This window comes from Cornus florida, unplaced genomic scaffold (assembly GCF_030987335.1).
Source record: "Cornus florida cultivar Cherokee Brave unplaced genomic scaffold, ASM3098733v1 CherokeeBrave_3.0.0_Hap2_Chr03, whole genome shotgun sequence".
Taxonomy (NCBI): domain Eukaryota; kingdom Viridiplantae; phylum Streptophyta; class Magnoliopsida; order Cornales; family Cornaceae; genus Cornus; species Cornus florida.
In genome coordinates this window covers 87724621-87796709 of record NW_026775573.1, presented here as the reverse complement: position 1 = coordinate 87796709, position 72089 = coordinate 87724621, and the positions used below count along the sequence as shown (strand labels likewise).

The 72089-nt window shown below is 36.4% G+C and overlaps 1 protein-coding gene and 1 long non-coding RNA gene across 3 annotated transcripts; both read left to right on the top strand.

The window, feature by feature from the left end:
- Nucleotides 1-42180: 42180 nt before the first annotated feature.
- Nucleotides 42181-45118, top strand: LOC132300840 (uncharacterized). Of its 2 annotated transcripts, XR_009480585.1 has the most exons (3): nucleotides 42181-42408; nucleotides 43180-43271; nucleotides 44889-45118. It is a non-coding gene; the product is annotated as an uncharacterized LOC132300840 (long non-coding RNA). The 2 variants fall into 2 exon arrangements; XR_009480584.1 differs by having other exon boundaries at nucleotides 43180-45118.
- A 2395-nt stretch (nucleotides 45119-47513) lies between these two features.
- LOC132300838 (GATA transcription factor 5-like) lies at nucleotides 47514-49246 on the top strand. Its single transcript, XM_059798091.1, has 3 exons — nucleotides 47514-47732; nucleotides 47884-48231; nucleotides 48322-49246. Exons 2-3 carry the CDS (start codon nucleotides 47911-47913, stop codon nucleotides 49003-49005), a joined length of 1005 nt encoding a protein of 334 aa, XP_059654074.1. The 5' UTR covers nucleotides 47514-47732; nucleotides 47884-47910; the 3' UTR covers nucleotides 49006-49246.
- The last annotated feature ends 22843 nt before the right edge of the window (nucleotides 49247-72089 follow it).

The window sequence follows — 72089 nt, the reverse complement described above, 5'->3', positions numbered from 1 at the left end:
CTTAAGCATGAGAAAAGTATAGACTCTTTTATTAATTAATAATTACTTCGATTTATTCGGCGGATTCTTCAGGATCCTTAGATCGACACTTTGGGTAGTTATGTAATTAATAGTTAGAGGGTTATATTTTCAATATTTGCATCATTGCTACTTGTATTTATTTTGTATTGATTATAATTGATCACAAAGTAAATTCGAAGGCCTTCGTGTGTTTTTAGACAATATAATTTATTATATATTTATTTATTTAAATTATTATTTTTGTCAAACAAATATTTTATTGTGATTGAGCCAGAAATAATCAATGGTACCAATATAAATATATTAATTAAGTAGTCGGATTGATGGCTTTATTTATCCGATAACTAATTATGCATAGAGGGGTCAAATTGCAATATTGACTTAGAGGTTATTTATTATTTAATTGGAGTTCAATTAATTTCCTTTAGTGGAGTAGAAATTAATTTATGAATTAATTGAATTGGGTCCATGGACCGGGCCAATTATTAATTCATTATAGCCAATAAAATAATAAGCCCAAAGGATTCTCACTCATAGCCCAACTTGATATTGGAATCCTATTAGATTTGAGACATGTGAATTAGAGATTGAGAAGGATTTATTATTTCCTTTTCTTTATCTTTATGTTGCCTATAAATATACATGGTCGATGTATATTTTAGGGGTGATTTTTGGTAAAAGGAAAAAGGGATATATTTTCTCTCTTTAGAAAATTAGGGTTAGTGTTCTCATCTAATGGAGGGTCCCACAAGCCTAGTTTTCCAAGGTCATTCATGGAGGCTTATGAGTGATTCCTAAAGGCAAAACAATTACCAAGAAGATGGAGATCCAAGGAGAAGGCATCTTGCTAAGGGATCTACAATAAGTGAGAACATTCACTTTAGAGGAAAGATTTAAAGGTTTATTCAGACCTTTGATGTAAGTATTCAATCTGTTTAATTGAATGATACATCATATTTTATTTTTGCATAAAACTTGTCTCTATGTGATGAATCAAGATCTATGAATCAAAATCCCTCGAAAAGTTTTTAAAACTTGTACGTTTCCCAACAGTGTTAACATCAATTTATAAAATAACCACTCATAATAGAATGAATCCTTGTAGGATAGCACTATAAAGAGGGTGTCGAACTCATAGGGAAATGAGTATTTATGTTTTGTTTTTAATTAATTTTGTTAGTTCACAGGTAACTGGTTGAATTGAATGATTATCACGATTAAAAACAAACTAAAATTAAACTGAAATTAAACTTAGTGATCAGAGTAAGAGGGCTATGACTTCACCACAATCATCATACTATGGTTAATTGTTTCAACTCTGGGGATTTAACAAATTATATTTTAAATGAATTGAACTCAATAACATTCATTCACTTCGGGTTTTAAAGAAAGATGTTTTATAAAATTCAATTAACTATAACCTATCTACGATTAGTATAGGCTATCCACCTACCTACTCTAACTACTTTAACTACTTTGTAAATAATCCATCTTTCCTAAGCATAGACTATGAAAACATTCTTTAATAAAAAATGTTGGAACACCATTATATGACCTCCATTCTTATGTCTGGTAGGGCTCCGCTAGATACCGTCCAATAAAAATAGGTTGAGTATAGAGAATAAACAGTTATATCTAAGACAAGGTAATAACAATTTGTAATCTATGTAAAGCATTAAATCCAATTGAGTTGTCTCAATTGCTCATAGTCATATAATAAAAAACATAATATACATTAAAGTATCCCAGAGTTAAGAATAATCAAACCATAGTACTAGATTGGGTTACATCGGTGCCCTAAGAGAGGAATTAGCTACTCATGACGATGCCGGATGTCATTTGTGTTGGAGTCATCTCCATCATTATGAACGGCGCTTCTTTTCTCAGGATCTTCACCTTCTAAGGTTGTGGAAACCCTAAAAGCTGCCACCACAGTATCAGTCTTCTAAATAATATGGGAAAAAGGGACTTCTTCTATTAAAGCCTATGCTTTCTTTTATAAAAGAAAATAAAGGCTTGGTGGGCTTTTAGGTCTTCTGGCCCATCTGGAATGAGATACGACTTGTAAAGAGAACAATCCCATAACTTAAATCTGACATGTCATGGAAGGCTTGAGCTTTAGGAACAAGGGCTCGAGCTTTGAGGTTCAGGCTTGAACTTTGGGAACAAGGCTCGAGCTTCTTTGGATTGGTGCTTGAGCTTCAAGAATTGGTTCTCGATCTTCATTTTAATACTTAGCCAAATTTCTTTAGCTATTTTCCGAAGCGTTTTTTTCTTCAACACTTAGAATATTTTTGGGCTTCATCTCTTTTAACATTGCTCGATCCAAGCTTCTTGGGCTCGAGCACTAGGTACCAGGCTTGAGCTTTAGGTAGTCAAGGCTCGAGGTTTGGGTAATGGTGTTTGATCCTTGAGGTTTGGCACGAGGTCCTGAGAGCTTGGTTCTTCTGTGGAAATCAACTCTTCAAATTCTAACGCCTTATGCTCGAGATTAAGGGTCAAGGCTCGAGCACCCTGGGTTAGGCTCGAGCTCTAAGGTACAAGGCTCAAGCTTTAATGCCTTGTTGATTTTTCTTCTTTTACTTGTAGGGCTCGAGCCTCAAGACTTGGGCTCGATGTGACAGCCCAAGTTTTTCAACCCGGTGCGTCAGTGATGAACCGAAAGATGATCCGATAACGGATTCGAAATGCGGAAGCAAAAGACAAATAATGGTCTCTAGAGATACAACATGACTCTAAGACACCATTGTGACCCTCAACGAGGTCACAGGACCTAAAGGGATCAAATGCGGAAACAACATTTCAAAAACAGACAAGAATGCACCTAGGGGCAAAATTGTCATTTCCAGCCTAAAAGTGGGTGCCACCGAGCACACCATTGGAAATACAATGAAAAATTAATGAACTTAGACTCAAAAATTGCTTGATTCGGAGTCTAGATGAAGAAGATATGGCTAACGGAAGAAGAAGGGGCAACACGGTCCAAAAGAGGCAACCCATGAACATCTAACCGGTTAGGAGACCTTCCTGACCGGTTAGGAAGCCAAAAATAGTGAAAAAACATGCTGCCCACACTCATCTAACCGGTTACGAAACCCCTCGTAACCGTTTAGATGTGAAGGGGCAGTAAGGGTGCGACCCAAAAACCTGGCAGTAGGGGTTTTTTTGGAAAAAATGGAAATTTGAGGCCTTAGATGACATTTTCTGGAAAAACTCAAAGAAGAAACCCCCCTCAAAATCGAGTTTTCTACATAACTACTAAGGAAAATCGAAAAATACGCAATGTGAAATGCCCAAAATGCCCTCCCAAGAAAACTGGTCCAGAGGGTTCAAAAAGCTGCTAAATTTAAAAACTGAGAGCTGAACTTCGGATGCAATTTCCGATGCCAATATGGCATTTTCTGGAAAAACATGAAAAGAAACCCCCCCTAAAATCATATTTTCTAATCAACCATGTGAAGAACGGAATTTATTTCCTAAAGAAAATTTCCAAAATACCCTTAGGTCAGAATATGCAACAAAAGTGAAAAATGAGTCCGTAGGAGGCTCATTTCACCAAAGAAGAATCCTTACCCGGAAACGACCATGCACGCAAATGTAACTTACCTAGTAAGACATTCTACAATGTTCCATGGCCCAAAAATATGGCCGATGCAAAATATGACCCCCCAACGGCCAAAATGCCAAAAATGAAGTTTGGAACGAAAACTTGGAATTCAAAACTATGAAATGGTTTCAAAATGCCGCTTGGCCCTTGGCCACACTTCATACATGGTGAATGAATGCTAATAGAAGAATCAAAATGGAATTCCCACACCCAATGCAAACATAGTGAATCAAAAACTCAATATTTTACAATACTTTCATAATATTCCATGAAGTCAAAATTTACATAGGATATAATTCACATGTCATTGGTCTCCGGCCTCATCTCATACATGTCAAATACATCATAAAGAGTGTACTCATGTACACATTACATATAAGGGATCAAATGTACACATGTTGACATATAAGACTACAATTGGCATTCCAAGCCAACCTTCACAAAAATGGAAGTCTCCAAGTCCACAAACCATCCAAGCATAATGAAGACCTCAACTTTGATTCTTGCACCTGAAATATGCCCCAGTATCGTAGGGGTGAGTAACATAAAGCTACTCGTAGGAAATGAGCATGCATCGACCTACGTTTTACAAGTTAAATGATTTAATCATTGTGGTTCATTCCACCTAACGTCTATGTCAAAAGTGAGACTCAAGGAGCATCCTAGCTACCTAAAATCATTTCTAGCATCAATCACCTCATTCATGCTTTTTTAGCAACATAGGTTCATGCTTACACAAAGCAACAACATAGGAGCATGCTTACACAAAGCAACAACATATAGATTCTCAAGGTTATCAACTTGAAGTCTAAAATGCAACATCAACTAAATATAACAATTTAGCATAATTAGAATATCTAATATCACACATCAAGACATAGATTCTCTAGGTTATCAACCAGAAATCTAAAAGTGTGAAATCAACTAAATATAGCAATTTAGTATGGATATACTTAACAACATCAAAATCGCCAATAGCCAAAACCACAAGTTAACAAGGTAAACATGATTGTCAACTTGGAATTGAATGCGAAAACAAATAGTGGGAGACTTGGACATCACAGCTCGGATTTCCGCCGAGACAAGGCAAATTTGGAGCTACTAACCCCCAGGCAGCCTACCCAACGCGCGAACTTTATAGGGCTAATTTGGAGCTACTAACCCCCAAGCAGCCTACCCAACGCGCGAACTTTTGACTTAGAGGACTCTTGTCCCCGTACTAGAGCCAAACCCTAGCCATTACAGTTTAACAATGTCCCAAGCAACTCCAAAATAAATAAGTTAACAACTTAAACACATTACTACTACATAGTAACAAGTTAGCAATATAACTCTCAATTGTACATAATAAGCATTTCATATCCATAATGCTACGAAATCACAAGCCAACAATATATTCATATAGAAACATACTCTCATGAATATAAATTTAACAACAATGCTCTTCAATGCATATAACACAATCTAGTGAATACATCACAAGTCTAAATCCATGTTCTTAAAATAGAAACAACTTCCAAAACATGATTAGATCTATGGATACACAAGATAGAATTTAATTACATCAAAATAATTAAACTCTCTAGATTTCAAATCATTTCCAATTGGCCCCAATTTAATATATGTTAATAGACATATCATGGTCATTACATATATTCACACACAAGCTTAATTAGGCCCATGAAACCACCAAAATAGATTTTAATTAATTCCCTTAATTAAAGTCCCTAGATTTCCAAATTCAACCAAATGCTCTCAAATTAAAGTATGTTAACAAACATGCCAAAACTTAATTTAGAAGCATAACACAACTCAATTCCATGCAAGGTATGGTCATGAACTTAAATCTTTCACAAAAGATAAATATTAATTAAAAAGAGTAACTCTTATTTAATTAATTCCAAATTAATATATATTAACCAACATATTAAAACAAGAGTTTCTACCATGCCACAATTCAAAACCAAGTTTCTCATCATCGTGAAAATTAAATCTTATACAAAGAATTAAATATTTCAAATTTCCTAGATTTGATACAAGGCATGCATATAGGTTGTATAAACATAGAAAACACACAATACAACACATATAATATCCTAAAACATTCCCTACCTCCATTTGAGATGAAATCTCAAATCCCCACCAAAATAAATCAGCTCTGAATCCGACGAAACTCCTAAGTTTTGTCAGGGACAACACTACGAACATGAATCCCAAGGAAGCCCCATCAAAAACACAACTTGACTTCAAACCCGAACTCAAGAATTAGCCAAAACTAGATTCCAATCGGTTGGAATCGAAGGCCTCGCCGAGGGGAACAATAAACACAAAGGCATCACCACTTTTTAATGAAGGGAAGAAGTCCAAAAGAGGAGAGAGAAGATGGCAGCCATGGATGGAGCTTGGACCGGCCATGAGAGAGGAGAGAGAGAGAAAAATCTGATTTTTCTTTCTAAGACCTCCTATTTATAGAAAAACTCAAAAAAGTGCCCCGAATGGGCCCCGCCAGGTCCGAAAAAGTGGAATTCGCGCAAACGAGCTCAAATGGCAAAACTCTATGAATGAAAAAGATTCCAAATGAGAAACTATGAACAACAGAAGAAACAGTGTCGAAAACTGAGTCCCAAGCAGAGAGTTATGCCCAAAACAAGTTTGGCGCAAACCGGGGCCAGAAACCCTGAAACTGGAAAACATCGTCCAGGAGGAAATTCTAAGAGTCCACGACTTGACGAAATGTGAAAATGAATCCCATACGAGGATCCAGGCTCAAAACAAGGCAATGAGCAATAACTTTCATTAATTGCACAATGTCCCTCCAAAAAGTGAAAACTGCGAAACTACCTAAGAATGAAAATATCTTCCAAAAGATATTTTCTTAGATACCCCTGAAATAAAATATCTTCAAAAGATATTTATGAAGAACACCCCAAGAAAAGAAAAAGTTTTCATAGAACTTTGCATTTATGCTCCTATGGACAACGGGAGCAACCAGAGTACAATCTCACGAAAGTAAAGATACGTATCTCATAGAAATCATTGAGAATGAAGATACGCGAAGTCAGAAACCAACTCCGAACACAAGAAGTGTGGTTACACAAATAGAGTGACAAACGAGGAAAAGACGAAATAGGGAAAAAGATAAAATAGGGAAAAAAACAAAAAGTGAATAGTGTCGAAAAACGAAAAGTGCGGAACTGACTCGGTCCTCAAAGGAAGTTGTCAATCCACAGAAAAGAGTCTCGGAAATCACTCCAGAGCACTCGAGATGACACTAATCAATAAGAAACCAAACTCAGAAGGGAAAAGACAACGGAAAAAAATTTATCCGAAAAATCTGGGTCATTACACTCGAGCTTTAGATATTGAATTCCTCCAAATTTCACCATTTAAGCTCTCGGCTTGCTCTGAATGACCGGCAACGACTCTATAAGCTTCGATATCAGTCTTTTCATCATAAAATCCCAATTTTAACTATTTCTCTAGGAAAGTACCTATAAACACACATTAAACATAAATCAATCTAACAATGGATAGAAGTATCACTTTAAGGCTTATCATACGTATATTTAGGGGCTCGAATATGCAATATTCAGTGCTCATCCACATACATGAAGTAGGGAATCAAATTAACACTCGCTCCTAAGTCAAGAAGAGCTCTACAAACTTCATGGTTTCCAATTACACATGAAATGGTCGAAGCACCAGGATCTTTGAACTTAGGTGGAGTGTTATGTTGAATAATAGAACTCACTTGCTCCGTGAAAAGCACTTTTTTAGGCCCTTGTCCCTTGTTCTTTCTCTTTTGTGTGCATAGGTCTTTCAGAAATTTTGTATAAGGTGGAATTTACCTAATTGTATCTAAGAGAGGAAGATTTATCTTAACTTGCTTGAACACCTCCATCATATCATGGATTTTTCCTTCTTGTCTCCCAAAAGGTGAAGTCACTCTCAAAGCATATGGAAATGGAGCTTCTGGTTCATAGGATTTTGCAACTTAAGGAGATGATGAAAAATATGGAGAATTCTTAGGGGAACCATGCTCATCCAAGGAAGTAGGAATAGTATTGAATGGGACGGGTGCTAACTTTGGGTTGTACCCGTTCACTATCTTCACTTGGTTTTTGGACCCTATTATCAATTTTTCTTCCACTTCTCAAAGTCGTAATTGCTTGCACTTGCTCTTGGGAAAGACATCCCGATGTAGGATTTGCTTCTACTAAGTATTAGGCTTTTAGGTTTCTTTCGAGTTGGATAGGTAGCTTACCAATCTCTCTTTTATTCAAGGAGTTAGCTATCATCCCGATTTGGTAATCAAGTTTTGATATGGATTAAGAATGAGAATGCAACAATTTAGTGTTCACTTCAAAGCTACCCAAAGCCACCAAAACCTTATCTTCAAATATGGAATCGCTAGAAAGTGCTTGAGGATGATGGAAGCAAATTTGAGAATTATAAACTTGAGGGTGAGAATAGTGGTTCATTATTTGATGATAAGAAGAAAATGGAACAAATCCTTGAGAACCTTCATATCTTTTATGAGGACGAACATACCGACTTAGAAAACTTTTAGTTTGAAATGGACTTGAATTTTCACTCCACACTGGAAGATAAGCATTTGAATGAGGGTAAGCAAATGTAGCATTGACTTGTTTATAATGTTCATTAGGCACATGTCCATGGGGACAATTGGATGTAGTATGCAACACACTTGAACATATCATACAAGGCTCACTAAAATGATGAGGATGAGAATGATGATGATGATGATGATGATGAAAAGGAGCTGATTGAATAGCCAATTTTTGACTCAATAGGAATTGATCAAGTCTTTTAGTGAGAGTTTGACTTTGGCTACAATCTCCATTGGACTTTCAACTTGACACACCTTTAAGTTGTTCCCTCTTGCATTAGAATTGAAGGTTCTGAGCACCGATGAGCACTGAAAAGTGCGCAATTAAACCCCTTAAGCTTAGGTATTCTAGGACCTTTATCTATCTTATTTTTCCGTCTTAGACTAATTTCATGTTATTGCCCTTTTTAGGTACTTATCCCAAAAATAAGTTAATTTAGCCAAATAAGAGCTTAAAAGAAGCAATCTCAAGCTGAATGGAAGAAAGGAGCAAAGTGGAAGCAAAGTGTGGAAAAGCAGTAAGTTCGATCGATCTCAACATTCCTTCGATCGATTAGAGCAACATCGATCTAGACATATCAAGATGGATCCAAGCAATTGTCCTTATCCAAAAGATCTCACCATCTTCGATCGATCTAACCTTTCTCAGATCGATCGAAATTATTCGATCTTATCCACACCTACCACCCCACCTACCACTCTTGTCTCTTTTCCAAAAATATCTCAGAGATTTATCTTTATTCAAACAGGCACTGCCAAGGATGATCGATCACTGCAGCATTCGATGGATCTCACCAACATAGTTTAATCGATCAAACCTCCTCAAGTCCGAAATAAAACAAATTCCAGCTCATTAAAAGTTGGCTCATGGTACAATCATTGTAAGGACCCTAGTGCACGAATCTAGACCATTGGGTATGACACTTGAGCCTCCTATATAAGGATTTGGAGCCATTTTAGGAGCAAGATTGAATATATCTTCATTACACATATCATATCTCATATCTTGGAGAGAAGGATAGAGACTAGAGACCTTTTACACATCTTTGGGAGTTCTTCCATTCTTCCAGGGTTTCCATCAAGAAGGAGGTCATTCCTACCATGGAGATAGCTCTTGAGGGTTGGATGACTACTTTAATGAGTGGCTAGACATCTACTTGGGGCTAGAGTAGCCCCTTAGTTTGCTTCCTAGACCTAGTATTTTGTATATTTTTGGGGATTTGCTTGTAATAAATGTTTTGATCTTGGATTTATATATATATCTTGTAGTCTTTACTTGATGTGTATAGATTAATATTTTCAATTGATTATCTATTTCTAACCATATGTCTATGTACGCTAGAATGGATGATTCATGTGGTTTTCTCTAGATTTAATGGAATTTATGCATGTCTTTGTGTATAGATGAAGTTAATCTAGAGATGGTCAAAACATAGTGCTTAATTGAACACTCTTGTAATTTATTTGATGGTTCACACTTGTTTCTTGATGGATTGTGCCACACCTTTAGCTCAATTAGTTTAATTTCCATGTCTTTAGTGTAGATGTAGTGTAGTTGCCTTAGATTCATAAATAGGTGGACAATCTATTCTTGTTCCTTGGTGTTCCATACTTATGAATGCAAATGGTGTATGCTTCTAGATAGTTGTGTGTGCATAAATTGTGGTTTCATTGAATGGATTTTGGTCTCATTTTATAGGTTGTGCTTTCCATTTGAATTGGCTAGACAATCTATACTTATTTGCCATCCATGCCTAGTTTCAATTAATGTCACACACACATACAAAAGTTACAATTAAATTTCCCCCATTGATATACAATTGCTAGTGTCTAGTGAAGTCAAGCTTAGTGGTGAGTTCTAGTATCCCAAGTCCTCTCCTCTATATCTTTTTCCCTACATTCTAAATTTTTACCTTTTACTTGCTTTAATTTCAATTGCATTGTAGTTTAATTAACCAAACAAACCATCTTTTGATCACTCAACCTACTAACCCTATACATTGTTTCCATTGCAAACACGCCCACAATCCCTTAGGACGATCCCTACTCACCCAAACTATATTTTTAGTTGGAGGTATTAGTGGCTTTTATAAATTTAAAACTTGGCCACATTACACACTCACATTCTTAGTGCACTTTTAAACGTTGGTGTCGCGCGACACACCAGACACCTGTTCAACACTTAACACTGAGCACCCGTTTGGCACTTATACATGGTCGGTTGTTCTGACCTACATGGTCAGGCGTTCGGACGTTCTGACCTATATGGTCAGGCGTTTGAACGTTATGACATTCTGATGTTTTGACCTACATGGTCAGGCGTTCTGACCTTCATAGTCAAGCGTTTGGACGTCCTGAGGTCCTGACGCTTCGGACTTACATGGTTAAGCCTTCGGACGTTCTGACCTATATGATCAGGCATTCAGACCTATATGTTCAACATTCTGACCTACATCGTCAAGTGTTTTGACGTTATGACGTTCAGACGTTCTGACCTACATAGTCAGGCGTTTTGACGTTCTGATGATCTGACCTCCGAACGATAAAACAGGGATCAAAAATCTGGGCATATAAACCACCTTCTATGCACAAGTAATTTAAAACCACACAAACCATGTCTTAGGATTCCAAGTCTAGAATGGTATAATAAATGACATGTCCTTATCATGATATAATGTATAAAACAATACCACTAATTTATCAATTAAATCATACTTCGACAATAAGCTTTATATATTAAAAGTAATCAATAAGAATGTAGAATTATCATCACAATAAATATAGTAATTCAAGTCAATAAAAATTGTATATAATATTAATAATTCTACACAAAGTAAATACATATCATGAATGCTTAAATCAATAAATCCTAAGTCACATGTGAGGATTTCCTATAATATGCAAGACTATAATATTAACCCCAAAGGATAATAAAATACTTAAAGTATAAACATACTACCACCCCTAGCTCAATAGAGAATTGAATCTCTATAATCCAAGCAACCAAGCTTTAAAATGGAAAACAATTCTAGGGTTTTATAGAGGATAGTGAGAGGAAACTTTTACTTCCTAAGGTTAAAGGTCTAAGGTGAGTGGAAGGAGGTTAAAATGAAGTCAAAAGCTATAAGCCAAGCTTTTCCTTCAATGGAGGCTAGGTTCGGATGAGAGCAAAAGGGAATGAAGATAAGATAAATGAAATGTGATGGCTGGAGGATCTAGTATACCTCCACTCACTAGGTGTTCTTACACTACCTCTCTCACACACACAATGCAAGACTCAATTTGGTTCCTACATTTGTCACTAATCCATGGCTCCTTCCTAGGCTTAATCCTAAGCCTACACTTGTCAACCATCCAAGCCAACAAGTGCACCTATCCTAGGCCAACAAGTTGGTGAATCTCCACCCTCTAAATGTCAAGAGATTAAGCTTCTAAGTTACTCCACCCCAATGCCAACAAGTGGCACCATGAGAGTGTGACACTTGTCACACTTTCCAAAAATTGCAAAAAGGTCCTTTTCTAAAATATTTTCTAAAATGAATTGCAAAATGGTCCCTAAGATGAAAAATAATTATTTTACATAATTACATTAAACCCTAAAAATCAAGAATGTTTCTAAAAAAGTATGCATCCATGCCCCTTATGAAAAAAGTAAGCAACTAGCATGATTTCTTACAAAAGTAAAAATATAAATACCTTGGAAATCAAATATTATGGATGCATGCAAAGCCAGAATCAAATCCGAACATGTAAAGTGAGGTTATGCAAAGAAAAACGATAAACGGAGAAAAGACGAAATACGAAAAATGACGAAAAAAAAATTACCGAAAAAAAGAAAGGAAGGAAAATGATATGGTCAGTACATGATTTGCTTCCTTTTGGTTGTGTAATATGAACTTAAGTATTCCATTTTGATGTTAATTTAGCTTATATGTAATGAGGCCAAGGGCCGAACTCTTTTGATGTGTGGAATGTACGTCAATTTTCAGCATGTTTTTATCTCTTGACATAGTTTATCTTAGGGGCATTTTGGTCATTTTAAAATGCATTTCATATTTGGTTTGGATGATGGTTGATTAGAAGACTCATTTTTAGGGGGGGTACTTCAAAAACGTTTTCCAAAACGTCCCGTTTTAGCCCTGGAAATCAAGCGTTTTCGGAAAATGCCTGCTCGCAGCAAATTGTTTTTTCTTCTTGACATACCTTACACTCAGGGGCATTTCGGTCATTTTATGTTCCTTTTTATTTTTTGTTTGGACCATAATTGATCAGAAGACTTATTTTTAGAGAGGGTTTCATCACAAACTTTTTCCAAAAACCCCCGTTTTAGCCTTAAAAATCACGTGTTTTTGAAAATAAAATTGCTCGCAGCATATTGATCTTATTAGGCACATTTTGGCAACTTTTTTATAAAACTTCATAAATTCATATCTTCTTTGTTCTAACTCCAAATAAAGTGATATTTGAGTCAACATTTATTAATTTTTCATTTTCTATCCAATTGTATGCACGGTAGCATCCATTTCTATTTGAAAAGACCATTTTACCCCTAGTAGTTCAATTTGTCTGTTTTAAACCCTAGCTTCTGCATTTGTTTTCTTTTGAGTTCCGTGACTTCTTAGAATGTCACTTTGGAGTCTTAGGGGTGGTATCCATCCCTAGAGACCACTTTCCTTTTAATTTCTTTTGCGTTCAGGATCCATTTTCGGGTCAGTTTTGGGTTACTCGCTGACGCACCAGGTTGTTTGAAATTTGGGCCATCACATGCGGTGCTATGGAGATTCAATCAGAGTTTATGATGAAACAAAGAAGATGGTGTGAAAACATAAGCCCACGAGGAACAAGTTTTGGGGACAAAATAAAGAGTGGGTGACAGTTCTCAAGATGGGTCGAGTATGGTGTGAGGAATGAACGGTTTTGCTCTGTGTTCAATAAAGAGCAATGAAGAATAGGGTTGGTTGCTTTTGCCTAAACTAAGCAAAAAGGGCAGTTGATTGATTGGTGGGTTGCCACGCGTGAGCAATTGAACATCAGGGATGATAGAAAAAGAATGTGTATGATGAAATTTGAGAAATTGTGGAGATTATTAGAGTTTTTCTCAACTTTATCATAGTGTTTTGTTCAAGTTGGAGAGATTTTTAGTCGAGGTGGAGCTATGGAGGAACACATGAAGATGAATATTGAGCTAAGGTGGAGATTGTTGGGTTTGTAGCTCAAATTCAATGTGTATGTATTATTCTATAGAAAATGGACTAGTTTAAGCTTTTGAATAAGTCCAATTGGGGTAAAGTTAACATTAAGGAAGATTGGCTTAAATCGACCAGTCCAAGTATCTGGACGAATCCATTTAGGGTGAAGAATGAAGATTCTGTTTTAGAACTAGAAGACTTCGGGAAAGAGGTTGAAGATTTGGGAAAGAAGTTGTGGCATATTAAGCTGCTATTTTAGAGTTATGATTGTTATAGTAACTTCTTATAGGCATATTGTGGAATTCTTCTCAAACAAGGAATTGGTAATTAAAAACTCTATAAATAAAGATAGGTGTGAGAGATTAGAAAGAGAGACAGGAAAGATGTAAGGGTTTAAAGGTGAATGTTTTGAAGAGAGTGAAAAGTATATGTAATTCCCGAGTGTAGAGATGTAGCCATAAAAGAGATGATGAATAAGTGAGTGATTGGGGGTTGACATCTGGTTGTATACTCTCTTCCTTGATTCATTATAGTGAAATCTTTCTCCATAGATGTAACCCTAGAGTTGGGTGAATAATATAAAATATTGTGTTGTGTGTGGATGTGATAAGCGCCAAATATTTCATATTCAAGTGCCCTTAATTGCATGTTTTAGTCTATTTTGTGTATCAATAAAGTGTATTTTATAGGCTTTTGTATGTTTTGTCCCTTTTCAAGGCTTATCTTCAAAAATGAATAAAAACGAGGTTTTATGGGATCTCAAGCTCAGTTTGAGGAAGGAAGTCGACCCGAAAAGCCTGGCAAGGAAGATGAAAGGCATTGCAGAAAAATAAGATCATTAACAAGCTCAGTTTGAGGAAGGAAGTCGACCCGAAAAGCCTGGCAAGGAAGATGAAAGGCATTGCAGAAAAATAAGGCTAGCATCCAAACATAGCCACCAAGCACAATTTTGACATCCGAACGCCTTGTGGAAACTTGGCCAAGTAATTGGAAATTCAAAGAAACAAGCATTCCAGTAGCCAAAGGAATTTGTTTTCGGACACCCATCTCTGCGCTCGGACGCCCAATGCCAGAGGCTGCAGTAATAGGCACACAGCGCGTACAAGGAGGCTTGCACTAACAAGCTATGTTCGAATGCCGCCCGATGCGTTCGGACGCCCACCTGTGAACAAATGAGCTGATTTAAATTTTTAGTTTTATAACTATCTCTCCTTCACTTGAATGCACGATGTTTAGGGAGTTTTGAACTCTAGTCTGACTATGGAGAGTTGTTATATATCTCTCTACATTGTAGATTTTATAGATATTTAATTTTGTATCAATTTTAGAAAAAGAAAGTGAGGAAAATTTAGGGTTCTTGTGTGTTCTTGTGAGGGGCTACTATGGGGCTGAAGATGGAGGCTTCTTCTTCATTCCTTAAGGCTTCTACCACTTCCAGAATGAGCTAAATCCTCTCTTAGGGGATTGAGGTAGCCTTGACTAAGTAATCATGTTGTAAATTGTTTTTAATTTGGGGAAATTGTATTGTATATAATTGATTTTATAAATTAGAAGATGATTTACATTAAATTGGTGTTTTTACATTGAAATGATGTATTTGATTTACATTCCTATATATGAGTATGTTGATATGTAATTCTTATCTTAGAAATCATATTTACATATGATTTTCTCATAGTGATAATGAGAGTGAATTCATGAAATGGTTTTATTGGCTTGATATGTGAGAATTTGGATAGACTATGCTTAAAGAAGATGGACTATGCTATACCTTTAGATTAATTTAGTTAGGTAGATGGTTCATGCCGGCCTACTGAAGATAGTTTATATTAGGTGATTGAATTTCATGTACTCAAACTTACAAATGAAGAACCTTGATGGGCCATGCCTAGGGAAGATAGATCATACCACACTTTAACTTAGGTGGATGAGTCATTCTAACCAAAGATAGGTTATGCTTAGTTCTGAATTGTATGAATTTCTAAAAAATATTGTGGTTGTTTTATACTTCTATACATCATAGTTGTATATATATGTTTTTCCCCAAGTTGGTTGCATAGAAGCATATTTATGAGGTCTTGGTGAACTCGATTCCCTAGTCTCATCTCTTTATTCATTCAAATCATTAAATTCATTTTAAATTCTATTTTAAGTTAATTTTATGCTAAATGACAAACCAATCTTCAAACCAACTTGTTTCCTATCAAACTTGAAAGTAATCTTAGAATTTTGACTGCCATAAGCTAACAATCTTAATGAATCGATAGCACTTACTTAGTCATTTTCTATTTGAATTTATGCTATAGATAATGGTTTTATAATTGATACATTAAGTGCACATCAATTTTTGGTGTCGTTTCTGGGGATTGCAAACAACTTTGTAATAAAAATTTAAAGATTAAAGTCAGTTTGATTCTAAGTAGGAATTTGTATATATTCTATTTTTAACTTATTTTGGAGTATTTGAGTGCATTTGTGTAGGTACAAGGGGCTATTTTGCGGAAAATAAAAATTCTGGAAATTTTGAACCCTTTGTGAGTTTTTGAAGTTGAATTTATTTGCACTCTATGTGTTATTTGTATACATTTAGTTGTATTTATTTTGTGTGATTTTTTTTTTTATGTATTTAAACAAGTGACTGAATTAATCCTAAATGGAAGGTAATTATACTCCAGCACATTTTTATATACCACATGAGTTATATGCATTTTGCTTTAGCCATACACATGATACAAGGGATTGTCCTACAACAGGACAACTTCCTGATTTTTTTCAAGAACAAGCAAATGTTGATTTCTTTAAACCAAGGAATGATCCATATTTCAATCATTATGACCTGGGTTAGTGAGATCATCAAATTTTTTTGTGGCATGATATGGGAAATTCAGCCCCACAATCTCATGTGCAACATTTTCAATCAAAATTTCAGCCCATTGATCATTATTTTCAATCCTCATCTCCTACACCTTCTCCATTGGAAGAGATATTGGCTTCATGTAAGCAAATGTTGGCTGCCTTGGCTAGCATGCAACCCACCATTGAGTTGATTCATTCTTATTCCCAAGCTCTAGCTAGGATAGAAGTCCAAGTGGAACATATAGTTAATGTTCTAGATCATGAAGAAAAAGAAGAATTTCCATTTGAACTTGTAAACGATCCAAACGAGCATTCTATGAATGATGATATTACTCCTAGTAGCTCTCATCATGAGAATGATCAAGTTGTCAGCACGTGTAAAAATAAAGAAATGGTGGTTAAAAATGATCAAGTTGTTGCCACATATAAAAATGAAGAATTTGTGGTTTAGAAAGAGGAAATAAATGATGCAGAGATTGTCTTCCTCAAAAATCCAAGTCAACATTCCTGTAATCCAAAACAGCCCTTAAATAATACAAATTTCTCAAGTGAGGCAGAAGAGTGGATTGAGGTCTTTCCTTTACCTACTCTCATTTTTTATCTTCAGGCTCTATTTTCTCCACTTTTAAAGGAACTTTCGCATTTGGGGACGCAAGACTCTCTAGAGAGACATGGTATAGGTTAAACCTTACCATTGAGATTTATAGTTGTTAGATTTTTTTTTTAGTTTTTTATATTTCTCTTTTTGTCGTTTTGGAAATTTTTTATCTTTTAGATGTTAATAAAATAAAAATAAATAAAAAATTTGCAAACATTTTGCCCAAAGTGTTGATTCTAAAATTAGCTCTTTCACAAAAGTGCTCTGAATTTCGTTCTGATGGTTATACTAGGTGTCTTGGGTAATAAATAGGTTCCGGTAGAAGTTTCGGAATTTTTTGAGTCCGTCTCGGCTTTAAATTAAAATAATAATAATAATAAATAAAAAAAAACAGAATTCTTGTAATGACCCGGTCATTTTACTTCCATTCTTTTTTGGTAATTTTCTTTTTTCGTCCTTTTCTCATTTTTCATTTTTCCTTGCATAACCTCACTTTTTGTGCTCGGATTTGACTCCGGCCTCGCATACATCCATGATATTTAAATTCCATGATATCTACATTTTTACTTTTGTAGAAAAACATGTTAATTGTTTACTTTCCTTGTAAAGGGCATGAATGCATGACTTTTTGGTAAATATTCATAACTTGAGGGGTTTTGTGTAATTAAATAAAGTAATTATTTTTCGTCTTAGGGACCATTTTGTAATTTAATTTGGGAGATATTTTGGAAAAGTACCTTTTAGCAATTTTTGAAAAGTGTGACAAATGTCATATTCCCATGGTGCCACTTGTTGGCATTGTGGTGGAATCACTTGGAAGCATAATCTCTTGACACATGGAGGATGGAGATTCACCCATTTGTTGGCCTAGGATAGGAGCGCTTGTCGGCATGGATGGTTGACAAGTGTAGGCTCAATGTTAAGTCTTGAAAGTTTACATAAGATGGTGACAAGTGTAGGCTTCACAATTGGTCTTGCAATTGTGTGTGTGTGTGAGGTAGTGCTAGAGCACATAGCGAGTGAAAAATCCCACCACGTTTAGCTTAGGGTTGCATTTCATTTTCATTTCATCTCTTTCCTCTCAAACCCTAACCTTGCCACCATTGAAGCAAAACCTTGGTTTAAGGCTTTAGGCTTCATTTTGGTGCCCTTCCACTCACCTTAGAACCAAAAACTTGGAAAACTTTAGCTTCCTCTCACTCTCCTCTACAAAACCCTAGATTGGTTTACCATTTTGAGCTTGGTTGTTTTGGATTATAGAGATTCAATTCTCTATTGAGATAGGGGTTATTGTATGCTTATCCTCTTTTGGTTTTATATATATTGGAGCTTGATATATGTTGATTACATGCCTTTTAAATTCTTGTACTAGCATATAAATAGAGATTTTATATGCTTGACTTAGGATTTGTGGATTAAACCATGTATATGACTATTAAATTGTAAAGGTAGGTTATTATTTAATAATTTGCCTAATACTTGTAATTTCATTGAAGATTTATTATGGATATCATGAGATTACACTTATGATGTTAAGTAATGTAGATATCATTGAAAACTTAGTATAAAAATCTTGTGTGTGGCACTTATAAATACTTGAAGGTAGATTACTATATTGCATGATTTGCAATTATGGCCTACATCAATAGTAAATTGATATAACATGAAGTGTTATCATTAACTTGCCACTTTAGACATGTAACCTTGAGACATAGGTTGTGTGGTTTTACCCTACTTGTGATTGGTAGGTAGTTTCATACATTGAGATTGTATAAATGTCATGGACTTGTTGATTTTTGGAAACTTATAAGGATATGAAATGTTTGATGGCTAGGGTTTGGCTCTAGTATAGAAGATAGGAATTCTCCTAAGTCATAAAAAAAGTGCACACTAGGTAGTACCTTATGGGTCATAATTACCCAAAATAACTTGTATGGTCTCGTGGCCACATATCCTAGTCTTTCCATTATTTGATTTCGCATTCCTTTCCAAGTTGTAAATCATGGATTTCTTGTAGCTTGTGATTTGGTAATCTTAGTTTAAATGCGGTTAGTGTACTTATTTATGTATACTTGGATGCTATGTATTTATCATTTCAAATAATTATATAGCTTAAGGTGATCCCTTAGAGTACCATGGAAACATAGACGTTAGGTGGAATGCACTCTTGTAATGGTCTATGTTTGGGTCACATTATACTTGAAACTATAGGGTATGCGCATGCACCACATCCTACGAGTAACTTGATTACTCACCCTAGTTGTTTGGGTTATTTTGCATGTAAAGAAACCTTGTTTTGGGATACACAACATCCCTAGACATGGCTTGGTCGCATTGGATTACCTTTTATGTAACTTTGTATGCATGCACTTGTTTAGCATGCCTTGTTTTATTCTCTTTGTAAACCATGGATGTATGGTATATTGAAGCTTGTTTAATTTTCTTGGAAATGTGTAATATGTTATAGTTGGATCCTTTTTAAAGGGGAAAATGGAATTGGGACTTGTAATCTTCTTAGTAGAGTCCCAATGTCATTTTCACCTTAGTTTCATCTTTTGTATAACCATGGATCATATGTAATGAGGCCTTAAAGCCATCTTTTACTTATTTCCTTTTATTGATTAAATTGCACCCTTAATTATGTTATACACACTTGCAAATGATCATTTATGTTTATCTATGTTTTGGAGACTTGTATTTCATTTTTGGGTGTTAAGGGAATCATTCTTAAACAATTAGAGTGCTTGTATAGGGTAAAAAATGAACCTGCAACAGACAGCAGCATCTGCAGCAATTTTTTTTGCCTTGTTCCCAAGATCGAGCTGGCTTAATTACCAAAGGAGCCGACTCTCTCCCCAACTGAGCCAACTATGTTCCCAAAAGAGTTGACTTAGTTCCCCTGGGCATCATCTCTACATTTTTTATGCTCTCGACCTAAAAGAGCCGACTAAGTTCGTAAAAGAGTCGACTGGGTTACTCTTAGCCCAACTGAGCCGACTAAGTTCCCAAAAGAGCCGACTAGGTTCATTCACAACTCATTTTTATCATTTTTGGTGCTCTTGGCCTAAAAGAGCCGACTTAGTTGCCAACTGAGTCGACTAAGTTGGGCTGCAGCGATGACCTGTCTTCAAATGGTCATAACTTGCTCATTTTAGATCCAAATTAGGCAATTTTTGAGCCTAAACTCAAGAGCTCGAAGTTAGATTTCCAATGGTACCAACTGCACACTAAAAATCCAACCATAGTGGGAGTTATAATGGTTTTGGTGAGATAGGGTCATGGTATCTCTAAATCGGAGGACGCCGCTTGTCCTATCCTCATATCTTTATCATCCGGACTCCGAATCAAGTGATTCTTGAGTCTATCTTTATTAATTTTTTGTTGTCTTTCTAATGGTATGTAAGGTGGCACCCATTTTAGTTTGAAATGACCATTTTACCCTTGGTTCATTCCTTAAAGGGTTTTGAAACCCTAGTTTCAGTTTTTCTTCCATTGAGTTATGGGACTCCTCAGGAGGTCGTTCTTGTGTCTTAGGAATGACATACATCTCTATAGACTTGTTCATGGTTAGCTTCCGCATTTTGGATCTGTTTCAGGTCATCATAGGACACACTGGGTTTGTAAATCCAGGGTCGTCACATGTGGTATCAGAGCTCCTATGTTCAAAAACCTTAGGACGACGGGTTTTGGGTGTATATCATGTTTTCATTGACTTGCTTTGATATGTGTACATTCTTCTTGATAACATGTTTTGATTTAACAACATGTTACGTGCTTATGTGGTAGCATGTTTAAGAGTTTTCCTTAACTGTTTTAGTATGTTATATATGCTTGTATGCCTTAGCATTTTGTATATGCCTGTTGGGTGTTAGCATGTTTTATATGCTTTTATATTTAGCATGACTATATGTTGGATACATTTCTTGCCTATATTATGTACTACTTGTCTTGTGTATTCATGGCGTGAGTTGCATTAGGTCTTAAAGACTTGTATTGTTGTTGACCTTGTTCCTTATGTGTGTAGCACCATGGTTTTAACTCACGGAGAGTCTTCTCATCACGTCAGAATGGATGAGCAGGTTGCAGACACCGGGCTCGCACAGGGTCCAGGGAGTCCCAGGGCTCGACCTCGTGGCGTGGATCCTAATCCACCACGAGCGCCGACTTATGAGGAACAGATTGCACAGGGAGTGGCTATGGGGATGTCAGAGTCCATTCAGCAGATGTTTCGTCAGCATATGGCAGGGATGCAGATTTCGGTATCGGCACTAGCACCGGCACTAGTTGCTAATGAGGCATTGGACTACTTCATGAAGTTAAAGAGGGTTAAGATCGACCAATTTGCAGGGAATATGGATCTGCTTGCTTCAGAGGCATGGCTTGATCTCATGGTACGCAAGCTCGATAGCATGGCAGTACCTACTGACCGATTGAAAATCTCCTTGACAGCCTCTATATTCATAGGAGATGCCGATATCTGGTGGAGGTCTATGACCAATATCCACGATGTGGAGGTGATGACTTGGGAGGAGTTCAGGACATTGTTCTTTGACAGCTTCTTTCCGAGGGCTATGAGGCAGGACATGAGAGTGCAGTTCACAGGTCTTTATTAGGGCAGGATGAGTGTCATTGAGTATGAGACACGTTTCACTTCTCTTTCCCGCTATGCACCAGAAATGGTAGCTATCGATGAGCTCAGGGCAAAGAAGTTTCAGGATGGGTTGCATCTTGATATTAAGCCACGGATTTCAGTGTTGGATTTGAGGACCTACGAGAAGGTAGTGCAGAAAGCTATGTTGGTTGAGGCAGAGGACCGAGATCAGCTCAGGATCAAAGGTTCATATAAGTAGTCTCATGGAGAGGCTTCATCAGTATCTGTTGGGGGCCAGTGGAAGAAGGCTAAGACCGGGGACAGTTCACGTACTCAAGGACAATCACAGCAGGCTCAGTCTATACCTATAGTTCCAATATTTTCGGGGTCAGCCCGGGGAGTGATTTGTCACCATTGTCAGCAGCCGGGGCATATCAAGCCTCGTTGCCCACTGCTTCAGCCACAGCTAGTCAGTCACAGGCTAGTAAGCCTATAGCTTCGACGAAGGGAGTTCGCGGAGCTTCTCATTATTGTAAGCAACCAGGTCACTTCAGGAAAGAGTGTCCAAAATTACAAGGCGAGACACAGAGTGGCATAGGTTCAAAGGTCGCACCGGCACAGTCAGTAGTTATGCAGTCAGGTTTCAGGGTGCCTCAGGCACCGCAGTCAGCAGCACCACCAATTGGTTCATATCTGGTCAGAGGCTCTGATAAGCGCTGAATACTCTATATTCAAGCGCCCTAAATTACATTAACAAAGTCCATTAATTGATTATTTTAGGTAGATTAACTCCATTTGCATGTTTTTGTACATTTTCAGGCTAAAGTGCAAAAAGGAAGCAAAAATGATGCCTTGTGGAATGTTGAACAAAAAGGGTGCCAATTCTGAATTTCTGGCAGCAGTAGAACCTGACTTTTGTCACCATTTTCGACCTAGAAAACTCAAGAACTGGACTTCCATCATAACATAAAATATTTATAGATCTGAATTAGCTTTCTAAATCTTCAAACAGTTTGTCATTCGGAGCTCGGAGCAGAGAGTTATGGCCTTGTTACCAGAGGTGCGCAGAACTGCCTGGCAGCACTGAAGTACTGCCTTTCTCCCCATTTTCGACCAACCAGACTTGAGATTTGGATCTTCATCAAAACATGAATTTTTTAAAGCTCTGAATCAGCCCTACAAATCTTTAAACGGTTCGTCATTCGGAGTTCGGAGCGCAAAGTTATGGCCATTTCAACAAAGTAGGTCTGGGCAGAGCAAGTGAAGCATGGAGCTTTTTACACTAAATTCGAGTGCTCGAGGCCCTATTTCAAGCACTCGAAATTTGGGCAGTTTGCTCCATGAGACAGCCCACTTGTGCTCTGAAATTTTCAATTTTGGATGGCCCTCTTTTATGAGGTGGTTGGGGATGTTTTTGGAGGAGAGAGAGAGCCTAGTTTGGTGGTAGATAAGAGGGATAAGAGCCACACATTTCATAAGCAAGTTTTGATCAGATTTTGGGGAGAGAAGAGAGCAAGGAGATAGAGTTCTTCAAGCTTGAAGAAGGGAGCACGAAAATGGAGGAGGTCTTCAAGCTTCTTCCTTCTTCCATTGCTCCCATGGGTAACTAAATCTTCTCTGGGGAGGTGATGAAGCCTCTCCCTTGTAAGCATGTTCTAATGTAGATTTTACTTTTGGGATTTCAATGTATTATTGTTGGTGATTTTATGATCTAGAGCATCATATGTGTTGTAATGAATTCTAATGTCTATACATGATTATTTTGAGCTATTCATCTTGTCTTAGATGATTTCTCTTCCTAATCATATTGCTTGCATTTCCATAGTGACAATGGAAGTTAGATCATAGAATGGTTTTAATGGAATGGAGTTTGAGAACTTTGATAAATCATTGCTTAGGATGCCCTTTGATGGTTTATACTTGATTCCTAATTTTATGTGCTTTCATCATTCAATTAAGGACTTGATAATCTTGGGCTTAGGGAGCATGTGAAGGCTACACCCTAGTTTAGGTGGCTTGAGTATGTGAACCTTTGATGGATTATTCTTGTTGTTAATTTAATGAACCTCTTGAGGATAGTATAGCAACCAAGGGTTGTTATGTGTCATGACCATCATTTATGTTGATTTTCCCAATTTAATCACAATCTAGAATATGTATAGGGTTGGAGCGGATTCATTTCCCTAGTTTTTCTCTACTTGTATTTCATCTCTTTTTAATTCTTGCAAGTTTCTAATTTATGCAATTTCAATATTCTTAGCTTAAGTGACAAACAACAAAACCTTTATAAACCCTTCATCATTCTAGAAAGATTCTAGACACTAAGGTTGCCGTAAGACTAGCGCAGTCCTAGTGGTTCGACTTACCCGACCAATAGCCCTATTTTACAATGATTCGTGCTATTGCGAAGGTTGATGTTAATTGACCAACCGATTAATTTTTGGCGCCGTTGCCGAGGACTGCAAACGGTTTAGCAACCGAAGTTTCTAGGGTTAAATTTAGTTTGATTGTGAATATTGTGTTTTGTGAATATTTCTTGTGTGGTTTAACCATTTTTGTGTTGTAAGTGAGATTCTAGAAACTCGAAGCTCGCCGTGGGGAATGCTAGCAAATTGTAAGTCTAGAGGACCCCGGGTAAGTCTCTTGACCTTCTAGTTTCGAATTGTGAATATCGTGCATGTGTTAAGCTTAGAAGTAGATAAATTGCAAGCCCTTGTCGAGGCTATTTCAATTGTGTATTTTCAATTCCAAGCATCGGTCCTTGTCGTGGCCATTTTAATTTTTGTCTTGATAATTGAGGAAAAAGGGAATATCATTGTATGTGGAGTTGATGATAAAGAATTGTTGTGTTGATTATGTTGTGTGTTGTTGATGTTTAACTCCTAGATGGAGAATAATTATCTCCCAACTCAATTCTGCACACCACATGCGTTTTGTGCTTTTTGCTCTAGTAATTCACATCATACAAGAGATTGTCTTCCAACGAGACAATTCTCGGATTTTTATCTAGAGCAACCAAATGAAAATTTCTTTGAACTGGGTAGTGATCCATACTTCAATGGTTACAACTCGGGTTGGGGAGACCAACAAAACTTCTTGTGGCATGACATAGGAAATTCAACCCCATAATCTCATATGCAACCTTTTCAACCCAATGATCATTCTTTCCCGCCCTCTTCTCCTTTTCCACCGTCTCCATTGGATGAGCTAATTGTTGCTAACAAACAAATGATGGAGTCTATGCACATGCAAATGATGGACTCCAACAATTAACTATTGGCTTCCCTTGCTAGCATGCAATCCACAGTAGAGTCTATCAATCAAGTGGTACCATATCACCAGTCCCAAGTTAGTGCAATGATAGATGACCAAATATCTCAAATTCAACAAAGGATTAATGCTAAAAATCATGAAGAGGAGGAAACATTTTCATTTGAATTTATGGCCAATCCAAAAGAAAATTCTATGAATGATGAGATTACTCCTAGTAACTTTCATCATGAGAATGATCAAGTGGTTATTACATGTGAAAATAATGAAATGGTAGTTGAAGATCAAATTGTTGCCCCACATCAAAATGAAGCAATTGTGGTTCAATATGGGAAAAATAATGATGTAGAGATTGTCTACCCTACTCCCAAACAGCCCCTACAAAATCCTTTAGTTGATGCACCTCCTTTAATGGAGGATCCTTTAAAAGCTTGCTTAGCTCATTTCAATTATGAGGATTTTGATGTTGATAAGTCTATTTGGGAGGTAAATTCTTTGTTTAATATTCCTCCACCCTTTCACTCTCTTCCTTGGTCAACATCAAATGTATCTCTTTCTTGGGAGCTTGCATCTCATCCCATTCCCTCACTTGAGTTGTCTCAAGTTGTTGAGCCCGAACCGCCGGATAAGTGTGAGGAGGATGTTGAAATTTTGAAGGATAAGTTATCAAGCATTCCCGTGCTCAATATGACCCTTCAAAAGCCTTTGCTAGGTGCACTCTCACCTACTCCATCTTCCTATAATCCAAATCAGCCCCATAGTCCAAAGTTCTTCATTGAGGATGAAGAGTGGATTGAGGTCTTTCCATTACCTCTTTCCAACTTTTGTCTTCAAGCTCTTTTTCTTCCGCTTCCAAACGAACTTTCTTACTTAGGGAAGCTTGAATCTCTAGAGAGACATGGTATAGGGTAAGGAGGACTAACCTGATCTCGGTGTGTCTAGCTATCGAGATTTTTGAGGATTAGTGCCTGCTCTAACTTCGTCTAGCTATCGACATTAAATTTAGCAAAGCAAGGGAAGAAATTCTTTCGATGTTCAAGCTTCCCTCTCCCAATAAAATTACCTGAGCCTTGAGTTTTCTGGAAATTCGCTAAGAAAAGCCAAAAATTTGACCTCCTCCGGAAGTGTCTCTAATTGCGTTCCAAACTTCACATTAAGCTTTCCTAGACCTTCTGAAACTTTTTCTTTCACTCCTGGAAATTTTCAGCTCTATCTGGCAATTTCATTGGCTTTGGAATGCTACTCATGTGCAAAAACTCTCATTTTTATTGCATTCTTAAAAAAAAAAAAAAATTCTCAAAAATTTTCAATGAATCGTGTGAGGTTGCAAAAGCTTAAAGTGATGTGGAATGGTTTGAAAATTTTCCCAAATTGTTGCAAAGTTTGAAAATTTCCATGCATTGGAGATGTTGAGAAGAAGGAAGAAGCTCCATCAATGCATTGGATTGAGGTTGACAAGTTTTTTTTAAAAAAAAAATTCCATGCATTAGAGAAAAGTTGCCTAGTTTAAAAATTTTCTACATTCATCCAAGCGTTGGTGCACAATTGCAAAGTTTGAAGAATTTTCAAAAAATTAATCCATGCATTGGATTGACATTTCAAGTTTTAAAATTTTTCCATGAATTGTGTGATGTTGCATTGAAGAGATATTCAAAAATTCCAAAATTTTCAAATTCATTCAAAGTCTGGAAATTTTCCAAAGATGATGCAATTTGAAAATTTTCTTTAGTTCATTCAAGCATTATGAGACAATTTGAAAATTTTCAGAAAGTCTTCCATTCCATGGGAATGACATGCAAAATTTTTTGTTTCCAAGTTGCCAACTTGCAAAATTCCTGGAATGATGTTGCAAATGCATCAAAATGTATGAAAATTCATGCAATAGTGCTCACTGTCTCCCATGGAATGAGATTGCAAATGCAAATGCATGGACTCCATTTTGAACAGCTTCCATTTCCATGTTGCTCACATTCCATATTCCATTGCAACAAATTCAACTTCCATGGTGCTCACTGTCTTGCATGTTTTCCCTTTCACTCCTTGCTTCAGTCCTCACAGCCGAGCTCACCCCCTAGCCTATTGAGCCAATTTCGTGCCCTCCAAATCCCATTCAGATTGCTCCAAATTACCACACCAATTTTGCATGTTCACTGCCCAAGTTTGGAGCGCTCTAGCTTCCATTTGGATTGCTCCAAACTTCTCCACCATCATTCCGAGGCTGCTGCTTGTATTTAGAGCACTCTAATTCCATTTTAGAGTGCTCTAAATGTGAACCAATCTCATCCCAAGCTACTTCCTTCATTTAGAGCACTCTAGCTCCCATTTGGAGTGCTCTAAATGTGAACCAATCTCATCCCAAGCTACTGCCTTCATTTAGAGCACTCTAGCTCCCATTTGGAGTGCTCTAAATGTGAACCATCAATCCTAAACTCACTGCCTTCATTTAGAGCACTCTAGCTTCCATTTAGAGTGCTCTAAATTTTCAGCCCAACATCCCGCAACTACTGTCTCCAATTTGAGCACTCGAAGGCCAAGCTTCGAGTGCTCGCAGCTGCTATCCCACTGCAACCCAACATACCGAACTCTCTGTCTTCAAATCGAGCACTCGAAATCTCTTTCTCACCCAAGTCAACAACCATGCAAACCTCTCACTCTCGGCATCCACCCATAAACCATGTAAACCCATGCACATCCATGCAACCACAACCCTTCCTTCTCTCTGTCTCATCCCACACTCATGCCCACCTCTCTATTTGTTTTTCGAGCACTCGAAGCCAAGCTTCGAGTGCTCGCAACTGCATTCCACCTTCAGCCCAAACATCCCGAGCCCTCGCAGCCAACTCCAACCTCCTGTCCACCATCCTCAACCCCTCTACAACAAACCATGCCAACCATGCAACCTTCATCAATCTCTCTCCCACTCACAACCAAAAACAATCCACCCATCATGCATGTAAGCTCCCACATCCTCACCAACCCTCACCTTCTCTCTCTCGGCAACTTCACTCTCACCACCCAACTTTCTTCCTCTCTCTCTCTTAACCCAAGCAACCACAATGCATGAATCACCATGCATCCAACCGAGTCACAAACCAACTTCCCTCTCCACCATGCAATCCTCATGCAACCCAAGCAACCTAACCACACACCATGCATGCATGCGACCATGCAGGTGCCACCACAAACTTCACTCTCTCGTCATCTTGCATGCACAACCAACTCCACACCAACCAACCCTCACACAAGCCTTCTCTCTCTCGGCATCCTCTATTTTCCCAACCATCCAACCAACCTCACCAAACTTCCTCATCTCACCCCACCATGCATGCCACCATCTCTCTCTCGGCACCTTCACTCCCTAACCACCCACCACCCTTCACACTCAATCAACCCCATCCTCAATTCCTCCACAACACCCTCATGCATGCCATTCAAAAAAAAAAAAAAAAAAAAAAAAAAAAAAAATGGCACACTTTTGGCATTCTTTTGCTATCCATTTTAAACTTGTGGCTAATGTCTGCATTTGTGTTTTGTTTGGATTTTTATCTTGCACTACAATTCAGGTTAGTGTTTTTAATTCTGTTTTGATTTTTCTTAAGAGCCTATGCTTTTACATGTGTATATTAGTTGTGTTTTGCTAGGTCTTCATGTCCAAGTTTGGGGGAAACACTTGCACATTCACATAGATGGAAACCTTTGCCTTCCTCACTCGACTTGGTATTATTGTTCTTTAACCCTCTCTGCTCTTATTTTGTTTCACTTGTCTTCACACATTGAGGACAATGTGACATTCAAGTTTGGGGGTGCATTAGGACATTTTTGGTTTTGCATTTTTGCTAAGCAATGATAGTATAACTTGACACTTGTCGAAGACAAAGCATATGTTTAATACCTTGTGTATAGAAGCAATTGAGAAATTTTTGAAAATAAAGAAATTTGAATTTAAAGTGATCATGCAAATACAATGTAGTCTGTATAAATGCCTCAATTAGATTCTTGCTGGATTTACACTCTTATAAGCTTCACAATGCACAGATGCACATTGGAAACTTAACTGTGAGGCATGCAACTTGATTGACCTTGACCTTGGCCTAGTTAATCTGATTTGATGAACCTGATAGATGGATACCTTTGGCATATTTCTATTAAAAAAAAAAAAAAAAAAAAAAAAAAAATGAGAGAGAAAGAAAATAATGACCAGTTGACGTTCGTAGCCTTTCCAACTCGAGCTATTAAGCCCTAGGAGTGTCTCTACACTTAGCACCCTAAAGCCGTCTGGTTTGGGAGTTATTGGCCTAACGCTTGCTACAAGGGTTGGTTAGAAAGCTTAAAGGACTTTAACATTGCATGGTCATTCAAAAAAATTGTAATAAACATGGTTCGCCAGAGTTCGTAGCCTTTCCAACTTGAGCTATTAAGCCCTTTGGAGTGTCTCTACACTTAACACCCTAAAGCCATCTGGTTTCGGAGTTGTTGGCCTAACGCTTGCTACATAGGTTGGTTAGAAAGCTTAAGGGACTTCAGCATTGCACAACCATTCTATGTTTCGCTTATGAGTTGCAATAAATTGTCAACAGGCAACAAAAGTTGTCTTAAAAATAAAATCATGCCTTAGGGACTTCATGTAAAGGGGAATTCATTGATTTGAAAACTTGTGCCTTGGAATTGGAAAAGAAAGTAAAAGCCGCATGTTGAGAATTCAATTCACTTTCACTGGAGTTTGAGTTATTTCCATTTAAGAGATGACAATTGAATTATTTATATGGACTATGATGTTGATGCATGCATGTTGAAATGGTTTTTGTTAATTTTTGTATCAATGCTTCATATATGCAAGGTAGTCTTCCCAATGATCCCGTCTCTAGCTCTTTATCTGTTTCAAGTTGTATTTGAGCTATGTTTATGTTTATTTTTGCCATAGTGGATATTTTTGTAATAGCATTCCCATGTTTTTCATTCCATTGAGCTTTGCATTTTGGTTTTGCTAAGGGACTAGCAAAATGTAAGTTTGGGGGTGTGATAAGCGCTGAATACTGTATATTCAAGCGCCCTAAATTACATTAACAAAGTCCATTAATTGATTATTTTATGTAGATTAACTCCATTTGCATGTTTTTGTACATTTTCAGGCTAAAGTGCAAAAAGGAAGCAAAAATGATGCCTTGTGGAATGTTGAACAAAAAGGGTGCCAATTCTGAATTTCTGGCAGCAGTAGAACCTGACTTTTGTCACCATTTTCGACCTAGTAAAATCAAGAACTGGACTTCCATCATCACATGAAATATTTAGAGCTCTGAATTAGCTTTCTAAATCTTCAAACGGTTCGTCATTCGGAGCTCGGAGCAGAGAGTTATGGCCTTGTTACCAGAGGTGCGCAGAACTGCCTGGCAGCACTGAAGTACTGCCTTTCTCCCCATTTTTGACCAACCAGACTTGAGATTTGGGTCTTCATCAAAACATGAAGTTTTTAAACCTATGAATCAGCTCTCCAAATATTTAAACGGTTCATCATTCAGAGTTCGGAGCACAAAGTTATGGCCATTTTATCAAAGTAGGTCTGGGCGGAGCACGTGAAGCATGGAGCTTTTTACACTAAATTCGAGTGCTCGAGGCCCTATTTCGAGCACTCGAAATTTGGGCAGTTTTCTCCATGAGACAGCCCACTTGTGCTCTGAAATTTTCAATTTTGGATGGCCCTCTTTTATGAGGTGGTTGGGGATGTTTTTGGAGGAGAGAGAGAGCCTAGTTTGGTGGTAGATAAGAGGGATAAGAGCCACACATCTCATAAGCAAGTTTTGATCAGATTTTGGGGAGAGAAGAGAGCAAGGAGATAGAGTTCTTCAAGCTTGAAGAAGGGAGCACGAAAATGCAGGAGGTCTTCAAGCTTCTTCCTTCTTCCATTGCTCCTATGGGTAACTAAATCTTCTCTAGGGAGATGATGAAGCCCATCCCTTGTAAGCATGTTCTAGTGTAGATTTTACTTTTGGGATTTCAATGTATTATTGTTGGTGATTTTATGATCTACAGCATCATATGTGTTGTAATGAATTCTAATGTCTATACATGATTATTTTGAGCTATTCATCTTATCTTAGATGGTTTCTCTTCCTAATCATATTGCTTGCATTTCCATAGTGACAATGGAAGTTAGATCATAGAATGGTTTTAATGGCATGGAGTTTGAGAACTTTGATAAATCATTGCTTAGGATGCCCTTTGATGGTTTATACTTGATTCCTAATTTTATGTGCTTTCATCATTCCATTAAGGACTTGATAATCTTGGGCTTAGGGAGCATGTGAAGGCTACACCCTAGTTTAGGTGGCTTGAGTATGTGAACCTTTGATGGATTACTCTTGTTGTTAATTTAATGAACCTCTTGAGGATAGTATAGCAACCAAGGGTTGTTATGTGTCATAATCATCATTTATGTTGATTTTCCCAATTTAATCTCAATCTAGAATGTGTATAGGGTTGGAGCGGATTCATTTCCCTAGTTTTTCTCTACTTGTATTTCATCTCTTTTTAATTCTTGCAAGTTTCTAATTTATGCAATTTCAATATTCTTAGCTTAAGTGACAAACAACAAAACCTTTATAAACCCTTCATCATTCTAGAATGATTCTAGACACTAAGGTTGCCGTAAGGCTAGCGCAGTCCCAGTGGTTCGACTTACCCGACCAATAGCCCTATTTTACAATGATTCGTGCTATTGCGAAGGTTGATGTTAATTGACCAACCGATTAGGCTCTACGCCTGCTGCTTCTGGACACCAGTCGGGTTACCAGGGTAGTTCTCAATAATCAGGGGCTCAAGGACGAGCTTACGCACTACCACAGGCCAATACCTCCGCAGGGACTTCTACAGTTCGAGGTATCTTTCTAATTTTTAGTTCTTGGGCTAGAGTTCTTGTTAACACGGGTGCGTGCATTCATTCATTTCTGCATCATTTGCACATTTCTTGGGGCTGGAAATCACAATGCGGGATGGTTTCCTTTGTGTTGACACACCAATAGGAGGTCCAGTGTCTTTGGACCATGTTTATCGGGGTTGTGCTATCAAGATAGCTGGACGAACCTTAGAGTTTTATTTTGTTGTCTTCGATATGACGGGCTTTGACGTCATTCTCGGGATGGATTGATTATCTTTCTTTCGTGCTACGATCGATTGCTTTCGTGGAAGGGTGACTGTATGCACTCCTGAGGGAGACTGTTTTCACTTCGTGGGAGATCAGAGTGATTCCTACTCGACGATGATTTTCAGTATTGGTGACTGGAGTCGCCACAGGTCTTACTTGGCTAGCCTGTTAGCTGAGGAGGACAGCAGCTTGGGCCGTGTTTTTCCAGCAATTGTAGACGAGTTTCAGGATGTCTTTCTAGAGGAGTTGACGGAACTTCCTCCTTTTAGGGAGGTTATCTTTGCCATTAATGTCATTCTCGGTACTACACCTATCTCTATGGCACCGTACCGCATGGCACCGGCAAAGCTTGATGAGCTGAAAGCTCAATTGGATGATTTAAAAGCTAAGGGCTTTATTCATCATAGTGTTTCACCCTGGGGAGCACCGATTCTTTTTGCGAAGAAGAATGATGGGTCTTTAAGACTTTGCATCGATTATCGCAAGCTGAACCACGCTACGATCAAGAACAGGTATCCTTTGCCTAGGATTAATGACTTGTTTGATCAGTTGAAGGGAGCCACTTGTCTTTCGAAGATTGATTTAAGATCGAGTTACTATCAGTTAAGGGTTAAGGATGAGGATATATCTAAGACCGCTTTTCGTACACGGTATGGCCATTATGAGTTTTTGGTGATGCCATTTGGTTTGACCAATGCTCCAACAGCTTTCATGGACTTGATGAACCGCGTATTCAGTGACCATCTTGATCAGTTTGTTGTGGTTTTTGTTGATGACATTCTCGTATACTCAACTTCGATGGAGGAACATGAGTACCATTTGAGGACAGTATTGCAAATCCTTAGGGATAATCAGTTATACGCCAAGTTCAAGCAATGCAAATTTTGGCTACCAGAAGTGATTCCTTGGACAAGTTGTGTCAAGAGGCGGTGTTGTAATGGATCTGTCGAAGGTTGAGTCGGTGATGGATTGGGAGCATCCGAAGACAGTGTTTGAGATTCGGAGTTTCCTTGGCCTAGTCGGCTACTACTAGAGATTTGTTCGGGATTTCTCTCGTTTAGCGGCACCTATGACTCGACTTACCCGCAAGGGGGTCAAGTTCGTATGGAACGAGGCATGTGAGTTTGCTTTTTGGGAGTTGAAGGTCAGGTTGACATCGGCTCCAGTTTTGATCATTCCTGAACGTGGTCTAGGTTATGTGATCTTTTGTGATGCTTCGCGAGAAGGTTTGGGTTGTGTCTTGATGCAGACAAAGCGGGTGGTTGCTTATAGGTCTCGATAGTTGAATACTCGTGAGTTGAACTATCCGACACATGATTTAGAGTTGGCAGCAATTATCTTTGCCCTGAAGGGGTGGAGACACTATTTGTACAGGGAAAAGTTTAAAGTTTTCTCCTACCACAAGAGTCTCAAGTATCTCCTCCCAGAAGGATTTAAACTTGAGACAGCACAGATGGGTTGAGTTCATGGAGGATTACGACTTTAAATTACAGTATCATCTAGGTAAGGCCAATGTGGTGACCGATGCATTGAGTAGGAAGTCGCAGGGAACACTTGCTAGCATTTCCATTCACAGATGGAAGATACTAGAAGAGCTTACATATCTTGGTTTACAGTGTTATGAGGATGCTTCACCGGCTATTTTGTTTAGCCTTATGGCTCAATCGGCACTTGTTAGTAGAGTTATTGAGGCACAGTTGGAGGATGGGGAGATGAAGGCCATCCATGATTGAATTTTAGGTGGTGAGGATGTAGAGGGTTGGACCTTACATTCAGACGGTGGTCTCAGGTACAAGGGGATGATGTTTGTTCCTTTGTCTTACCGTGAAGATGTTCTTCGGGATTTTCACCACTCTCGGCTCGCAGTTCATCCTGGTGGTACGAAGATGTATCACAATTTGTGGCGACAGTTTTGGTGGCAGAGCATGAAACAGGACGTTTCACAGTTTGTGGCTCGATGCCTTACTTGTCGACAAGTGAAGGCAGAGCATCAGAGACTGATAGGATTATTGCAACCATTACTAGTAGCTGAGTGGAAATGGGGGCATATCACTATGTATTTCATAACGGGACTTCTGAGGTCTCAGGCAGGGAATGATGTTTTTTGGGTCATAGTTGACAGGTTAACTAAGACGGCACACTTCTTACCCATGGCAATGACAGACAGTGCAGAGAGACTGAGTGGACTATATGTGAGGCAGATTGTTAGGCTTCATGGAGTTCCTGTATCAATTGTTTCGGATAGGGATCCGCGGTTTACGTCTCACTTTTGGCAGAGTTTTCAGGAGGCTCTTGATATGGGGCTTCATATTAGCACGGCATTCCATCCTTAAACTGATGGTCAGTCGGAGTGCACCATTCAGATATTGGAGGATATGTTACGGGCTTGTATCTTGGATTTTGGGGGTAGTTGGAAGGACTACTTGCCTTTGGTTGAGTTTGCCTACAACAATAGTTACCAGACCAGTATTGGAATGGCACCTTTTGAGGCGTTGTATGGCAGACCTTACAGATCTCCAGTTTATTGGACCGAGGTTGGTGATACCATTGCCTTGGGTCCTGACATTGTCATTGAGACTACAGAGAAAACAAGTTAATTCGGCAGTGATTGGCTACCGCACAGAGTAGACAGAAGAGTTACGCTGACAAGAGGAGATCATCCTTGTCTTTTGAGATAGGGGACCATGTCTTTCTTAAGATTTCTCCACGCAAAGGGATTCTGAGATTTCAACAGACTGGTAAGTTGTCTCCTAGATTCATTGGACCATTTGAGATTTTTGAGTGCATCAGTGAGGTTGCTTATCATTTGGCATTGCTGCCAGACTTGGACAGGGTTCACAACGTCCTCCATGTCTCTATGCTAAGGAAGTACGAGCCGGACCCATCGTATGTTCTGTGGTGGACGGATGTAGTTGTTGATGAGGACGTGACCTACGAGGAAGGTCTGGTCCAGATTCTTGATTCACTGGGGCTGGTCTTGCGGGCCAAAACCATTCCATTGGTTAAGGTCTTGTGGAGACACCACGGCATTGAGGAGGCTACTTGGGAGCTTGAACAAGAGGTTTGCTCTCGGTATCCCCATTTGTTCTCTCTTTCAGGTATGATTCGATTTCGGGGACGAAATCCCTTTAAGGAGGGTAGGTTGTAATGACCCGGTTATTTTACTTCCTTTCTTTTTTGGTAATTTTCTTTTTTCGTTCTTTTCTCATGTTTCATTTTTCCTTAAATAACCTCACTTTTTGTGCTCGGATTTGACTCCAGCCTTGCATACATCCATGATATTTAAATTCCATGATATTTACATTTTTACTTTTGTAGAAAAACATGTTAATTGTTTACTTTCCTCGTAAAGGGCATGGATGCATGACTTTTTGGTAAATATTCGTAACTTAAGGGGTTTTGTGTAATTAAATAAAGTAATTATTTTTCATCTTAGGGACCATTTTGCAATTTAATTTGGGAGATATTTTGAAAAAGGACCTTTTAGCAATTTTTGAAAAGTGTGACAAGTGTCACACTCCCATGGTGCCACTTGTTGGCATTGTGGTGGAATCACTTGGAAGCATAATCTCTTGACACATGGAGGATGGAGATTCACCCATTTGTTGGCCTAGGATAGGAGCGCTTGTTGGCATGGATGGTTGACAAGTGTAGGCTCAATGTTAAGTCTTGAAAGTTTACATAAGATGGTGACAAATGTAGGTTTACAATTGGTCTTGCAATTGTGGGTATGTGAGAGGTAGTACAAGAGCACATAGTGAGTGGAGAATCCTACCACATTTAGCTTAGGGTTGCATTTCATTTTCATTTCATCTTTTTCCTCTCAAACCCTAACCTAGCCACCATTGAAGGAAAATCTTGGTTTAAGGCTTTAGGCTTTATTTTGGTGCCCTTCCACTCACCTTGAAACCAAAAACTTGGAATACTTTAGCTTCCTCTCACTCTCCTCTACAAAACCCTAGATTGGTTTACCATTTTGAGTTTAGTTGTTTTGGATTATAGAGATTCAATTCTCTATTGAGGTAGGGGTGGTTGTATGTTTATCCTCTTTGGGTTTTATATATATTGGAGCTTGATATATATTGATTACATGCCTTTTAAATTCTTGTACTAGCATGTAAATAGAGATTTTATATGCTTGACTTAGGATTTGTGGATTAAACCATGTATATGACTATTAAATTGTATAGGTAGGTTATTATTTAATAATTTGCCTAATACTTGTGATTTCATTGAGATTACACTTATGATGTTAAGTAATGTAGATATCATTGAAAACTTAGTATGAAAATCTTGTGTGTGGCACTTATAAATACTTGTAGGTAGATTACTATATTGCATGATTTGCAATTATGGCCTACATTGATAGTAAATTGATATAACATGATGTGTAGTATCATTAACTTGCCACTTTAGACATGTAACCTTAAGACATGGGTTGTGTGGTTTTACCCTACTTGTGCTTAGTAGGTAGTTTCATGCATTGAGATTGTATAAATGTCATGGACTTGTTGATTTTTGGAAGCTTGTAAGGATATAAAAATGTTTGATGGCTAGGGTTTGGCTCTAGTACGGAGGATAAGAATTCTCCTAAGTCATAGTGCGCACTAGGTAGTACCTTATGGGTCGTAATTACCCAAAATAACTTGTATGGTCTCGTGGCCACATATCCTAGTCTTTCCATTATTTGATTTTGCATTCCTTTCCAAGTTGTAAATCATGGATTTCTTGTAGCTTGTGATTTGATAATCTTAGTTTAAATGCGGTTAGTTTACTTGTTTATGTATACTTGGATGCTATGTATTTATCATTTCAAATAATTGTATAGCTTGAGGTGATCCCTTAGAGTACCATGGAAACAAAGACGTTAGGTTGAATGCACCCTTGTGATGGTCTATGTTTTGTTCACATTATACTTGAAACTATAGAGTATACGCATGCACCACATCTTACGAGTAACTTGATTACTCACCCTAGTTGTTTGGGTTATTTTGCAGGTAAAGAAACCTTGTTTTGGGATTCACAACATCCCTAGACATGGCTTGGTCGCATTGGATTACCTTTTGTGTAACTTTGTATGCATGCACTTGTTTAGCATGCCTTATTTTATTCTCTTTGTAAACCATGGATGTATGGTATATTGAAGCTTGTTTAATTTCCTTGGAAATATGTAATATGTTATATTTGGATCCTTTTTAAAGGGGAAAATGGAATTGGGACTTGTAATCTTCTTAGTAGAGTCCCAACGTCATTTTCACTTTAGTTTCATCTTTTGTATAACCATGGATCATATGTAATGAGGCCTTAAAGCCATCTTTTACTTATTTCCTTTTATTGATTAAATTGCACCCTTAATTATGTTATACACACTTGCAAATGATCATTTATGTTTATCTATGTTTTGGAGACTTGTATTTCATTTTTGGGTGTTAAGGGAATCATTCTTGAACAATTAGAGTGCTTGTATAGGGTCAAAAATGAACCTGCAGTAGATAGCAGCATCTATTGCAATTTTTTTTGCCTTGTTCCCAGGATCGAGCCGGCTTAATTGCCAAAGGAGCCGACTCTCTCCCCAACCGAGCTGACTATGTTCCCAAAAGAGTCGACTTAGTTCCCTTAGGCATCATCTCTGCATATTTTATGCTCTCAGCCTAAAAGAGCCGACTAAGTTCCCAAAAGAGTCGACTGGGTTGCTCTCAGCCCAACTGAGCCGACTAAGTTACCAAAAGAGCCAACTAGGTTCATTCATAACTCATTTTTATCATTTTTGGTGCTCTCAGCCTAAAAGAGCCGACTTAGTTGCCAACTGAGTTGACTAAGTTGGGCTACAGCGATGACCTGTCTTCAAATGGTCATAACTTACTCATTTTAGATCCAAATTAGGCGATTCTTGAGCCTAAACTCAAGAGCTCGAAGTCAGATTTCCAACAGTACCAACTACACACTGAAACTCCAACCATAGTGAGAGTTATGATTGTTTTGGTAAGATAGGGTCATGGTATCTCTAAATCGGAGGACACCGCTTGTCCTATCCTCATATCTTTATCATCCGAACTCCGAATCAAGTGATTCTTAAGTCTATCTTTATTGTTTTTTGTTGTGTTTCTAATGGTGTGCATGGTAGCACCCATTTTAGTTTGGAATGACCATTTTACCCTTGGTTCATTCCTTAAAGAGTTTTGAAACCCTAGTTTCGGTTTTTCTTCCACTGAGTCATGGGACTCCTCGGGAGGTCGTTCTTGTGTCTTAGGAATGACATACATCTCTATAGACTTGTTCATGGTTAGTTTCCACATTTTGGATCCGTTTCGGGTCATCATAGGACACACTGGGTTTGTAAATCCAAGGTCGTCACAATTCTGCTAATTTTGCATCCAAACGCCTATGCTGGCATCTGGACGCCAATGCAACTAGGCTTAAAATAAATTACCAAACTCTAAATTTTGAGATTTCATAGAACAATTCCGTTTTTCATTCTGAGTGTTCTAGAGGGTGTCCTAGTGGATTATTTGTAACGACCCGGATTGAGAAATCCAGGTCGTTACAGGTGGTATTAGAGCTCCTAAGTTTGAATACCTTGGACGACGAGTTTTGGGTGCATATCATGCTTATGTTACCATGCTCTATGTGTTTATATGCTTCATAATAACATGTTTTGGTTTGATAACATGTTTATGTGCTTACGTGCTACATGTGGTATGCTGTTTGTTTAGCATGATTTAATTATTATATAAAGAGCATGACATATGATGTATTCTAGATCAGATTTGTATATGTATAACTGTGTTGCATATTTGGCATTACACGAGATTGGTCATTGAGGCTCTCATGAGGTGAGTCATTTAGCATTGCCATAGTGCTAGATTTGTTGATTTTAGGCCATGGTTAGGTTTTGGACCTTTAGGGATCCTTGGTTGTTTTGGAAGGTTCCTCTGAGATTGTAATTTTCGTGGGCGGGTACGTTGTGGGCGGGTGCATGGCACTGTCATGCTACCGTACTGGCAAGCTACGAGTGCAGTTCGGATGGAATCAGCGTTAGGTTTTGTTCCGACAGGCGTAGTCCTTTTGATCGATAATGATGATTGCTGTTTTGGGGATCAGTCGTAGTGATCGATTTGGTTGTCTGATTGTATGGCTAGAGTTGCCATTTTTTTTTTAGTTTTCCTTGCGCGATGACGCTTTTGGGGTTAAGTCGATTGATAGATGCTTGGGGTATAGAGAGTATTGCATTGTTAGTGTCACTTGTAGTGTCACCCTTAGATTCAGAGATGGATTATAAGAGTCTTACCATTTCGAAGGGCTCACGTTTATTTTGAGACAGGTTGTTGTTGCATTGGTTTTTAAAGTCAGTGTATGGCTAGGATTGGTCCTTTCTTTTTACCTAGGCACTCTAGGACACGATGTCCATAGGGTTCATTGTTGCATCACTTTTATTTTCTGCAGTTTCATTTACTACCATGTTAGTAGTATGATTTATGATATTGTGATGCATGAGTAGGTGGAGGTCTATCTACATTTGCCTTCTTGTTGTGTGGCAATGGCATGCCTTTCTTATATGCTTCGAGATGCCATGTTGTTACTACACTTTAATGACATGCTTTTGTGTTTATGTGGAGACGTACAGCATGTGTATTTGATTTTCATCTATGTAAGTAGATTTTCTTTCTGGTATTTGCATTCCTTGTCATATGCATGACTTTCAGGTTTGGTTTTCCCATTCGTTTCCCTTGGTCGCACGTAGTCTGTATGCGGGTTTCCACAATGGTTTTGTGCTGGTTCGTATTAGGGACTTCACAAGGAGTGAGTCTCTTCCCTCCATTGCGTTATGCACTGTTTTGGGGTTGGTTGGTCCATGAGGATCATCGTTGTTGTCTTGAGTCCTTGGTGAGGATTTGATAGATTTTGGTCGACTTACTTCCATGTAGGGGGTGAAGTCGTTGACTTTGATGTCTTTCATTTTAGAGATAGAGTCGTGGTGTTGTCCTTTTTAGGACTGGTGGTCCCCTTTCTTTCGTGTCTTCCCTTGGGGAGTTCCTGCCGTGGTTGTTGACGGTTGTGGTGCTCAAGTGAGTTGATTGGTGTGAGATCATTTTACAGAGACTTATGTCCATATCTTTGAGGATTGTTTGATTCGTGAGGTGAGCTCGATGCTCTTTTGAGAATGTCTTTGGAGAATTGTTCCAGTTTTGGAGGCCTGGATGTGGTTGACTCTTAGGAGGAGTTTTGGAGGATCGTTGTTGGATATGGCTTGCTTGTGGAGTTTTCTTGTCCTAGTTATGACTAGGCATGGCCTTGAGGAATCGTATTTCTAGTGGTTGTTTATAGATGGATCGAAATTGAGGAATTTTGATTTAGCTTGGTGTTGTCAAGTATGATTTTGAGAGACTCATTCTATGACCTTGGTTGTCAAGATTTTGATGTGTGTGCCACTTCGTGGACTTGTATTTCGAGGATCTAGTTATCCATGATAGGGATTTTGATCCGATGTTTGATTACGGTGAGTACTCTTATAGTTGATCTATTTTAGGATGATATCTGGGATTTTAGAGATACTGTTTTGCTTGTCAGACTTTGGATTCATAATTGATGTTGTTGATAGTAGTGTTTTGAGATGTTAAAATTGTTGGTCTTTTTATATTGAGGATTTAAGGCCTTAAGCGTAGCGGTACCTATGGTATTGTTGTCAGAGTTTTGGGATTGGCCAGGATGGTCTGGCTGGATAACTTTGGACTATATCTCAACTCCTAAAAAATGTTGGTTTCCGTAGTGCTTTTGGTAATAATCATTTTTGACATTGAAGTCATTTGTATCGAGAGGTTTCATGGGTAGACCTAGTAGGGGCAGGTTATGAATTGGTGCCTTGTACTGTCATGCTACCGTACAAGTTGTGTGTTGTGGGCGGGTGCTAGTTGCCGTCGATGCTACCTTACTGACGAGTAAGTGTGGGTGGACACTAGGAACTGTCATTGCTACCACACATTTGAGTACGTCATGGGCGGGTTCTGGTTACTATTCATTCTGCTATATCGTCTTTGTTTAGTACTTTGATTTGATTCATGAATATCTTGGAGTTCTGTTAGTGGTTGTTTTTGGTTCCTTATGATGGTTCGTCAGGAAGGGTGCTTTCAATTGTTATCTTCCGTTCCCTCGTCTGGCCTTAAGTTCTGTGTGTGAGTTTCAACTTGTGGTGTGGCCATGTGATCACTTTTCTTTTGAGGGGTTGTCCTGTCGTGAGCACGTGGGTGCGAATAACATGGGGTTGTACGTTGTCTTCAGTTTTGGGATTGCTTTCGTAGCACGTTGTAAGGGATACTCAGAGATGTACTCCGTAGTTATCCTAATTTCGCCTTTTTGTTTTGTTGGGGCTGGATTTCGGGGACGAAATCCCTTTAAGGTGGAAAGGTTGTAATGACCCGGTCATTTTTCTTCCTTTTCTTTTTTTCAGATTTTAACGGATTTTTTTTATGTCCGTTGTCTTTTCCTTTTTGGGTTCGGTTTTTCATCACTTGATGTCGTCTCGAGTGCTCTGGAATGATTTCTGAGACTCTTTTCCTTGGATTGACAACTTCCTTTAGGGATTGTGTCATTTCCATATTTTATTTTTCCAAACACTATTCACATTTTGTCTTTTTCTCGTTTATCCTTTTTCCTTACACAACCTCACTTTTTGTGCTCGGATTTGATTCCGGTTTTGCATGCATTCATGATATTTTATTTCCATGATAGTGGTATTTTTACTTTTCTAGAAAAGCATGTTGATTGCTTACTTCTTTCATAAAGGGGTATTAATTCATACTTTAGTGTAATTATTCTTAACTTGTGGGGTTTTAGTGTAATTAAATAAAGTAATTATTTTTCATCTTGGAGACCATTTTGTAATTAAATTTGGAAAATATTTTCATAAAGGACCTTTTTGAAATTTTTGAAAAGTGTGACAAGTGTCACACTCTCATTGGTCCACTTGTTGACATTTGTGTGGAAACACTTTAATGCATTGGATGATAACATTTGGAGGGTGAGGATTCACCCACTTGTTGGCCTAGGATTGGTGCACTTGTTGGCTTGGATGGTTGACAAGTGTAGGTGTGGGATTAAGCGTAGGAAGGAGCCATGGATTGGTGACAAGTGTAGGTTCACAATTTAGTCTTGCAAATATCTTTGGGCCACTTTGGGATTATGGTTTTAAATGAGGGTTTTTGTGTAATTGACCATAAATGTATGTGTTGACCATGGTATAAAAGCACATAGTGAGTGGAGGATTTCTATTTCCTTCACTCATACTTAACCACATTATTTCATTCTCTTCCTTACAAGAAAACCCTAGCCTCCATGGATGGAGCTTGAAGCCTTAGGCATTGACCTTGATCTTTGAGGCCCTTCCACTTGCTTTAGACCATAAAGCTTGGAATACTTTTTGTTCCCCCTCATCCTCCCCTTCAAAACCCTTGAAGGATCTAGCCTAACTCCTAGTTTTGCTTTGGTATCTAGAGATTCAATTCTCTAGTGAGGTATTGATCTATTATTTTGAAGTATTTTTATGTCATTATTGAGTGTTTTACATGCATGGAAGAGAAGGACTTGTATTTTGTCCTTAAACTGTTTTAACTTGAAATTAATCTTGTTAAATTAAATATAGAATATGAAAATATACTCAATTAGCTTTCATTTAGTTTTGGTTTCATGTAATTTGGATTTAAAATGAATTAGTTATGAATTTTTGAAGTTGCAAGCTAGTTGCTGGAAATTTAAAGCTTTTCCTTTTTGGTCCGTAAATGAATTTTTATTTGAAGCTGTGGTGCTTCAATTGCCTTGAAATTTTTACTGGAACTTTCCCCATGGGTTTTACACTACTCAGAATTTTTTCACGATTTTAGAGCATTTCTAAATTTTTTTAAAAATCTGAAACTATCTGCTGTCCATGTTTTTATTGCAGCTGGAAAACATATTTTTAGATGATTTATTTCACTAACCTTTTGACATTGGATCATAGCTTAAATTTCCAGTTTTACACTCTCATATGTTTACTTCCAAAATAAATTAGGTTTACCCAATTTGGATGTCAAATGAATTTTTCATGAATTTTCAAAGTTGGAAGCTACAGGCTGAAAATATGTTTTCTGGGCAGAATTTGTTTCAAAATTGTGGGTCAAAACTGTTTCAATTGGGAAAATATTTTGTTAAACTAAATTGATATTATCAAATTACAGTGTTTAAGCTTTCATTGGGCTTTGGATTCATTTAATTTGGGTTGGAATTGAATTTTTTATGAATTTTACAAGTTGAAGGTAGCAAGCTGAAAAATCTGTTTTGTGGACCGAAAATTTGAGGCGATTTCATTTCGGTGGTAATTGGGATTTTCATTCCAATTAAGGTAGGGAATGTTTTAGGATTATTTGTGTATTGTATTGTATGTTTGCCATGATTATACAACATATATGTATGCCTTGTATCAAATCTAGAAAGTTAGTAATTTTTATTTCTTTGTATAAGATTTAAAATTTATGATGATATGTAACTTTGATTTGAATTGTAACATGATAGGAAATTATGCTTAGATATGTTGGTTAACATATATTAAATTTGGATCATTTGATTAAGAATTACAACTTTTATTTAATATTTATCTTTAGTGAAAGTTTAATTCACATGGTTGTATCAAGTATTAAATCAAGTTGTAATGTGGTATTTAAATAGGCCTTGGCATGTTTTTTAACATAGATTAAATTGAGGGCATTTGAAATTATTTAAAAATCTAGAGGAAATTAATTAATTAGCTTGATTAATTTTGTTTTAAGTGTTTTAATTACTTAACTTGTTATTTGATGTTATATATATAATGACCATGACATGTCTTTCAATATATATTAAATTGAGGTTATTTGGATTAACTTGGAATTTAGAGAATTTAACTATTTATGTTTAATTAAATTATACTTTATTACTCCATGGATTTAATTGTATTTTGAAAGTTGTTTCTATATTTAAATCATGGATTTGGATTTGATGTATGTTCATTTGATTACTTTTGAGCATTAGATAACATAGTTGTTACTTTTATATTTATGAGAATATGTTTTTCCTTATTGAATATATTATTGCTATGTGTAAAGAATTACACACTTTATATTTGACATCTTACATGCCATAGTAGTTGTGAATTTTGAGTATGTATTGTATAAGTTTCCAAAATTTGGATTGTGCTTGGTAAATAGTTGATATCTTGTATATACATGTTGATATATATACGTTGTTGCATAATTTGTTGATTTTGGAAACTTGGGGATGTCGTTGTTCGGCTACGGCTAGGACTTGGTTCTAGTACGGGGGATTGTCCCTCTATATAGTCTAGTGCGCACATAGGGAGGTTACCCATGGGCTAGTAACCATAAAGTAACTATGTTGTCGGTCTGATCCGGCGTGACGTCCGAGTATCCACTTTATTTGATTTCATATTTCATTTCAAGTTGATAACTAGATGATATTGTAACTTGTTGTTCCTTATTTGATTTCCTATTTTGAGCTTAAGATGTAGCTTTGTGAAAGCATGCTTCATGCGTTGTATTGGAAGTTCCATTGTTGGTTAAATTGCATCGATATCATAATTTGTGTTTTGATGTTCAAATGTAGTTTAGGAGGAATAACCTTATAGATTCATTTTGAACATAGACGTTAGGTGGTATGACCCACACTTGTTGTTTTCGTATTTTGGATTTCAAGTTGAAGACTTTGAGAATCTATATCTTGTTGCCTTGTATAACATGTTTCCATGTTGTTTGAATTGCATGAACAATGTGATTATGATATAAATGATCTAGGTAGCTTAGGATGCTCATTGGGTCTCATCTTGACATAGACGTTAAGTGGCATGAGCCCCTTTAACATGTTTCACCATAAGGTGATAAAATTGTAAAATACTAGGTCGATGCGTGCTCATCTCCTACGAGTAGCTTTATGTTACTCACCCCTACGATATTGGGGCATATTTCAGGTACAGGACTCAGAATTTGAAGATTCCATTGCTCCTTAGATGGCTTACAGTTTCTAAGTTTCTATTTTATGCAAGTGTTAGCATAAGATGCCTCTTTGCAGCCCTATTTGTTTAAACTTGTATTCGTTGATTTGTATATGTAAAGTGTACGTAAGTGCACTCTTTTCAATGTATTTAACATGTATGAGATGAGGCCGGAGGCCAATGACATGTATCTCGTTTTCTATGCATTTTTGTTTTCAAAGTTTATTATGAAAATATTGGAAAATGTTAAGTCATTGCTTCATAACTTTCGCATCGGGTGTTTGAATTTCATATCTTTTCTGCCCGGACTCAGAATCAAACGATTCTTGAGTCTAATTTTGTTAATTTTTCATTGTCCTTCCAATGGTGAGCACGGTGGCACCCTTTTCAGTGAGAAATGACCATTTTGCCCTTAATTCATCTCTTTTCGGGTTAGGCATTCTTGCTTCATTTGCTTGGCTCATTTGAGTTTCGTGGTTTCATGGAGAGTCATTTTGGGGCTTTAGGGATGACGTACATCTCTTGAGGTCATTTGGCTTCTTTCGCTTCCGCATTTCAAGTCCGTTATCGGGTCAACTTCTGGTTCATCACTAGCGCACCGGGTTGAGAAATCCGGGTCGTTACATTATTAGTGTATTTGAGAGTTCCCGAAATTTTTTGGCTTCGTCCTGGCTTCCAAATGGTAATTTTGAAATTTGAGCTAACTGCCAAATTTGCGTCCGTATGCCTAACTTTGCGTCCGAGCGCCCATTGTCATGCTGCATGCCACGACAAGTGCAAGGCTGTGCCACTACGCACCTTGGCACTTGGGATCCGGACGTCCAAGCCCAAATTTTGGCTCAAGCCCATTTTCTCTCCTTATTTTTACTGTTATTTGGATACCAAACCTTAAGCGGGGCAGAGCTACTGTATGCTTGGGGGCATGTGTCCCCCTTGTCAGTCATAAGCCATTATAATAGATATGTTTTTTCTTTTTCTTTTTTTCTTTTTTTTTTTCACATATGAATGAAAATTTCTATATCCCCCCCCCCCCCCCCCCCTCTTTAGATTTCTTTAATTTCGTTAAAAAAAGAAAAAGAGTTAAATTTCTTATCTTCAATTCATGTATGACTTGGGAGGTTTACATTATTTATTTATTTTTCATTGGTTTAATAGACAAACTTGAAGGAGTGTCACAACATTTTATGCTTATTTTATTATTTATGTATCCATTGATTTACTTACGACTTTGGAAAGTGTTATGATATTGTTTTTCTGATATTGATATTTATATTTGGGCCTATATCATGTTTGAAATAGCTAATATTAGTTTGAAATAGTTTATAACATATCATATGTTTTGATCCAAACTTATATCACCAAATTTGTGATGGTGCATGTTTTGGTACTATAACGTTGTAACTAAAAAAAAAATTTTTGAATTTTTAAAAATAAATTTTTGTTACCTAACATGGTTCTGATTTCTATCCAAAATACTCCTACAATAAAATGATTGTTTTAATATTGACAAAAAAAATAACACCTAAAACACATTGTATGCCAAACAGATCCTTATAGAGGTATCCACTCCCTATCAATTTTCCCTACAAAATCTTTTGTACAAAATCAAACTTTTCGCATTGCCCAACTCGTACATCCATCTTTATAGGGGACATGAACCAAAGGACTTGATGACCTTACAAGCTGTCCTTATAAAATATGCTTTGGCTTACACTCCGAGCTTAGTGAAAAGAATGGAGGATGGCTTCTAGTTATTAAATAGCAATCAACACAATAATATAATTAGCATTCATGTAGACTTCATCAAACAACATAATCCAAACATTAAGATTGCCTAACAACATTTCCCTCTCATACCATTCAGTTGTCAATTGCCACATAGAAGTAAGTGGTCCAAATAACTTAAGACATTGTTTAACATGTGGAGCACTCACCTTTAGCCACAACTTTTCCACCTCCTCGTCCTGCAATAATTTTGACTAGTGCCGGCGTCGCACACCTTTGCACAACTAGTGAATGAAGCCATCCAACGAAGCTCACCCTTTCAATATTAAAACAGCGACACTTTGACCCATTATCAAATGCATTTAGAAAAGTAGCTTTAACAAGAAGTCTTACTCTCCACGCGCTTACTGGGCGCGTGGATCACGCTTTCTCAAATTTAGAAACACAAGGAAGCGGGAAGGTGTGTGACTGTGAGTTGTGGAGAGAACGGCCAGAAAGGGCGGCGCAATCAACGCGGCTAAGATATATCCATTTCCGTAAATAAGTCGAAAAAACAATGGCATTTCCATGAAAGTTAAAAGCACAAAAATACAAACATGGAAATCTGGCGGTTTTGCGTGTAAAACCCGAAATGGCCTCGTTTTGAATAATCCAACCGCGCGTCCTTTGCCGCAATCTCGACCGTTCGTTTCAGTCCTCTGGGTCCACCAATTTCATAAATATAAATCAACGGATTCTGTGACAGGAGTGATAATAATCAACGGTGTGATTTTCACCTTTCACTTTCGTCCTGGCCTTGTTGGAACTCACCAAACGAAATTGGTCAAATACAATAAAAATCTTCTTTTATGGGACTGTGGATTCGGTCCCAACTCGCCAACCCATCATCATAGACCTAAGAATAGTCAGCTTCTTTTACCATTAACCAATCACTCCCCTTTATATGAAGAGAGAGAAACCATTAACCCCACCACCAGTTTCGCTGTCTCTCACTTGTGTTGCTTGCTTTTATCCAACTCTTCTTACTTTTCCCTCTCCTTGATTTTCTGCAACTTCTCACACCTTCCTCCTCTTCAGTTCCTTCATTTTTGTCAGGTATTATTTCTACACCGTATATAACATATATATATATATATATATATATATATATATATGTATAAACATGTGCCTTTTGTAATAATGAAAAATATATATATAGTATACTAATTTGATTGTTTTTAACGATTGGTTTTTGAAATTTTGAAAGGTTGGTTCAGAGAATTAGAGATTACGAATGGAGTGCAATTTTGAAAGAGCATTGAAGTCAAGTTTTTCAAGAGAATTAGCAACCCAACAAGTATTGCTTGATGATTTGTTTTGTTTGAATAAGATTAATGGTGTTTCGTGTGATGATTTTTCTGTGGACGTTTTTCTGGACTTGTCTGGTGAAGATTTCAAAGATGGGTCTGTTGAGGAATTAGAATTAGAATTAGAAGAAGAAGAAGAAAAGGACTCTGTTTTCTTGTCGTCTCAGGACCGAGTCGGCGACGACAATTCTGTTTTTTCCGGCACTAGCGATTCTGGATCTCTTGCCACCGACGAACTCGCCGTTCCGGTAACAATTTATTATCGAATATTGATTTTTTTGGGGTTTTTTATGGTTTAATTATTAGTAATTATATATAACAGAGACCCATCTTAATAGGTTGATGATATGGAGGACCTTGAATGGTTGTCTCAATTTGTGGACGATTCTGTATCAGACTCGTCTCTTTTGTGTCCCGCCGGAAGTTTTCAGGAGAAAACCGGTAATTTTGCAGGAACCCGGTCTGAACCGGAGGCGGAACCGGCTGTATCCGGAGTACCATCACCATGCTTTCCCGCACCGTTTCCGGCGAAACCCAGAAGCAAGAGGCCGAGAACGAACGGTCGGGTGTGGTCCTACGGCTCAACGTCTCTGACGGAGTCGTCGTCTTCGCTGTCGTCTTCTTCGTCAACGGGTTCTTCCATGCCTTGTCTAATTTTTGCGAACCCGGTTCATGACATTGACGCGTTGTACCGAGTGGGTAGACCGGCGGCGAAGAAACACAAGAAGAATCCGGCGGCGGATTCTAGCTGTGGGTCACTGACGCAGCGGCGGTGCAGCCATTGCCTGGTTCAGAAAACCCCACAGTGGCGAACCGGTCCTTTAGGCCCCAAAACCCTCTGTAACGCTTGTGGGGTTCGGTATAAGTCCGGTCGGCTCTTCCCGGAGTACAGACCGGCTTGTAGTCCGACTTTTTCCGGAGATGTTCACTCTAACAGCCACCGGAAAGTGCTGGAAATGCGGCGGAAAAAGGAGGTGCCTGTAATGGAGTCCGGTTTAACTTCAATGGTTCCAACTTTTTGAGAAATAGTCAGAGCTGGAGATATAGTGAACCGGAATAGTTATTAGACCCGGTTCAGTAGACTGGGCTGGGTTCCGGTTCAATTGTACAATTTTGGTGGTGGGTTCCATTTGTAACATTGCGACTGCATTTAGGGAGGTTTTAGTTCTATTTTTTTTTTTTTTTTTTAAAGAATTTTAATTATATAGTAGAATTTGTAGGCTTGATTAGTGAATAGAGTGATATAAATAGTTTTTAAATTAATTTCTTGTACTAGTATTTTTTTTTGTTTTTTAATTTATGATTGAAAAATTCTCAGTGAAATGTGGGTTGGATAGTTGGATACATCCATATCTATAGCTTTATTTGATTGGTTTGGTTCCTAGCAACATTTATTTTGTGTGGGCCCACTGAAAACGTGTTTTCCTTGTTGTGTGGCCGTCAGTAAATGGTTATGAATTATCTGAGTCATTGATGCTATTCTGACTCGGTCCATTATTTCACCAATGGCTTGACTTGAAAAGTCGTGACTCAGATGGCCCAATGGTTCAATCCTATCCAGATTCATTTTTTATTAGAGAATACAGGTCTTCAATCTTCATGCACTAAATTAAAATACTAATGTGGCCAGGTGTCAAAACAAAACTTTAAAAATACTATTGTGGCCCATGGCAGATTCCTTTCAAATTACTCCATTTGTTTCAAAAATTTTGCCATCTCTATTTTTGGGATATTTCCGAAATACTTCTCCCATTTCACAAAAATAATAATAATAATAAATAAATAAATAAATGTATTCTTTCCATAAAAAGTATCCATTTTTGAAACTTAACTTGTTAAAAGAGTGCAGTTTTGATGTTTTTGTTTTGTTTTATTTTTTTTTCAATTATAATGGTAGAGAATAAATTTTTAAACATACGGTGGGACGTTAGTTTTATAAAATTTCCAAATTACCCATTTTACAGAATTAACTAAACAAAATAAATTGTCAAAACAAAATATATGTGATGTCACTTGGTGCTAACATGAATGGGTTATAAACTCATTAATGACCAAGGACCTATTTGAGGCATGTCACGAATGGGTTGGATATTAAATAGATAAGTCAATCTAGGGATACACACGATTTGGTTTGAACCGATTTGAAAGTTTTTTTAAATTAAATTATTCCTAACGGTTTCAAAAAATCTAAAACCAAACCGAACTATTTCACCAAAGGAACCGAACTGTGAAACACCGGTTCAGTTTCTATTTATTTATATATTTTTTTTTTCCCTTTGTTAAAGAAATATTCATATTTCAAAATTCAAATGTACAACAATAACCTAATTTTTTTTTTATTTTTTATTTTTTATTTTTTTGTTTTCAAGGCAAGAAATATTAGAATTTATATTAGTAGATGCAGAGAATCAAAGCCTGACACTCCAAAGTTCACAAAAGGCATTAACCTACTGAACTATTGAGACATTTGGTTAACAATAAACCAAGTTAACTAACACATTCCGAACGACTAATTAATTCACTTCTAGAACATAAATTAATACATTAGAAATTGCTAATATATTCAGAACTTCTAATTCATCTTCTGTCACTTCTGGAACTGAAGTGAATCCTAATACATTTTGAACTACTAATTTAACGACAAACACCACAATTCATAAAACCAGCAACATTCAACCACTGTAAAATTATATTATATTATATGTATAATTTTATATATATATATCTCTCTCTCTCTCTCTCTCTCTCTTTTAACGATTTGTTTTGGTCTTAAAGGACCTCAAACCATAACCAAACCATAGTTTTACGGTTCAAAAAAATTGGAACCGCGACCGAACCAAACTGTTAGTAAACCAAACCAAATTGTTCAGTCTGGTTCGATCCGGTTTTGTTTTTTAGTTTCACCGAATTTTTGTGCACCCCTACTAAGCCAACCCACATTTAATCCAATAACCTGATTTTTTAATAAAGTAAAATAAAAAAAATTTATACACAAATATCTTACTTGTTAAAAAAAACGAGTCGTACATATAATCAAAAGTTGGATCGACTCCAATTCATCAAAAAAATTATGATAAAGTTTTAAAACTTAACAAACTTCGGGCTCTCATGTCATTTATCATCTAGCTTGAAAAAAAATTGTATTAAATAAAATAAAGTTCATTATATATATTTTTAATACAGCTAGTAGAAGTACACTACATATATATATATATGTATTTATGGAGGAAAAGGAAAGTGGAGAGCTTAGAAATGTAGGGCTTGCTTGGTTTATAATTATAGAAACAGTTTTCTGTTCTCATAGAACTAAAAACTGTAAACAAAAAACTGTAGGAAAAATTCTGATTGGTTCACTTTTTTAAAAACTGTTTCTTGAAAACTCAAGTTATAAAAATAGTTATTTTAAGATAACAATTTTTTATAATTCTCTGAAAACGGTTCTCTGTTTTCTGAATTTCTGAGAATCATTTTGAAAGTTATAAACTAAGTATGCTCATAACCTTTCGGATGGGTAGATCTGTTTAGAGAGAATAAATAATCTGTTAACTTGTTTTTAAGTTAATTTTTCAATTGCCCAATTGATAATGTCTCACAATTTTAAGTTCATTTTTCAATTTACGAATATGTTAAGTACACTTCAAATCAGGACCATTGATCTAATATGATCTGTAAAATTAGAGCAATGGACTAATAAATTACTGTGACTCTTTGAGAAATGGTTGAGACTTTTTAGTTCATTAACTTGTCTCTGAGCATGAGTTGTGTGATTGGGCCAAAAAGAGAACAACCTGTGTAAATTTAAAATAGAGACTGTAAGATTATTTATTTAATTATGGCCCATATGATTTGGACATGTAACATATTATTTGGTGACTAAGTAAATAGATATGAATTAATATTATTTATTTTAGGTTAACTTATAATTACATTTTTGGTAATTATTTATTGGAGAAGTATTTTTCTTTTTTATTAATTATTTTGATAGAAAGTAAAATTATGTTACTAAAAGGAAAACTGGTCCTCTCTCTACCTTTATAAAAGTGCATATACTCCATCAATTATGTACGATTAATGATACAATACGTAAAAGTTTTATATGTATTTATATCTAACTAGTATTTATTTATATATTATAGAGTGAAAATCATGAAGTTCTAAGATATGGGATTCATGTAAATTTGTGATTAATGGGTTTCACGAATTATTAAAGTTTACATGTGGTAAATTTATAGTTTAGGAACTTGTTATTTTCCACTAAAGTTTGCATAAATAATATATATATATATATATATATATATATATATAAATTAAAATTAAATAATTAATTTTTTTTTGGAATCATGGGTGCGTAATGGATTAGTATGATGGATCAGTTGATCAATTTATTTTGGTTTGCATGACCGATTTTTGAGCCTATAAATTGATTTCTATAAATTGATTTTTTATCCTTACTGAATTGTTTGATAGTTGAAGTATATGTATGAGTTTTTTTTTTTTTTTCGTGGATGACTAGAATAGCAATTAGAATAGAAATAGTTGGTTTTGCTTTTTGTGTAAATCGAGGTGATGAATTTTAATGCTAACTAATGGTTTTTGTACAAACTTATATATATACTTATTATCATATATCATTAATTACATATATGATAAATTAATGGAGAGTGATTTATTTTATTATAAAAAATTAAATTTCTGGAATAATGTGAGTTTAGAAATTTAATTTAATTTTGTTAGACATACAAATAAATTATTATTTTGTATCCAAACATACATACATATTGGAGAATCAATTTTAAAAATAACATATTTATTATGTATATAAAGTAAAAGGATATTTTTTATTGAATTTTTGGACTATTAAGTTTTTGGGATCGAATCTACCTAAATTTAGATCGATCAGTATGAGTATGTGTATATAATATTAAATGGGTAAATTAATGATTAATTAGTTACTAACTAATTTATTATTCATATTATGTAAGGGTTAGTAGCTACCAAAGTGGTCTAATCATAATGGTCGATAAATATTAATTTTAGTAGTAAATATAACTTAATGATGAATTAATCTCTGTCTAATTTAATATTCATATTATGTGAAGATTAGTAGCTACTAAAGTGGCCCAATCATGATGAATATTAATTTTTGTAGTAGACATAATTAATCATAAATTAGTTACTATCTTATTTAATATTCGTATTATGTAAAGGTTGGTAGTTATCAAAGTGGCATAACCATAATAATTAATGAATATTAATTTTAGTAGTAAACATAATTGCAATATTTCATGAATTATGATACTTATTATTTTTTGTGATATTCATGAATATTGAGTTTATTTAATTATGAAAAATAATTCTCGAAATGAAATTGATTTTCAAGTGATTAAATGAAAATTAAGGGATTGCATGTATTTTTTAATTAGGTAGATATATGATATCCAAAGGTAACTTATCTCTTTAATTAAATAATATATCACCAATGAAGGTATACATATAATTACAAATAAGCATCATTATTGGTATTTTATAGTTGCCACCCAAAGGGGTACTATATTTATACATTGTATTTATATTTTTAAGTTATATATAAACGTGGTGTTAACTCAAAGTATTATTGTTGTGAGCATTGTGACGACCCTGGTTTTTAGGCTAGCGTGTCCTGTAATGAACCGAAGATTGACCAAATAATATGCGGAAGCAAAAAATAGAAAATAAGACTCTAAGAAGTCAAAATGACCTTCCATGAGGTCGTGGAACTCAATGAGAATTGACGCGAAAGCAAAAGACCAAAAATATGACAAATAAGCCCCTAGGGGCAAAATAGTCATTTTTGAAAATTGTGGACTCGGGTGCCACCGAGCACACCACTGGAAGGACAACGAAAAACTAATCAAGATGGACTCAAGAATCACTGGATTCGGAGTTCGGATGAAGAAAATATGAAATTCCAAAGTTTCATAAAAATCACATTTTTGGGTTTTTAATCAATGCAGTAAGGGTACTTCGCAAGGGGTAAAATGGTCTTTTCTGACAAAACTGAATGTAACTGAGCATACCGTTAGATAGACCTTTAGACTCAAGAATCACTTGATTCGGAGTCTGGACGAAGAAGATATGAAACGTCAAAGTTTCATAAAAACCAACTTTTAGGTTTAAAATCAGTGCGTCAAGGGTACTTTACAAGGGGTAAAATAGTCTTTTAAGATATAATTTGGTGCAATCGTGCATACCGTTATATAGACCAGCAAAAAATAATAAATTTAGACTAAAAAATTACTTGATTTGGAGTCGGGACGAAGAAGATATGAAGCCTCAAAGTTTCAAAAAATTAGACTTTCTGGGTTTTAAGTATGAGCAGGGCCTGCACACATTTTCCGAATTCAAATGGAATTTTGAGGGCTTAAATGACATTTTTTGGCAAAAAGTTGTGAAGAAACCCCCCCCCCCCCCCCCCAAAAATCATGTTTTCTACATGACCATGTCAAAAGAAGTTTTTATTTTTCAAGTGAAATACCCGAAATACCCGTTAGATCAGCACTTTTTTCCGGAAAAACCTAGAACGACCAGATTTTCCAGATCTGCGAGTTATTCTCGGCATCAAGATGATTTTTTTTTGTAAAAACACGAAGAAGAAACCCCCCCTAAAATTACGTTTTCTACTGGGATTGCGGACGAAAACGAAAAACAAACACTATGAAGTACCCAGAATGCCCCTAGATCAGGAAAGGGTAAGAAGTTAAAAAAAAGCTGCTATAGCATAGCAGAAAAACCGAACTTTGCACGGGATTTCCGGTACCAAGACGATATTTTCTGAAAAAACACGAAGAAGAACCCCCCCTAAAATCACGTTTTCTAAGTGACCATATCAAGAACGGAATTTATTTCCTGAAGGAAAACCCCAAAGTGCCCTAAAATCAGATTATGCAACAAAACATCAAAATGAATTTATAGGAAGCTCAAAACACAAACGATAAGGTTTTGCCCGGAAACAACTATGCACGCAAACGTAACTTACCTATTTAGATGCGCTACAATGGTCCATGGCTTAAAAATATAGCCGATGAAAAATCCGACCCCCCAACGGGCAAAAAGGCAAAAATAAACGTGGAATGAAAAATATGGAATCCAAAAATATAAAATGGAGTCAAATGACCGTTTGGCCCTTGGCCACACTTCATACAAGATTAATAAGACCCTATGAAAGAATGAGAATATAATTCCCACACCCGATGCAACCATGGTAAAGCATTGACTTGCGATTTTTCAAGATTTTCATAATATTTCATGAAGTTCAAAAGTACATAGAATACAATATAATGGTCATTGGCCTCCGGCCTCATCTCATACATATCAAATACATTGAAAGAAGTGTACTTAAGTACACATTACATACATGGAATCAAATATACATATTTTGACATATAAGTTTAGAAAATGACATTTCATGCTAACATTCGCATGAAATGGAAACTTGAAAGCTACACGACATCCAAGGAATGCTAGGCGTCACGAACTAAGTCTTCGCATCTGAAATATACCCCAGTATCATAGGGGTGAGTAACATAAAGCTACTCGTAGGAGATGAGCATGCATCGACCTAGCATTTTACAAATTTATCACCTTCAGGTGAAACATGTCAAAGGGGCTTATGCCACCTAACGTCTATGTCCAAGTGAGACTCGGGGAGCATCCTAAGCTACCTTAGAGTCTACGCAACAAGATCATGATATACATACGTTTATGAAACGAATCATGGTTGAGATAATCCAAAGAACACGACAAGAAGAGTACTTGAGCATAGATTAACATGAATTGCATTTTCAATACAATTGAACTTGGTCTAGAGTAATCCATACAACATGACAAAAACAAATTTGAATACAAGTTAACAAGAATCACATTATCCATGCAATTCAATAACAAAAGAGCATGTTATACAATGCAACGAGGTTTAAGTTCTCAAAGCCATCAATTTAGAATCTAAAGCACAAAATAACAGTAGTGGTTCATGCCACCTAACGTCTATGTTATAAATGAATCAATAGGATCAATCCTAAGCTTTATTAGAACGTCAAAACACGATTTTCAATATCGATACAATTTAACCAACATTGGAACTTCCAATACAACGTATAAAGCACAATTTCGCAAAGTTAACATCCTGTAACTTAAAATGAAATGAAAAATAAAAAATAACAAGTTACAACATCATCTAGTTATCAACTTGAAAATGAAATGCGAAATCAAACAAAGTGGATACTCGGACGTCACGCCGGATCAGACCGACAACATAGTTACTTTAGGGTTACTAGCCCATGGGTAACCTCCCTATGTGCGCACTAGACTATATAGGGGGACCATTCCCCGTACTAGAACCACGTCCTAGCCATATTCAAACAACGACATCCCCAAGTTTCCAAAATCAACAAGTTATGCAACAATGCATATATCAATAGGAATATGCAAGATAATCAACTATCTACCCAGCACAACCAAATTTGGAAACATATACAATACATGCTCTAAATCCACAACTAATATGCTAGGATGAATGTCGAATCTTCAGTGTGCGATTTGTTACATGCTATGCATGAATGATGTTAAATATGAAGTGTGCAAATCATTACGCAAGATAACAATATATTCAATATTGAAAACATAAGCTCATGAGTTTAAATACAACAACAAGGTAGAACTTTAATTAAATCATGCTAATTTAAATCCCAAGGTTCTAAAACAACTTCTAATAGTCCCAAATTAATATATACTAGTAAACAAGTCATGGCCAATACAAATATCAAGTTAAAACCTTAATTAAGCTAATGGGACCACAAAATAGATTTTAATTAATTCTTTTAATTAAAATCTCTTGATTTTCAAACTTAACCAAATGCTCTCAAATTAACCTATGTTGGAAAACATGCCAAGACCTAATGTAATATCACATTACAAATTTATTTCATTCAATTTAAGACCATGTGAATTAAACTTTCACTAAAGTTAAATATAAATTAAAAGTTGCAATTCTTATGCAATTAATCCCAATTTAATATATATGAACAACTATACCTAAGCTTAATTTTCTAGCATGCCACAATACAATTCCAAGTTGTATATCACTATGAGGATTAAATCTTAAATATGGAATTTAATTAAATAAAAGGTTTCAAAACCTAACCGAATATTCTAAATCAAATATATGTGAAGTTATATGGCATGTAAATCAAGAATATCAAGTCGGAATTCAAATAGAGTGAATAGTGCACTCGGGGCAAATTAATTAATTAAATTAATTAATAATTACTAACTTTCAAAACACCTCCAATCACTTTCAAATTCAACTATGTTGGAGAGCATGCTAAGGCCTAATTTAATATGCTAACACATATTGATTTTAAGCTAGTTAAGGCCATGTGAATTAATTTTTCACCTAAGATAAATATTAAATAAAATCTTTAATACTTGTTCAAATTCTCTCAATTTAATATATGTCAATGACCATATTATAGAGTATTATATTACCATGCTACATGTTTAAAATAAGTCATAAGCAACCGGGAAAATCAAATCCAATACAAGAAAATTAAATAATAAAATCTTTAGATTTCATATTTAAGCATGCAATCAAGTTATATAAGCATCAATAGTATGTTATATAACAAGAATTAAACCTATAACACCTCCTACCTCAATTTGAGATGAAAATCCCAAAGGCCCACCAAAATAAAAGTGCTCTAAATTCGATGATACCGAGAGGTTTTGTCGGGGACAACACCGTGAATAAGAATCCGCAAGAAGCCCCATGAAAATCTCAACTTGACTCCAAACCCGAACTTGAAAAATCGTCGGAAATGGATTCTAATAAGGGCAAAAGATAGAGCACGTCGAGGGAAGCTAAGGCCGAAGGATTTCTACCAAGGAAAAGTGGCAGCCATGGCTGCTAGGAGATCCGGCCAAGCGAGGTGGGGAAGATGACCAAAATCTGATTTTTCACTTTAGGGCATCCTATTTATAGTAAGTCTCAAAAACTGTCCCGAAAGGGCCCTGTCGGGTTCGGAAAAGTGGATTTTGAGCAAACGCGCTCAAACGGCAAAACTCCCTGAACAAAAAAGATTCAAATTGAGAAAATATGAACAACAGAAAGAACAACGTTGAAAATTGAGTCCCGAGCAGAAAGTTATGCCCCGAACAAGTTCGGCGGCAAATGGGTCCAGAAACTCTGAAACTGGAGAAAAATGACCAGAAGGAAATTCTATGAATTTACGAGTCAACGAAAAGTGAAAATGAATTTCGTACGAGGATCCAGGCTCCAGACGAGACATTTTTGCAATAACTTTCGTTAATTGCACAATGTCCCCTACAAAAAGGGTTAACTACGAAATTGCCCCAAAATGAAAATATCTTCTAAAAGATATTTTCTTAGATGCCCCTGAAATAAAATATCTTCAAAAGATATTTACGAAAAACACCCCAAGAAATGAAAAAGATTCTGAAGAATTGTGCATCTATGCCCCTGTGGACACCGGGAGCAACCAGAGTACTTTCTTGCAAAAGTAAAGATACGTATTTCGAGGAAACCACTCCAGATGAAGGCACGTGAAGTCAAAAACCAACTCCAAGCATGAGAAGTGAGGTTGTGCCAACAATATGATAAACGGGGAAAAGACAGAATAGGGAAAAAGATGAAATAGGGAAAAGGACGAAAGGCGCATAGTGTCTAAAAAGTGAAAATGCGAAAATGACTCGGTCCTCCAAAGAAGTTGTCAATTAACATAAAAGAGTCTCAGAAACCAATTTTGAGCACTCGAGATGACACTAAGCGACACGAAACAGAGCTCAGAAAAGAAAATTAAACGAAAAAAATTCATTCGTAAAATTTCAAGAAAAATGAAAGGGAGGCAAACGACCGGATCGTTACAATCTACCTTCCTTAAAGGAATTTCATCCCCGAAATTAGGAACATACTAGAGAGAACAGAATAATGACAGAACAAAAGGTCAAATCAAAGGACAGCTCACAACGCACTGAAGGACAAATCCTGAAGTTTAAAGATCAACTGAAGGAACGTGAAACCATGAACTGAGACAACACCTCATACGAATCGGCACGTTAACTCAACGTCAACTACCGAGAGAATCCTAAGAAAATGAAACGTCAAACGCGGTGAAAGAAGAGAGTGACAAGGCAGTACGAACAGTAATCAGAACCCGCCCACACTTACTCGTCAGTAAGGTAGCATGACAGTATAAGGCACTAGTTCGTAACATACTCCAGAAGGGAACTTTTCGATACAAATGACGTTAATGTCAAGAATGATCATTACCATAGGCACTACGGAAACCAGGCATCTGCGAGAGTTGGGGTAGCTAATCCTGTAACGACCCAGTTATTTGCCTTCCTTTCCGTTTTCCTGAAATTTTACGAATGAATTTTTTTCGTTTAATTTTCTTTTCTGAGCTCTGTTTCGAGTCGCTTAGTGTCATCTTGAGTGCTCGGAATTGGTTCCTGAGACTCTTTTCCGTGGATTGACAACTTCCTTTGAGGACCGAGTCATTTTCACATTTTTCGTTTTTCGACACTATGCGCTATTTCGTCATTTTTCCTATTCTGTCTTATCTCTGTTGGTCAGTTTTTGGCACAACCTCACTTCTCATGCTCGGAGTTGATTTTTGACTTCACATGCCTTCATCTTGAGTGGTTTTCTCAAAATACGTATCTTTACTTTTGCAAGAAAGTACTCTGGTTGCTCTCGGTGTCCACAGGGGCATAGATCACAATTCTTCAGAATCTTTTTCATTTCTTGGGGTGTTTTTCGTAAATATCTTTTGAAGATATTTTATTTCAGGGGCATCTAAGAAAATATCTTTTGGAAGATATTTTCATTCTGGGCCATAAATACAGTTTTCACTTTTTGGAGGGGCCATTGTGCAATTAATGAAAGTTATTACAAAATGTCTTGTTTTGAGCCTGGATCCTCGTATGGGATTCATTTTCACATTTCATCGAGTTGTGTACTCTTGGAATTTCCTCCTGGTCGATGTTTTCCAGTTTTAGGGTTTCTGGCCCCGGTTTGCGCCAAACTTATTTTAGGCATAACTTTCTGTTCGGGGCTTAGTTTTTGATGTCATTTCTTCCATTGTTCATATTTTATCATTTTGAATCTTTTTCGTTCACAAAGTTTTTCCATTTGAGCGCGTCTACTCAAATTTTACTTTTTCGGACTCGGCGGGGCCCATTCGGGGCACTTTTTGAGATTTCTGTAAAAAGGGGGTGAGATATTTCATTTTTCATCTTCTCCCCTCCTCATGCACGACCTGGAGCTCCCATGGGAGCCCAAGGGGTGCTACCATCTTCTCTCTCCTCTTTTGGTTCACTTTTCCTTGATGGAAAGTCTTCGGCCGTAACGTTTGTTGTTCCCCTCACCGTGCTCTACCTTTCCCCCTTATTAGAATTCAGTTTTGACCATTTCTTGAGTTTGGTTTTGAGGTCAAGTTATGATTTTGATGGAGCTTTCATGGGGGTTATGTTCACGGCGTTGTCCCCAACAAAACCTAGTAGTATTGTTGAATTCAGAGCACTTTTATTTTGGTGGGTCTTTGGGATTTTCATCTCAAATTGAGGTAGGAGATGTTCTAGGTTTAAATTCTTGTTATATAGCATGCTTGTGATGCTTATACTACTTGTTTGTATGATTAAATATAAAATCTAGAGATTTTATTATTTATTTTTCTTGCACGGGATCTAATTTTTCCGGTTGTTCATGACTTGGTTTAAACATGTAGCATGATTTTATATTACCCCTTGATATGCTCATTGTCGTGTATTAAAATTGGAACATTTGAATAAGTATTAAAGATTTTATTTAATATTTATCTTAGGTGAAAGATTAATTCACATGGCCTTAACTAGCTTAAAATCAATATGTGTTAGCATATTAAATTAGGCCTTAGCATGCTCTCCAACATAGTTGAATTTGAAAGTGATTGGATGTGTTTTGAAAGTTAGTAATTATTAATTAATTAATTTGCCCCGAGTGCACTATTCACTCTATTTGAATTCCGACTTGATATTCTTGATTTACATGCCATATAACTTCACATATATTTGATTTAAAATATTCGGTTAGGTTTTGAAACCTTTTATCTAATTAAATTCCATGTTTAAGATTTAATCCTCATGGTGATATACAACTTGGAATTGTATTGTGGCATGCTAGAAAATTAAGCTTAGGTATAGTTGTTCACATATATTAAATTGGGATTAATTGCATGAGAATTGTAACTTTTAATTTATATTTAACTTTAGTAAAAGTTTAATTCACATGGTCTTAAATTGAATGAAATAAACTTGTATTGTGATATTACATTAGTTCTTGGCATGTTTTCCAACATAGGTTAATTTGAGAGCATTTAGTTAAGTTTGAAAATCAAGAGATTTTAATTAAAAGAATTAATTAAAATCTATTTTGTGGTCCCATTAGCTTAATTAAGGTTTTAACTTGATATTTGTATTGGCCATGACTTGTTTACTAGTATATATTAATTTGGGACTATCTGAAGTTGTTTTAGAACCTTGGGATTTAAATTAGCATGATTTAATTAAAGTTCTACTTTGTTATTCTAACAATCTAATTGAGTTTTAGAATGGATATAGGTGATGACCTTGGCATGCCCTTTAACATGTATTAAATTGAGGTTAATTGAAATTGAATCGGAAATCTAGAGAATTTAATTGTGTTTATCTATTTAAATTCTATCAATTTGCTCCATGATCTAGTTGTGTTTTAGAAGTGGTTTCTATATTCAAATCATGGACTTAGACTTGTTGTATATTCATTTGGTTATGTTTTGAACATTGGATAACATAGTTGCTATGTTTGTATTCGTGATAATATGTTTTTCTTATTGAATATATTGTAGCCTTGTGTAATGATTTGCACACTTCGTATTTAACATCTTTCATGCATAGCGTATAACGAATCGCACACTGAAGATTCGACATTCATCATATCATATTAGTTGTGAATTTAGAGCATGTATTGTATAGGTTTCCAAATTTGGTTGTGCTTAGTAGATAGTTGATTATCTTGCATATTCCTGTTGATATATGCGTTGTTGCACAACTTGTTGATTTTAGAAACTTGGGGATGTCATTGTTTGACTATAGTTAGGACGTGGTTCTAGTACGGCGGATAGTTCCTCTATATAGTCTAGTGCGCACATAGGGAGGTTACCCATGGGCTAGTAACCCTAAAATAACTATGTTGTCGGTCTGATCCGGCGTGACGTCCGAGTATCCACTTTGTTTGACTTCGCATTTCATTTTCAAGTTGATAACTAGATGATGTTGTAACTTGTTGTTTCTTATCTGTCATTTCATTTTAAGTTACAGGATGTTAACTTTGCGAAATTATGCTTTATGTGTTGTATTGGAAGTTCCAATGTTGGTTAAATTGCATCGATATTGAAAATTGTGTTTTGAAGTTCTAATAAAGCTTAGGATTGATCCTATTGATTTATTTATAACATAGACGTTAGGTGGCATGAATCACTACTGTTATTTTGTACTTTAGATTCTAAGTTGATCGCTTTGAGAACTTAAACCTTATTGCATTATATAACATGCTCTTTTGTTGTTGAATTGCATGGATAATGTGATTCTTGTTAACTTGTATTTAAATATGCTTTTATCATGTTGTATGGATTACTCTAGACCTAGTTCAATTGTATTGAAAATGCAATTAATGTTAATCTATGCAAAGCATTCTTCTTGTTGTGTTCTTTGGATTATTCCAACCATGATTCGTTTCATACACGTATGTATATCATGATTCTTGTTACTTAGACTCTAAGGTAGCTTAGGATGCTCCCCGAGTCTCACTTGGACATAGACGTTAGGTGGCATGAGCCTCTTTAACATGTTTCACCTTAAGGTGATAAATTTGTAAAATGCTAGATCGATGCATGGTCATCTCCTACGAGTAGCTTTATGTTACTCACCCCTACGATACTGGGGCATATTTCATGTCGTGTAGCTTTCAAGTTTCCATTTCATGCAAATGTTAGCATGAAATGTCATTTTGTAGACTTATATGGCAAAATATGTATATTTGATTCCATGTATGTAATGTGTACTTAAGTACACTCCTTTCAATGTAATTGATATGTATGAGATAAGGTCGGTGGCCAATGACATGTGTATTGTATTCTATGCAACTTTTTAACTTCATGAAATGTTATGAAAACCTTGAAAAATCGCAAGTCATTGCTTCACCATGGTTGCATCGGGTGTGGGAATTCCATTTTCATTCTTTTATAGGGTCTTATAAATCTTGTATGAAGTGTGGCCAAGGGCCAAATGGTTATTTGACTCCATTTTACATTTTTGGATTCCATGTTTTCCATTCCAAATCCATTTTTGCCTTTTTGCTCGTTGGGGGGTCGGATTTTGTATCGGCTATATTTTTAATCCATGGACCATTGTAGCGCATCTAAATAGGTAAGTTACGTTTGTGTGCATAGTCGTTTCCGGGCAAAACCTCATTGTTTGTGTTTTGAGCCTCCTACGATTTCATTTTGTGTTTTTGTTGGATATTCTGATCTAAGGGTATTGTAGACTTTTCCATTCAGTTTTATTTCCTTCTTTCAACATGGTTGAATAGAAAACATGATTTTAGGGGGGGTTTCTTTTTCATGTTTTTTTAGAAAATGTCATCTTGGCATCGGAAATCGCTTACGAAGTTCAGCTCTCAGTTTTTCAATTTAGCAGCTTTTTCGACCCTCTGGACCAGATTTCTTGGGAGGGCATTTTAGGCATTTTACAGTGAGTTTTTTTTTTTTTTTGAATTCTGTATCGAGTCACGTAGAAAACTCAATTTTGAGGGGGGTTTCTTCTTTGTACTTTTGCAAAAAAGTTCATCTAGGCCTCCAAATTCAGCCTCTGTTCCGGATTTTTCTGAAAAAAGAACCCACACAGCAGCTTTATGGGTTGCTGCTAGCCATGTGTGAACCCGGTGCGTGCGCGGCGTGCATGGGTGCACGCATGGGCGTGCGCATGGGGCTATCATGGCCCCTCGTCGGGCCACCGCGACATCAATTCTTCTTTTGGGCTTTTTTCCTTCGTCCGGACTCCGATTCAAGTGAATTTTTTTTTGAACTTGATTAATTTTTCGTTGTCTATCCAACGGTGTGCTCGGTTACACCCGGATATTTCTAGATAATTACCAGTTTGCCCTTAAAGCTTTAAGTGTCCGTTTTTCGTCGTCATGCCATTTCTCCTTCGTCCGGACTCCGAATCATGCGATTCTTGAGTCCATTTTGATTAGTTTTTCGTTGTCCTTACAGTTTTAAGAAATGACTATTTTGCCCCTGGGGGCTTATTTGTTATATTTTCAATCTTTTGCTTCCGCATCAGTTCTTGTTAAGTTCCACGACCTCATGGAAGGTCACTTTGACTTCTTAGAGTCTTGTTTTCCATTTTCGCTTCCACATTCGAATCCGTTATCGGATCATCCTTATGGCATATCACAGGACACGCTGGCCTAAAAACCAGGGTCGTCACAAATCCCAAAACTCTGACAATAATGACACTGGCACCATTACTCTTAAGGCCTTAGATCTAGAAGGCGCGAAGGAAAAGGAAATGAAACGGTGCCTCCCTGGCCCACGTCTCAATCCACCAGACAAGGAAAAAAAAAAGTGAATCGCAGTCCTCTACGCTCATATGAGCCTTACTTACATCAATCGACAGAACAGACAAGAAGGTTCCCGACATAGGTCCTTACAAAATGAATTTCTTCTATTTGAAGGAAGAAACTTGTGAAACAAGAATGCATCCAAGGGATACGACAGATCCTAAGAGATAATGCCAAAACCAGACATAAAAAGGGACAGTTAGCATACAACATAGCAATAGACTATCTACTCACACAAGTAGTAAACAAGTTACCACATAAGCAAATAGGCATGTTATCAAATCAAACATGTTATCAAGAAGCACGTAAGTATATGGTACGATAAAACACGTGAATGAAAAGCGTAAGGTATGCCAACATACGTCGCATACGGTCATGCTAACATAAGCACGCAGACATGATAGAAACCCAGATCATGTTATCAAGAGCATATATACACATAAAGCATGCTTAACAAATAATAGATACCTCGAAACACCTAAGCATGTGAACATGTTCTCATACAAGGCATGTTATCAAGATACAAATGACATATCAAAGCAAAACAACATGAGCATGATATGCACTCAAAACCTGTCATCCAAGGTATTTGAACCCGGATGCTCTGATACAACCTGTGACGACCCTGGTTTTTAGGCCAGCGTGTCCTGTGATGAACCGAAGATTGACCTGATAACGGATCCGATATGCGGAAGCGAAAAATAGAAAACAAGACTCTAAGAAGTCCAAATGACCTTCCATGAGGTCGTGGAACTCAATGAGGTCGTGGAACTCAATGAGAACTGACGCGGAAGCAAAAGACCAAAAATATGACAAATAAGCCCCCAGGGGCAAAATAGTTATTTCTGAAAACTGTGGACTCGGGTGCCACCGAGCACACCACTGGAAGGACAACGAAAAACTAATCAAGATGGACTCAAGAATCACTTGATTCGGAGTCCGGATGAAGAAAATATGAAACTCCAAAGTTTCATAAAAATCACATTTTTGGGTTTGAAATCAATGCAGCAAGGGTACTTCGCAAGGGGTAAAATGGTCTTTTTTGACAAAACTGAATGTATCTGAGTATACCGATAGATAGATCAGGAAAAATTAAAGAATTTAGACTCAAGAATCACTTGATTCGGAGTCCGAACGAAGAAGATATGAAACGTCAAAGTTTCATAAAAACCAACTTTTGGGTTTAAAATCAGTGCGGCAAGGGTACTTTACAAGGGGTAAAATGGTCTTTTAAGATATAATTTGGTGCAATCATGCATACCTTTATATAGACCAGCAAAAACTAATAAATTTAGACTCAAAAATCACTTGATTTGGAGTCGGGACGAAGAAGATATGAAGCCTCAAAGTTTCAAAAAAATAGATTTTCTGGGTTTCAAGTATGAGCAGGGCCTGCACACATTTTCCGAATTCAAATGGAATTTTAAGGGCTTAAATGACATTTTTTGGCAAAAAGTTGTGAAGAAATCCCCCAAAATCATGTTTTCTACATGACCATGTCAAGAGAAGTTTTTATTTTTCAAGTGAAATGCCCGAAATGCCCCTTAGATCAGCACTTTTTTCGGGAAAAACTTGGAATGACCAGATTTTCCAGATCTACGAGTTCTTTTCGGAATCAAGATAATTTTTTTTGTAAAAACACGAAGAAGAAACCCCCCCTAAAATCACGTTTTCTACCCGGATTGGGAACGAAAATGAAAAACAAACACTATGAAGTACCCAGAATGCCCCTAGATCAGGAAAGGGCAAGAAGTTAAAAAAAAGTTGCTATAGCATAGCAAAAAAACCGAACTTTGCACGGGATTTCCAGTATCAAGACGACATATTATGGAAAAATACGAAGAAGAAACCACCCCTAAAATTACGTTTTCTAAGTGACCATATCAAGAACGGAATTTATTTCTTGAAGGAAACCCCAAAGTGCCCTAAAATCAGATTATGCAACAAAACTTCAAAATGAGTTCATAGGAAGCTTAAAACACAAACGATAAGGTTTTGCCCGGAAACAACCATGCACGTAAACGTAACTTACCTATTTAGACGTGCTACAATGGTCCATGGCTTAAAAATATAGCCAATGCAAAATCCGACCCCCCAACGGGCAAAAAGGCAAAAATGAACGTGAAATGAAAAACATGGAATCCAAAAATATAAAATGGAGTCAAATGACCATTTGGCCCTTGGCGACACTTCATACAAGATTAATAAGACCCTATGAAAGAATGAGAATAGAATTCCCACACCCGATGCAACCATGGTGAAGCATTGACTTGCGATTTTTCAAGATTTACATAATATTTCATGAAGTTCAAAAGTATATAGAATACAATATAATGGTAATTGGCCTCTGGCCTCATCTTATACATATCAAATACATTGAAAGAAGTGTACTTAAGTACATATTACATACATGAAATCAAATATACATATTTTGACATATAAGTTTACAAAATGACATTTCATGCTAACATTCGCATGAAATGGAAACTTGAAAGCTACACGACATCCAACGAATGTTAGGCGTCACGAACCAAATCTTCGTACCTGAAATATACCCCAGTATCGTAGGGGTAAGTAACATAAAGCTACTCGTAAGAGATGAGCATGCATCGACCTAGCATTTTACAAATTTATCACCTTAAGGTGAAACATGTCAAAGGGGCTCACGCCACCTAACGTCTATGTCCAAGTGAGACTCGGGGAGCATCCTAAGCTACCTTAGAGTCTAAGCAACAAGAATCATGATATACATACGTGTATGAAACGAATCATGGTTGGGATAATCCAAAGAACACGACAAGAAGAGTGTTTAAGCATAGATTAACATGAATTGCATTTTTAATACAATTGAATTAGGTCTAGAGTAATCCATACAACATGACAAAAGCATATTTGAATACAAGTTAACAAGAATCACATTATCCATGCAATTCAATAACAAAAGAGCATATTATATAATACAACGAGGTTTAAGTTCTCAAAGCCATCAACTTAGAATCTAAAGCACAAAATAACAGTAGTGGTTCATGCCACCTAACGCCTATGTTATAAATGAATCAATAGGATCAATCCTAAGCTTTATTAGAACGTCAAAACACGATTTTCAATATCGATGCAATTTAACCAACATTGGAACTTCCAATACAACGCATAAAGCACAATTTCGCAAAGTTAACATCCTGTAACTTAAAATGGAACGACAAATAAGAAACAACAAGTTACAACATCATCTAGTTATCAACTTAAAAATGAAATGCGAAATCAAACAAAGTGGATACTCGGACGTCACGCCGAATCAGACCGACAACATAGTTACTTTAGGGTTACTAGCCCATGGGTAACCTCCCTATGTGCGCACTAGACTATATAGAGAAGCCATCCCCCGTACTAGAACCACGTCCTAGCCATAGTCAAACAACGACATCCCCAAGTTTCCAAAATTAACAAGTTGTGCAACAATGCATATATCAATAGGAATATACAAGATAATCAACTATCTACCCAGCACAACCAAATTCGGAAACCTATACAATACATGCTCTAAATCCACAACTAATATGCTAGGACGAATGTCGAATCTTCAGTGTGCGATTCGTTACACGCTATGCATGAATGTAGTTAAATATGAAGTGTGCAAATCATTACGCAAGATAATAATATATTCAATATTGAAAACATAAGCTCATGAGTTTAAATACAACAACAAGGTAGAACTTTAATTAAATCATGCTAATTTAAATCCCAAGGTTCTAAAACAACTTCTAATAGTCCCAAATTAATATATACTAGTAAACAAGTCATGGCCAATACAAATATCAAGTTAAAACCTTAATTAAGCTAATGGGACCACAAAATAGATTTTAATTAATTCTTTTAATTAAAATCTCTTGATTTTCAAACTTAACCAAATGCTCTTAAATTAACCTATGTTGGAAAACATGCCAAGAACTAATGTAATATCACATTACAAGTTTATTTCATTCAATTTAAGACCATGTGAATTAAACTTTCACTAAAGTTAAATATAAATTAAAAGTTGCAATTCTCATGCAATTAATCCTAATTTAATATATGTGAACAACTATACCTAAGCTTAATTTTCTAGCATGCCACAATACAATTCCAAGTTGTATATCACCATGAGGATTAAATCTTAAACATGGAATTTAGTTAAATAAAAGGTTTCAAAACCTAACCGAATATTCTAAATCAAATATATGTGAAGTTATATGGCATGTAAATCAAGAATATCAAGTCGGAATTCAAATAGAGTGAATAGTGCACTCGGGGCAAATTATTAATAATTACTAATTTTCAAAACACCTCCAATCACTTTCAAATTCAACTATGTTGGAGAGCATGCTAAGGCCTAATTTAATATGCTAACAGATATTGATTTTAAGCTAGTTAAGGTCATGTGAATTAATCTTTCACCTAAGATAAATATTAAATAAAATCTTTAATACTTGTTCAAAAAATTCCCTCAATTTAATATATGTCAATGACCATATTATAGAGTATTATATTACCATGCTACATATTTAAAACAAGTCATAAGCAACCGGGAAAATCAAATCCAATACAAGAAAATTAAATAATAAAATCTCTAGATTTCATATTTAAGAATGCAATCAAGTTGTATAAGCATCAATAGCATGTTATATAACAAGAATTAAACCTATAACACCTCCTACCTCAATTTGAGATAAAATCCCCAAGGCCCACCAAAATAAAAGTGCTCCGAATTCGACGATACCGAGAGGTTTTGTCGGGGATAACACCGTGAACAAGAATCCGCAAGAAGCCCCATGAAAATCTCAACTTGACTCCGAACCCGAACTCAAAAAATCGTCGGAAATGGATTCTAATAAGGGCAAAAGGTTGAGCACGTCGAGAGAAGCAATAAATGCTAAGGCCGAAGGATTTCTACCAAGGAAAAGTGGACCAAAGGAGGACAGAGGAAGTGGCAGCCATGGCTGCTAGGAGATCCGGCCAAGAGAGGTGGGGAAGATGACTAAAATCTGAAATTTCACTTTAGGGCATCCTATTTATAGTAAGTCTAAAAAACTGCCCCGAATGGGCCTTGCCGGGTCCGGAAAAGTGGATTTTGAGCAAACGTGCTCGAACGGCAAAACTCCGTGCACAAAAAAGATTCAAAATGAGAAAATATGAACAATGGAAGAAACGGCGTTGAAAATTAAGTCCTGCGCAGAAAGTTATGCCCCGAACAAGTTCGGCAGCAATCAGGTCCAAAAACTCTGAAACTGGAGAAAAATGACCAGAAGGAAATTCTATGAATTTACGAGTCAACAAAAAGTGAAAATGAATCCAGTACGAGGATTCAGGCTCCAAACGAGACATTTTTGCAATAACTTTCGTTAATTGCACAATGGCTCCTACAAAAAGGGTTAACTACGAAATTGCCCCAGAATGAAAATATCTTCCAAAAGATATTTTCTTAGATGCCCCTGAAATAAAATATCTTCAAAAGTCATTTACAAAAAATACCCCAAGAAATGAAAAAGATTCTGAAGAATTGTGCATTTATGCCGTTGTGGACACCGGGAACAACTAGAGTACTTTCTTGCAAAAGTAAAGATATGTATTTTGAGGAAACCACTCAAGATGAAGGCACGTGAAGTCAAAAACCAACTCCGAGTATGAGAAGTGAGGTTGTGCCAACAATATGACAAACGGGGAAAAGACAGAATAGGGAAAAAGACAAAACAGGGAAAAGGACGAAAGGCATATAGTGTCCGAAAAGTGAAAATGCGAAAATGATTCGATCCTCAAAGGAAGTTGTCAATTCACATAAAAGAGTCTCAGAAACCAATTCCGAGTACTCGAGATGACACTAAGCGACACGAAACAGAGTTCAAAAAAGAAAATTAAACGAAAAAAATTCATTCGTAAAATTTCAAGAAAAATGAAAGGGAGGCAAATGACTGGGTCGTTACAAGCATTTTATCTTATTATATTTGTTTTAATATATCTCTTAATGCGCATGCTACATCTGTTCTGATTCTCAATAGGACTAACTTCTCATAATGAAATGAGTAAGTTGAGTTCAAAATTTAGATGTCTTAAATCTTGATTTAGCATTTTAAATTGAGAAACCTACTGTTATTACTGATAAAGACAGTGAGGGAGAAAAGATTCTCCATAAAGTTTGGGAGAGATCGAACAAATTAAGCATTAGAGTTATGTGAATAATTATTTCCCATAGTGATAGTGCTAAGGAATATTTTGACTTGAAGAATGTTTTTATATTGTATATAAATATCTAAAACAAAAATTATTAATTTATATCACTACTATGCAATTTTTTGGTACTCTTATTATGTATGGATTTGTTTTTTTTTTTTTTTAAGATGACTAATGTTGTTACAAAATTAAGAACCTTATACATGATTGTGAATGAGAATTTTCTTATTCAATTTATTCTCAATTTCTTGTCTATTCAGTATGGGTCATTTAGAGAATTAACATTATTAAGACAACTGGAAAGTGACTTAATTGACCATTATGTTAATTTAGGAGAAGACAAGATTTAAGTAGTAAGGTAATCATTATGTTCATCTAATAACTCAAGAAGTTATAAATAAATTTTTGGAATAAGCCTGAAAAAGGCATTAAGTGAGTAACACCCAAAATTAAAAGATTTAGGTCAATCTACTAAAAGAAAGGAATGTAATAATGAAAAAGTATTATTAATATATTGAACACTTTTAGAAAGATTACATGAAATATAAAGAATGATTCGAAAAAGAATGGTAAGCTTTTAGTTTTTGTATATTTCGAATTACTTATTGAAATTCTTTCTAATACATGATAGGTGGACTTAAGTACTAACGTTTATGTTTCTAATAGATGTAAGAATTTCTTATGGCCTAAACCACAAATTCAAATAAGAATTTCTTATTTATGATAATTGCAAAAAAGTTTTGTTGAAACCATTGTGACATTATGTTTAATGTTAGACAGTGGATTTTATTTAAATTATTTTAAACTTTTTATATTTATTCAATTTCTTATAATTTGATTTTTTTGTTAATGGTTTTTCATTTAAATTTGATAATGATGTTTATTCAAGAAATTCTAATTTGTGAGTTATGATATTATTATTGATGATTTCTGTAAATTCAAACTTGATAGTTTATTTATTAAAAAACGTTTTGATCTTGCATCATAATGTTAGAATTAAACATAGTTCAATTAATAGAAAATTTATCTTTCTTGTGTTATAAAAGACTAGGTCAATATCTAGTGAAATGTTAGGAAAACTAGTAAAGGATGTGATTCTTCTGAATCTAAATTTTACTGATTTTGGTGTGTGTGTGAATTGTATTAAGGGTAAACAAACCAAATACACAAAGAAATGAGCCACAATAAATAAATAGCTTCTTGAAATTA

What these genes read in the sequence shown, in the direction of transcription:
- LOC132300838 (XM_059798091.1), top strand. Translation starts at nt 47,911, where the DNA reads ATGGAGTGCAATTTTGAAAGAGCATTGAAGTCAAGTTTTTCAAGAGAA. An exon ending in CCGACGAACTCGCCGTTCCG is followed by an intron (nt 48,232 to 48,321) that starts GTAACAATTTAT and finishes CCATCTTAATAG; the next exon opens with GTTGATGATATGGAGGACCT.